We start from the raw sequence: 72,089 nt of genomic DNA, 5'->3' as shown, positions 1-72,089 counted from the left end.
AATCCCACATTTCAATAAGAAGTCTGACTTCAAAGCCATGCTGGAAATAGAAAAGAAATAAATCTGAAATGTCTTGAGTGGTTGGGAATGTTGCTTAGCTACTTGAAGTGCTGCCACCTTTACGTGGTGAGTTTCGGATTATTTCTAAGTTCAGAAATGAGAGAAGAGCTATACCCACAAATCAAAACGTAGAAAATTCTTCTTTCCGTAAAGTTTTCTATTTTTAAGTTCCAATGAGCGAACTGAAGATACTTTCCAATCTTGATTTACTTTTATCATGTGTATTACTACATAGCTAACATACCGTCCTATTAGAACTATAAAAAGGTAACATGTATTTTAGTATTTTATACAGTGTGTTCCAGAAAGTACAATTTTTGACAATTTGCCCTTAATGTTGACCTCAATGCGCGAACTAAAGATACTATCAAATTTCGATTTCCTCTTCGTCTATGTATGTTTACATCCCTACAAAATTCTATCAGCTCTATTCGAAGTATAAGAAGTAAATTGTATTTGATATAGGGTGTGGTGGTGCCAGAAAGACCGATGAATTATATGAGTACGAACTGCGTGTGAAGTTTATGACGAGTTCTTAAAACTTTAAATGAACTTACATTATCAATGTAAAGCTACAATAAGTCATAATTTTATAAAGTAACCCTCTTATCCTCTAGCTGGAAAACAAAATTTGAAATGTAACCACTAGTCGTTGACAAACTATGACTAGCATGGAATATTTTCAACAAGTTGAGTACGGGAATTGGCAGAATCAGGGTTAAATTGGCAAGATGGAGTTATGCCAAAGAGAATTGTATAAACTGTGATTCTGGTAAGGACCTGTTGCCAATCCTATGCTCCAGTTATGAGTTAAAGTTTTGGTGAAATATTATCTTACATTTGTATTTGTGAAAATAAATATGATTTTGATAAGAGAATATTATTATGTATGTATTCATTACTATTTACTTCTTATATATTTCAGAGAATAAATTTCACGTAACATGTGACACATGTAGAGATAAAGGATTGAAATGCCTAACTAATCCTTACGATGACGTTCACCCTATTGCAAAATGTGTGAGCGCAAATGGTAAGATAATATACATATATGAGTTGTAAGTGACAGAGACAGTATGTAAAAACTAGATTTATAATGAATTTTAATCCTTACATGGTTCTTTGAAAGAAAAAAATGTGTGAACATTCTAATTCATGCTAAGTGTAGGAAATTAGTAAACCCTAGCAACGCTAGATACATCAGCGCAGAAGTCAAAGCTTTCCCATACACTACTCAAAACGTCTACATCTTAAAGTAATCTATAGTGATTGTAATTAATTATTGCCGCTCAGATATATTTCATTGTCATGCTGACATGCGTATTATGTCATTACCAAGAATGTATTTTCATCAGTCACATAAATTTTGTTATAAAATCACTTTACGTTATGATTCCTGTCACGGAGGGGGAAATTTAACTATATATTTCACATACTATTATACATATTAATGCATATCGAATGATGCTACAAATAAAACTTTCATATTTTTATTTATATACTTTCTTGTTTCTATGTAGAAGGATAGTGAGTAATCAGTGTATCGTATTAAAAGCTGGCCTCTACATTTAAAGCTGCATTCATAGTGGAACATTTTAAACCTAACGTTGAAAATTTCATGTGGTTTGCTGTATCTAAAGCTTCTTGAAACATGACTAGTAAACCTGTATTTTTTGCTGACATTTATATTTACTTATTTAATTGATACAATCGCTGAATCTACGTTAGTATATAAAATTAAATAGTGGTTGTAGTAGAAAAATAGAATAATATCTAACACGTATAAATGTGCTATTTTATTGTATATTTGCCTTTAAATAGACGAGACAAACCTTTATATCCTTCATTACTCTGCACAGATGGCATGATTACATGCTCTAATTACAATATTAAAAATTCCTACAAGTACAATTACAATTATACATAAAGAATAATCTATTCTTCAGGTGTAATACCTTGCATTTCCGATATCACATCAAAAATGATGGTGTCACTTGCGTTTTTAGTTTAAGGCAAAACACGTATGAAATGAACAATTCGTTATACAATTTTTCTTCTGATATATTCTGATGCAAATACTTATGTCAATCCAACACCCTACATCTACCAGTTACATATGTCCTAATATAGTCTATGCGCTAACCCATGTTCCGTGTGCATTATATGTTCCCTCATTTTAACTGCTGGGTGTTTTTACCCACTTAAAAGAGAGTTAATTTCATTTGGTCACGTGATCTGTTTCATGGTTTTTTAGTCGCCATATGGAGGATCATGACCTTCTTTAGACCCTCATAACTCGGCCATTTATGGACCGATTTTAATAATATTTCTTTCCTCTGGAAGGCCAAACTATACTCTACTATTTTGTGCTCTTGCAGTTTTTGCAAAATCTGCGCCGTTTTCCTGAAAAATTGGAATATGTAGAATTGAAGAAAAAATTTATTCTATTTTCGTAATTTTCTCGAAGAGGCTAATAATTTAACATTTTAATGACATAAAAAGAAGCACAATTTAATACACTGTAAAACGCTATACAACATGCTGGATTTAGTTTAAAACTAGGCTATATATTAAAGGAAAACGAATAGTATGTATGGTTTTAATTGTTGCTACAAAAGTAGCTTTCCCGCCATTTTTACATTCTAGCAATATATCTATACTGCAAACGCTAGCCCATTTTACGTGCGAAGTTTCATGTCTCCTAACTTTTGTTGTAGGGTTTGTTAAACACCTATAAGAGTATAAAAACGGTCACATGGTTCATATCGTAGTCGTTTGGTTTCCATATTTAAAAATGGACACCATATTAGTAGATATTTAGTCAAAGTATATCTCCGTACCCAGTGGTCCGAATTTAAAGCCTGGTTGCTCATTTAACTCCTTTGTAAAGTAAATCTCATAGTTCTGAATCATGGTGTAACTTTAAAAAAAATGAACAACGACAATGTATTTTCAGATGCAAATTTTCAAAAAAACGCCTATTCAAAGCGCAAAAATATTTTTTACAAATTGAAGAAGTATGTACTTTTAAACAAATACGTCGTAGTGGATAATACTGATACAAATTAATAACATAGTGCCGAAATAACATAGTGCTTTCAAAGTCGAGATAAAAACTTAAACAATGTTATTTATGAGGGATCCTGCATTGGTACAAACTAGTACTTTTACATTTACAAAAGTCACAACACAATAGTTCCAATTTTCTATAGGGACATACAGTTTCTCTGATCCACATCTGGCAATTACATTGCTTAGGAAAATCTCAGGTGTCTCCGATGGATCATCTGTCACGTGCGGAATTAAAATACTATCTTCCTTTATGTAACCATAGTCTCTTGGAGCTTCTACGTTTGGAGATATATTTATGAAATTACTTCTGTGCATATATCATTCCGTCGATGACAAATATCTAAATGTTGAGCGTTATCTTAGGAAATAAGCGTTGCAACTGAAGATATGCCCAAGTTTGAAAACATGCTTTGTGATCTTCTATCTGTTCGATTATTCGATATGTGGTAGCATGGGTACGTTTCTATTAGAGAAGTAATATCAAAGGTTAGCACTATATTACAATGCTTTAAACAGTTACCACGATCAAAGTAATTATTATAGTTTTGCTTTGAAAAAAATTGCCTCTCTTAGTAGTGCCAATTCACAATTGGGAACAGGTCAAAACCCCCACAGCCAAAACCATCACACTCAAGAAATGTCAAAACGCTCACACAAACGGTCATAACACCCACACAAATGGACAAATCTCCAAAATATACGAACGGTCCTAACCCCCACAGCCAAAACTACCACACTCAAGAAATGTCTAAACGCCCACACAATCGGTCATAACACCCACACAAAAGGACAAATCAGCCAAATGCACGAACTGTCATCATTCACACAGCCTAAACCCCCTCACTGGTAATCGGTCATAACCTCCAACGGTCATAACTCACACACAAATGGACAAAAGTCCCACACATAGCAACAGTCACAATCCCCACATAAATGGACAAAACCCCCACACAAATGGACAAAACTCCCACATGCAGAAATTGTCACAACTGCCACACAAATGGACAAAATCCCACAAAATCTGACAAATCTTCCACACTCTGAAATGGTCCTGGTTGCATGTCTTGTCCTTGTACTTTTTAATAACATTTTTTATTCCTCTTAAACTGAAGTTGCAACTATTCTTCTTGCACTGTTTTCTAATGACAGAAACACTAACGTGGGCGTCATAAAGAGCTGCAACAAAGACGTGCAATCACGATCATTTCCGAGTGTGGGGGATTTGTCCGATTGTGTGGCGGTTTTGTTCATTTGTGTGGCAGTTGTGACAATTTCTACATGTGGGAGTTTAGACCATTTGTGTTGGAGTTTTGTCCATTTATGTGGGGATTATGACCGTTGCTATGTGTGGCTGTTTTGTCCATTTGTGTGGGAGTTATGACCGATTGTGTGGGCATTTTGACATTTCTTGAGTGTGCGGGTTTTGGCTGTGGGGATTTTGACCTAGACCCGTTCAATTTTGAATATAGTGTGAAACAGGAAATTAAAAAATCGTATATATATATATATATATATATATATATATATATATATATATACATATATATATAGGTCAAAATATTGAATTATGAGAATGGATTATTCATATGTTTCGATAATATTTCCTTTTTGTAACATATCTTGCAGTATCAGTATCAGGACAAATACTAAACAGAAAAAAACAGCCTATTATGTCTGCATTTTAATTATAGTATTACACAGTGGCATATATGTATAATAAATGCTAGCAGCACAGAAAAGTTCCAAAACCCGAAATAATTATAATGTTATATAGGATTAAGAATTGAATATTTGAAAGATCAAGGAAAAAACTAACAGAATCAATTCTAGCCTATTTTCAGCCACCAGGATATTATATCACACACTTATAAAATTAAACGAAATAATACCTTCTTTTTCTGTTTATTCTTTACTCCAAATCATCTTATATTCGCATGTATTTATTTTTATTATGACAATACCAATGGGGCCTACAAATTACAATTAAATATACTCAGCCTTCCATGCTGCACTATAGGTTAGCAGTTCCCAGTATTGGAACCCCAATGTCAAAATTTGGAGACATGAATCCAGAATAAACCTACTACTACTATTTACTGTTGTCTAACACAAGCTAGTATCAGTACATGAATCTCTAATGTTAGTAACAAATGTTACTTGATTTCTGTTAAATAAATGTTTCTATTATTTCGATAGCGCTCTGCATCCAGGAAATGTACTTAGTATATACATGGTGTAATATAAATGCATGGCCAAAAGTTAAGACTGTAACGTCTCCCTTCATCTTGCCTTCCCAATTCGAACCCAAATGGAGAATTTAAAAAATAATAACATAATAGCAATAATAATAACAACGAAACTGTCGATTTGAACTCGTTCAGAAAAACATGGCAGAAGAGACTTCATGGTTAGGACACTCCTTTGTGCTCCGTGACATGCTTGAATTATGATCCAATATTACTTTTATTAACAACAAAACAATCACGATAAATAATTATATTATTTTAAAGTAAACACCAGGATTTTTAATTAGCAATTTTATTCAACAACGTGATGGTTATGTACATGCACTAATAAGTTACATTAATGAATATACAGAAAGTTGATACGCAAGCAATATCAACCATATCAGAATATTTAAAGAATAATCTGAAATAATGAATTGTATAAGCTCCCTTGTTTTCGTAATAACAATAAATTCTAAATAACAGTTCAAAGTTAGAGTTATTCAATTTCAAGTAACAATACAAAATGCTCAATAGTCTTGAAAAGTTCCATTCAATTACCGCTAAAAATATTCAAAATTATTTCGGCCGAAAAATCTCGGAACAAAACCCTATATCAAGAACTGAAAGTTCTTTCAAATTTAATCTAGACTAGATTTAGCTTAATCGTGTTTAAATACAACAATTAATTCATCAAGATTATTAATGACAAAAAATATCTCAAAATCCGCATTCAGAATTTAATGTTTAAACAAATAAGCAATTTATGCTCCAATAACTATGATAATTATACACATGGTTGAACTCTTTGCTCAAACAAAATTCGTCCGTAAAAATTATGGGGGAGGGGTAGAAATAGACGACTACGACCGGAATTCTAACTATAGATCGAAACCAAGCTTTAAGCTAAGCAAAGCGGAACTGCAAGTCACAACCGCACAATGAGAACACATAAGAAGTGACACTGCTAACTTTTAGTATAATAAGTCATTGACACTGAATTTGTTCTTTTCATTAATATGTTCTTATTAACAACATATCCAGAAACACAAATCACCATTGTTCAGTTTATTGATCAAAGACTTTGACTTTGGATCTTTCCTTTGCAACTCATCTATAGATTCATTGATTAAAGAAAGTCTCCACATATGAACTAGCCTCAAATTGTTGTCAAAGGCTACTAACCCGATCGGACCATCAATAATACTAAATTCGAATGGATGGTAAACACTTGTCAAATTGTCAGCAATTAAATTGTCATTTGACATGTTAATTTTGAAAGATAATTGGCGTAGCATTTTGACCAAATTTCTGTACTTCAATAGTCCCTTAGAATTGCTCAAAATTCAAGCCAGTGCCTTCTTATCTGTCAGAACATTGGATTCCTTAATCATGTAATGTTGAAATCTTTAAATGTTGTTTACTAGATTTATAAACTCTATGTCGTATATGCTGGTGTGTTTGTCTGCCGCAGAGAGCTTCTTATTAAAAACATCTACGGGCTACAGCTCTCGTATGCTATTTTCCTGACAAAGACAGCCCGCTATACTTTTCCCAGATCCCTGGACATTAATAGTGAACCGTTTATTCAAATCAGGAGTATTTAGAACTACATTTCCACCAATATACCCTTTAATTTAAGTAGGATTCTTTGATGATACGAAGTTCAGATAAATTTAGAGTCATTAGACTTAAGTTCATTAGACTTCAGAGACTAACAATTATTTCTTGCATTACGGATGCAAATTTAGCATAATAGCTAAAGAACCCAATTATCCTCATTAGGATTCTCCGATTTCGCGGTGGAGGTATGTTCTTCATTGCAAATAAACCAGCCTGATGAATCTCCATTTTATCCATGTGACATAACCTAAATATTTAATCTTTGTCTGAAATAACAATTATCAGGAGAAATAGTGGCACTATTTCTTTGAGTTTTGCAACACTTTATGAATCGTTTTCTTATGTTCTTCTGTAGAATCAGATGAGATTAGGACATTGTCAAAATAAGATTCTTCACCTTCCTTTTCCAAATTTCCAAGCATCTTATGAATTACACGAGATAAAATGTTACTTCCTATCCTAATACGTACAGGAACACTTGAATATTGATATAAGCTTTTCGGAGTGAAAATAATCGTTATTTCAGGTGAGATTTTACTTAATGAGATTTGATTATACGCATTCCGTAAAATGAATTACGTTTAAAAATTCTTATCTGCCAACCATGCTAAGCAGTCTTCAATATTAGGAGATGATAAGGATCGTTTACAATCATTTCATTAGCCTTAACGTAATTACCATCGACAATAAAAGTGTTATTTTTATTTTTCACTAGGAAACAACTGCTTGCGTAATTCGAGTGATCAACCTCCACTAATATGCCCTGACGTATCAAAACTTGTTTTTGATCTTAAAAAATGTTCTCCCTATTTTTGGGAACTGGAAGAAGATTATGTTTGAAAAGCTTGTTTTCAGATAAACAAATTCTTCCAAAAAAACCTTAATGCATCCTACTCTTTCAGTTATAACGTTAGAATATTCTTTCTTTATTGAGCCAATGCAAGAATATATATCGTGATCTCTGTAACTCCAGGTATCGTCAAATCTTTTTTTCCATCCTGTAAATCTTCTTTCCATCGCTTTCCGGCACAATCTTCCAACTTTACCAATGCAACCTATTTTGACATACAATGCGAGACACTTCTCAAGCAACAAGCAAACAAGAGCACAGAACGAGAAAGAGAGCCACATTTTTTGAACAATAAAAGGCAATTCGGGTATTACAGGGCGATACCCTGACTCGAAGACAACGAAACGAACAAGCCACGCCTTATTTCACGCGATCACATTCCTTTTTCTCTCTTGCTAATCCTAACCCAGTAAGAGTTTTCTTCTTTTTTTTTAAAAAAAAAGAACAAATCCGCAAAAGAAAAATTAATCTTTTTAAACCGTAATAGAGCTACATGCTATTAAACCAGACTTAATTTGATGACATTCAAATTGATTATAACCAGTCCCTTTTACAAATATTACACATTTTTATTTCTTTTAATTCCCTACTAGTGATGATCCTTGAACGAGTTCATATTTCAGCGTCTTACAGGAAGATCGAAATGATGAGTCGTTACACAAGCGCACATACATATAAATAAAATATTTCTATAAATATGGGTCCGATGCCGCTTCGTTTCCGCGATACAGGGTATTAAATTGTTGAGTCTCCCCAATGGGTCACTATGGGAAAGGTAATGGAAATGTTGAATATTACAGGAATAATACAATCAAGCGGAGTTATACCTGTTAAAATACATTTATACATTTGAGGTTATTGGTTTTTCGGTGTTGCCAACTTAGTGCAACCAGGTATGGTTGTTTCTCATTGTGCACCGTTAATTGACTTTACACTTGAACGCCCTGTGTTTCGAAAACAAAGTTAATCTGTCTTTTGTTTAGCAATGTTTTGATGTCAGCAATCTTATGGTAACGTGTGGAGGTCTAGTGCTACTTGAAAACATAATACTTTATACCACATTGGCATCACTGACAGCCCAGTAACCTTAAATGTTGATTTCTATATGTTAGTGTAAATGTACTTTCACACTTTTAATTCCACTCGATTGTATTATTCCTGTACGATTATTGTATTATTCAACATTTACATTTTCTTTCACATAGCGAGCCAGTAGAGAGACCAAACATTGGAACACTCTGTATCTCGGAGACGAAGCGGCATCGGATCCATTCTTATAGGAACATTTTTTTCTTATTTGAATGTTCGCAATCACCTCGTCACTTTTGTTCATACAGTTATGTTTATTCCTATCCATATATCCGAGATCAAGCAAAATATTATCTACACTTTTCATTCTACAGTTTACGTACATGAAGCAAGGGTTATACTATGCACATCATTTTTCTACGTTATCTTCCTCCTCAACAATGCACTTTGCCCAACGGTCAACGAGCTTACGTATTACCTCCAAATAAAAAATATTGGTTTGGTATTGAAGCCACTTTTGCACCGCACTTTGCACGTGTAAATCTGAGGCAAATTGGCGATCACGCAAAGCATCATTGAGTGGCCTTGAGTGGATGATTTGATGGGCAGAGCCATTACTGATGTTCACTGCAGCTACTAACCCATCGATAGTGATTCGCCTATTTGCCAGAACCATTTTTCGAGCTTGCTGAATGTTGTCATCTGCAGTGGAGGTTGATGGTCGTCCTGCTCCCTCTTCATGCGTTACAATTGTTTGACCACTTTTAAAACTTCTAGAGCCACAAAAACACAGCTTTTCGTGATAGTGCACTTCTCCCATACTGCAATGAATATCTGACCCTTTGACACTCTCCGACCAGAGAAATTGGATCACTGCTCGTTGTTCCTCTTTGGGGAAAACTTCTAATGGGGCAGCCATTATATATCTGCAACAGAAGGAAGAAAAATGGAGGAATTAAGATCACACTTTCAGAGCATTACCACAACAGTATAACAATAAAATATGCTAGAACAGAAGACAAAGTGCGCAATGTAGGAAAAATCGTGACAAAAGTGTAGACAATTTTTGACTTGTCCTCGTATATATATTCAACCATTGTCCATACTTGTAGCTTACGCTGATAATAGCTGAATTGATATTGATATTGTTAATACTTTTCATTGTTTTATTCTTTCCGTAGACGCGAGAAACATGTGCCCTGATGGACAATGCTATTCGGAAACAATGGAGCATAGGACAGATTCGATGGAGAGGTGCAGGATCATGTATTTCAGTAATCAATATAAAGAAACCACATATAAAGAAGTGTGTGAGAAAGTAATTTACAAACGCAAAATACAAGCCCCCGGTAATAATAAAGGAATTTTCACATAAAATTTATTAAATTTAAGAGAATATTATCATAGGCACAAAGTAATATTAGTAGATTTATTCTTGTTCGTCATACAGGTATTGTGCAGTAGTGCGGAATTTATACGTCATCCTATAAAAAGATGCATTTTCTTGTAAGATGAAGAAGTGGGCAATTGGAATGGCACAAAAATAGAGAAATCATGTCACATTTCTCAATATCTCTGCAGATATTTACCTTCCTCGCACTTACTCTTACACTTACATGCACATACTAGTGTTCCAAATATTAATTGCGAGTAATGAAAGTATGATTGCAAAAGATCACAGATATTAAATTTGAGTACCATTATACTATTCCCTGTCAAGTAATGTGACAAATTTTAGAAAAAAAGAAAAGGATTATTTTTAGAGGCAAATTAATATTTTTAAACAACAGTGTTATGTAGATGCATTGAAAGAACATATTAAATGCTACTTTTGCATGTTTATTGAACTTTTTTGTCTGAAGAAAATATATGTTGTTTGATATTGTTTGGTACTTTATGGATTTTTAGCAAAATAATAACATTAAACCAGTTTGAAATTTCTTGAGAAAAAATACTTCTGAAATATCGTAGAAGGGGGAATGAAGGGCACGAGGTAATTGGCGTAAAACTTTTTAAAAAATATATGATTTTGGCTTTAGTATATTTTTATGGAATTTAATTACACCAAAAATATGAGTTTGTAGATGTTGATATTAAAAAGGTTAGATGAACTTTGAGATGGTGTAATAATGACCAAAACCAAAAACTGATTTGGTCGAGAAATGACATATTTTAAACGAATTTTCATGTTTGTGAGAGTTTTGGTTTGAGTCAGAATAAATCTCGCATTTGTTAATGTTTTGAGCGAGATTTTTTACTGCTGCTTAAAAACATTACAATGATGGTGACATGAAGGACAGAAATCTCGAATTCTCAATATGAGGCAGTTAACATTTTGATAATTGTTGTACCTCCATGATGCGGGCGCATGATGCGGAGATAAATAGTTGGAATGACTTAAGTGAATATTTTTTACTAAAAATTCATGTAATTGCTCTACTATCTTCCTCTTTCTGGTGTACACTTTTCTTTCATAATACATTGTAAATATTAAGCTACTTTATTCAACTTAGGCATCCAAAGGGTCGTTGTGTATGCCAAGAGTGCTGGCGCTGTAGTGTAGTGTTTACAAAGCGAAGTATTTATAAAAACTGCCTGTATATGATTCTAGAGTTCTATTGTAATAGTTTATAGTTCTTTAGTGTTATTCTTATTACCTTCTTCTATGTTTGTTTGAATATCAGGACCTATTCTCTTTTGTTTTTCTCATTATCTACATTTCCTTCCAAAGTTTAAACGTCTTATATATTTTTTTTTGCGTATGTCATACATTTTGGGTTAAATTCACAGAACAGTACACTGTGCTATAAACAATTACTTGAAGTTTTGAAAAAGCATTCACATGTCTTTAAAATTTGGAAACAAGCTACTCCTTATTTTGAGGAAACAAAAGTATAATGTTTCTCTGAACCACATAAAACTAATTTTTTCAGAGAAATGCAAGTGATATAAACCAAATGAAAGCTTGCATTTTCTTCATTTACACCCAAGTACCTCCATGGATTTCTGTGTACTGGAAATTGCTTTAATCACTAAAATACCTCCACTGGGATAATTGGGTTGAAATCGGACCAACAACAATAAAAATGTTGTTGCATCAAAAGTAAAGACGTTAAAAACTTACCACTATCACAGTAGGTGCAGAAGAATCTCTGACATACAATCAGTTCTTTAAAAATAGAAAAACATCTATAATTAGTGAGGAAAAAAGTTGACGGACACGTACTTCCCAATTCCCTTTTCTCCCCTATTGTTTCGCTAATAAATTGTTTATTTCCTCTGACCATGTGCTTTTATTTGCGAAACTACTTCAATTTTAACCATCACAACTTTGCATAACATAACTTTATTAGCAATGCAGTGCAAAATATTAAAATCTTAGTATTTCCTCGGGATACGCATTGTTAAATTTTTGATCCAAAGAGACACTAGCACTTGAAGCAACTCGATTTAACAAAGATTGACTAAAATGACTCCATTGATTTGCTGGTACCCCAGGTATCTGCAACATGCTTCCTAAAAATAGAATAAATCAACAACTTCACAAAATTCACGCTCAAAAACTCAATTTCGACGCTATTAATCCCCTGAAGATAATGAGCACTGAACTTTATACATAAACCCTAGATAGCAAACAAGACAAATTTCGTCTTAAACACAAAAGTAATATTTTAAAAGAAAAATAACGTAATGAAGTTTACCATGACAGTTAATATACATCTGATTCCAAAGGGAGCACTTAATTTTGATGAGTCTGATATCTGAACTCGACAGTAATACTATACTTTTTCAATAGTGGCATGTAACTGGAAGTAGAGTGAACGCCACATATACCAAGATTTTAAAAAGGGAATTTTTAGCGATCTGAATGTTGTTAAGTTATCGATTCTTCTCAATAGATGATAGAAAGAATAATGTGTTAGTTTTGTAATACTGATCTCCATTGCATATTTCATATTTCATGTTTATATTGGCTTTTAATTGTTTACTGCTTTATAGTACATTTGTTAATTAATTGTTTTTATGTGATTCTGTTCTGTTCCATATAGCCATATTAGTACCACTGTACGGAATTTTGCAGCATACATTCTAAGATCTTATGGTAGCAGGTAAGTCTGTAAGTCACTTTATTGGATTGGTCAGAATATTGCGAAGTAAAAAAAATAAATCAAATACTACAAATATTAACAAAAGTAAATTGATCTCAATAATAGTAAATATACATTGATTATATTGATCATGTTATAAAAGAAAAGTTGTCGATACCCTCTCTACTAAACAATGCATTGCTCATCTAACCCAGAAACAAGAAAAGGTTACAGTACGGAGTATTAGAGAAGAATCTGTTGACAAAGTAATATCCACTGTAGTAATTTCATTGCATTAAATATTTTTTCTTTAAGTAAAGTGTAATAGATACTTAGTAAAGATGCCTTTAACAATACAAAATAATTTTATAACTTACAACATGACAACTAATTCATTACTACTTATAAACTTAGTTAACTCAATTAGATATTTACTTTGTAGAGAACCTATAGTTAACCTAGTATATTGATTACAAATACTTTCCATCTGTAACATCCTCGCAAAATCCTATGCTACTATTGTTGAGTACACCTGGAAATAAAAAAAAATGGTTATAAGCCTTGCTTCTAAAGAATTAACATACCTGTAAATTCATAGCTAAACTAAAGTTCATGTGTTATTTAATTTAGAACCTAACTGCTAATTTACATATGCATATGTGTATGTATTATCGTGTCCTTTTAATAAGAATAATGCACATCTTGAAATTTCACCTACTATATGTAGTATATCTTGACATGTTATTATTTCTTTGTTAAACTGTGAAAACTTTTAACCTTATTAGTAATTATAACAACCTTTGTTTCATTGGGCATGCATTCTTCCCTAAAGGAATTTGTTACGCACATGTCACAGAGTGTTGGCCAGTTAGAGCTATATTTTTGTAGCGTGTTCCATTTTCAATAACATTTGGCACTTCTTACTGACTATAGGGTTTGTTTATGCAACATTGAGACATCTGAGTTCGAGAGAGAGACAAGAAATGGTTGGGAGAGACGAGTAAGCTTGTGCAAGTTGTTAACCTAACTTTTATGATTCCTGCTTCTATAACATCTATGAAATGGAATTTGATATTGTGGAATTATATGAAACATCAAAAACATCAATTTAACGATCTTAGATATTTTAAGCTAACATTTGGAAAACAATTCTTAATGTTGAAATATGTGGAGGTAATAGGTTCAATGATATTTCATGAAATATGTATGCAAATGGTTGAAAAGTGAATACTACATATAAAAGGCAAATCCCTCTGCCACTCTGAGGTAGATGTTTGTTATAACGAACTGTATTCGAGTGAGAAAGTTTGAAAATGTTACTAGTATAAACATAGTGCGAATATTGATAGTCTGGAGTTCGAACAAAATGAAGTATGCTGGAATAATGGATAGAAAACAATAGTAGAGGAAAGTAAAATCGAAGATAGGAAAGGAAAGCACAGAAGAGAATGCAGGTGATTCCAACGTCTTTTCCTGTAGACAATCGATGTTGAACTTGCATTTTTAAGAGGAGTCACATAATGTAGAATCCCAACAAGCCCATAAGAGCGATTGTTACTAAAGCAACAGTACTCTCCTTTACGTAATCGGCAGAGAAAGAAATAACACGTCAGTCGAGAGATAAACCAAAATTGTCTTAAAGCTTCCATTGCAATTGGAACTTAAATGTTGTGAAGTAAAATATCGGTACGTGTGGTAAAACCTCTTGTCAGAATCAAGTGGCAGGTGAATTTGATAACAAAATATTTCTCAAACACTATTGTTTGTGAACCTCTAGTGGAAGTATATGAGAGAAAATTTATTATTTTTGTGAAGAAACTTTACAAAACAATGCTTTTTGTGTTCACATCCAAATACACATCAACACCAATTAATGTTTCAAGTAGAAGATGGAAAATACGCTGCTCCCAAGCCCTGATGTTGTAAAATAATCCATCCTGCCAGAGAAGACAGTACGTTAATCGAGGATATGTTTTAACAGAAAATTTTCTGTGCAGTATCTATTCTACAGCAATGTCAAACAACAGCAAAAATAGTACGAAAACCTTGGGAAGCTTCAGGATCAGTGCATACTCAACTGTACTGTTTCAATAGTACAATTATTGTCATAAATGGAGAAGGTATTTCACAAGATAAATTAAGAGGAATAAATTCCAAAAAGAAATAGTACTATCAAGACAAGACAGTGAAAAAGACCAAAGAACAGAGAATGAAAATTACAAAGAATATATAACAAATATCAGTTGAAAAAGTGTTAAAAGAGGTAGAAGACCTAGGAACACTTGTTAAACCTTCAGAAAACGGAAAGGATGTAACACACACATATATAATTAAATATCGTGGTTCCAGCTCAAATGAAATTATTTTAATAACCACCAAACCTTACTTCGGTAAATTCTGAAAGAAACTATTTTTGATACTTTAAGCTTTGCATTTCTAATACTCACCATTCATTTCGTACAAATGATCAAATACATTTCAATCCACAATGGCTTCTTCACTTATTATATTCAACAGCACAGATAAAAGAAGCTTAAACGAGTCTGGCCACAAGATTTGTTATCATAAGGTACCGGACTATTGTCTTTGTTGCCCTATAACTAAACATACATAAATATTATCGTTGTAAGGAGAAGAAAGAGTCGAGTTTAAAACCAGATGCAAATATTGAAGAAGAAAAGATAAGTTGAGGGACACAGCATGCTGTAAGGTCCAGAATAGAAAGGGGTAAGTATATTATGATGTGAATATATTGGAGAAAGTACAATAATAATATAGGAGAGGAAAGGATGTAAAATTAGCATGATAGACCAACATTATATACAAGTTGGCTTAATTAGATTTTAACTTATTGTTTTTATGAATCATTATAGTTAGCGTTCCTGTTTAATAGTTTGTGAGAGTTAAAATGTGATATATATGTATTTTTGTTCTGAATTCAATATTGTTGAGACAATAATTCGAAATTTCATCGTATTAAAAACATCAAATCAATAGGAGCTAAAACTTCTAGAAATCTAACTACATAGAACTGTTGAAAAACAAGAGAAAATCCCTAGTGGTGTAGCTAGACTAAATAAAATGAGGTCCCAATATACAGGAGGTGGTACTTACAAATATGTGTTCAGTAGGGATGCCCAAAATTTTCCGTAATCCGGTTTCCAGAAAATTTGCTTTCCTGAATTCGGAAAGAAACCCACATTTCGAAAATAATCCGGAATTCGGAAAAAATCCCGGATTTCGGAAAATTCCAGAATTATGCTAATTTTACTTTCCGGATTCCGGAAAGTAAATATTCTGGAATTGGCCATCCCTAGCTAGTAACTGTTAAAAAACAACATAATGAATATATACTGTAACTTCTATTACTTTCGTGTAGTTCGATATGACTTACATCAACTATTAGGCAGAGAATTGCTACTGCAGTTGTTTAATGTTTTATAATGAAAGTGTTCTTTTCACACAAAAAGGCGCCAGTATGTCCGAAACATAATCGCTTTCCCACTTGCAGCTGCTACAAAGCACTGCAAACAACTTATGCAAACGAAACGCAATGAAGGAAAGCTTCAAACAAACCTTCCACAACTATTCTGATAACGTTCGCTTATTGCCAACATACCTACGTACAGTAAATACTAATTTATATTTTTTGTCTTTACGAAATATACAATGTAATTGCTCAATAATTAACATAAGGAGGTATTCCTTAATTTATATTAATTTAATAATTATAAAACCAATAAGCGGGTGAATGATGACTCAGTGGTAGAGTTTTCATCTATGGTATTCTAACCCAGGTCATGTGAGTTTTCAGTGGCTAATATTGTGTTTGCATTGGAGATTATCAGTGTGGATTTAGACGAAATCGATCAACTATCGACCAAATATTTACCATTCGCCAAAAACTCGAAAAAAGTGGGAATACAATACCCCGGTACATCAACTATTTATGACTTTAGAAAGGCGTACGACTCGGTTAGGAGAGAAACGTTATACAATGTTCTTACAGCACTCGGAATACCGAGAAAGTTAATTAGATTAATTAAGATATGTTTAAATGAATCCCAAAGTAAAGTCCGGGTAGGAAAATTTTTGTCCACGAGCTTTCACGTCGAAAATGGCCTGAAACAAGGAGATGCGTTGTCGCCATTATTATTTAACTTCGTTCTGGAATACGCTATAAGGAAAATCAAAGATAGCAACCAGGGCCTAGAGTTGAACGGTATTCACCAAGTTATGGCATAGGCTGATGATGTAAATTTAATAATGATGATAGGAGAACAATAGAAAGAAATGCAGAGATCTTATTAAACGCTTTCAGGGACATGGGTTTAAAAGTAAATGCAGAGAAAACTAAATACATGGAAGTGCGTCGGGACCGGAATACAGCAAATTATGGATGCGTTAAAATATTAAATAATACTTTTGATAAAGTGGATAATTTCAAATATCTAGGATCAATATTAACAGAGGAAAATCATATTCACGAAGAAATTAAATGTCGACTAAAAGCAGGGAATTCGTGTTACTATTCGCTTCAAAATCTCTTGTCGTCGCGAATTCTGTCGAGGAATTTGAAGCTTAAAATATACAAAACGATAATAATGTCTGTTGTTCTGTATGGCTGCGAAACATGGTCACTTACTCTGAGGGAAGAACATAGACTGAAAGTATTTGAGAACAAGATCCTTAGACGAATATTCGGACCCAAGAGGAAGGGAAATGGGGAATGGCGGAAACTTCATAACGAGGAACTACATAATTTATATAGTTTACCCAACATTGTTAGGGTCGCCAAGTCTAGGAGGCTTAGGTGGGCGGGTCATGTAGCTAGAATAGAAGAAAGTAGAAACGCTTTCAAAGTCTTGACTGGAAGACCAATCGGAAAACGACCATTAGGAAGACCTAGGCGCAGATGGGAGGACAATATTAAGATGGATCTCGCAGAGATTGGAATACAAAGTAGAATCTGGATGCAGTTAGCTAAGGATAGAAGTCAGTGGTGAGCTTTTGTGAACGCGGCATTGAACCTCCGGGTTCCATAGGCCATAGAGTTAGTTAGTTAGTTAATATTGTGTTTGCAAATTTTCCCGTGGATTTCTTGGTCCCTTTTTTTCTATTTCTTCCTTCATCACTCAATAACGAATTTAGTTACCAAAACTTTATAGCCCTATATTCATTCTGTCCGTCAGGGACTCAAGTCTCAAGACTCTCAAACAGTCTCAAGAGCTATCTGATGGATTACCATCAATTTTGGCCATAATGTACAGAGTCGATAGTTAAGAATCGAGTTCCCTGATGAATATAATATTCAAAAACCGGAAGTGGTCCAAACCAACAATTTCCGGTTTTAACGTTAATCTCCATACAGTAAATATGGTGATAGATAGCGAGAAGCGGTTTCATGTAATCGACATATATAATATTAATGTAGATAGAATGGTACCCAATTTTTGCATCTGCTGAAATTAGTGAGCTTAGGTATTTAGGGAGCATTTTCTGCTTTAGGAAATGTGTGCTTGGTAAAGAATATATAGAATAGCTCGGTCAAACGGGAAAGAAATGAGAAAATGTAAGAAATAGTAGGACAGAAAAGAACAATTTTAGATGCGATAGAAACCACGAAGAGAAACTGGTTAAAACATTACTTTGAATGGATCTGCGTTATGAAAAACGTGCTAGTACATATCGTGGCCGGAGAAAGAGGGAGCGGCAAAAGAGGCTACAGTTGATGGATGGATTAAAGTACCAGTTCAGTAGTATAGGTAAGATTACTTGACCTGTTATGAGTCAAGTAGTGGTTCAAACCTAGCTTTGACTTCTTATATCTATTGATATACGCTGAACTTTGACAACACCGAGTTGAAGGTTGACTATTCACATAACTTAAAACATGGATAGGAGATGTCGCTTACCGTGCCATATTTAGTTTCCCTTGCCTGTGTAAATAAATTCAAAAAATGTATCACTTTCGTCGCTCATAAGTATCAGCAATGTAAACAGATGTAAATCATCGATTTCTTTGGTTCTTGATCAATTCATTCATCTTTTCACCTTTTCTAATTTCTCAAAATGCCATACTACAATCGAATGATCAACGCGTAGTTTGTTTGGAACTTCCTGTGTTGTCGTTATCCGCAGAACTGCTTCGGGGATCAGCTTCAAATCGTAGTGTCCAGCAACCGAACAATGTTAGTGATCTTAATTATCCTTGAAGAGTACAACAGAATTTTGAGAACCAACCTTCTATTGTATGTTCGCTTACATTAACATAATTTATATCTCACTTTCATTAATGTTTCAATTTGTTTTGGGTCCTCTTCGACCGAACTTAAACTGTTACGCTGCATTAGAGTTTAGAAAATTGTATAATATATTGGCTTCCAATCGTCTCAGACATGATAATAGATGAATACACATATATTTCCTATGACATATATTTCTAGAATCTGCTAAACATAAACTTTCAGAAGATATCCACAAGGAATACAACCATTATATATTATTATGGATTAGGGATTAGATTTCTGAGCTGTCGCCTTCTGAGCATGGCCATTTACCCTGTCACGTATGAGTTTGACGTCCCTCGGCGAGCACACTATACGGGAAAACGAAAGGAAGAAAGCGGCCTCATACCTATATGTTAGGTTCCATCCTGGCAATTCCCTAGTGTAAATTAGAGGAACTCAGGAAAAAAACACATTCAAAATGGCTGGCCTGAAAAAGCTGTTACCCTTTTTCTACCGAGTGTCCACACCGGAAATCGAACACACCAAAGACGAGAATGTTAGCTACTACGATACACGGGGCCAAAACATATTTTTTTTTTTATCACTGATGTGTGTCAAACCGAATTCCTACATTAATTTTGTGCAAACGAAGCGAATAGGACAGGGGATATTCTACAAAACATCAGAATATTGTATCCAGATAGCTTCAAAGCAAATTGCTGTTTCATTTTGCGCATTTCATGCTTTGTTCAGAAATGAGCGCCACTGGTCCTATTAATAAATTATTCCACAAAGACTACTACTTGCGTTATTTCCAAAAGTCAAGTACAGTAGACTCTGCAATCTCCGGCCTATTTAAGAGATAGAAAGAAGAAAGAAAGAGAGAAAAACCCGTAATAAAATGAGAAATGTTTTGTAAACTATCTACTAAACTTGTAACGCTTTCATAATAGCGCGACTGTACCAAGTAGAAACAGTCATCGATTAAGACATTTTCTAAAACTAGATACTATATATTTTTACTCTTCTAGAACTAGTAATTTTGATCGAGAGACGCTAAAGGTGATCCGTACTGCTCACGGCAGTACGCCAGTGCAAAAGTTGAAAACTCTTGATTTACATTTTTTCATGTTTCCGGCAACTAAATTAGATATTATTAAATTTATTTTACATTGTGTGCACTATTTTTATTCGTTTTGACTTCCTTTTCGTGTAATACTGTTTAAACGTATGTTAAAATATTAACAAAAAATTATAATTATTTGTCTGTACTAAGTATTCATGTAATATTAATAAGAGGGAATGTGATGTAAAAAGTGTGTTTTAATGGTATGTGTGAACAACAATCATAGTACTCCGATGTACCCGGAAATTTTGTTATCCGGCTTACCTTTCTGCACCATTAGACCGGGTATCTGTAGTCTACTGTATATACATTTATGACATACGATATGAGAAATTTTCGAAGGGAGATGAAAACGGCTTTCCCAGAATCGATTTAAGACGAGAGAGAACCGTTTGGGAGTCGAGGCGAGACTTTTACAAAAAATGAGACTAGAGAATAAAACTTTTTTTCTCGTTTCATCTCGTTTCGCGGGTAAAACAAATATGACATTTTAAGAAAGTAATTACCATCCCTCTTGTGCTACTGCTCTGTCGAAGCTTCAAAAGTCCTTTTCTAGTGGTACCTACCAGGGTCATAGCCAGCTCGAAAATGTAGGGGGGCCGGTGAAAGTTAGGGGGGCGATCAAAAAATATTATAGTTCATCACCATATTATAGTTCATTTGCAAGCTTACTGTGAAAATTTTAGAGGGGGGCAGTAAAAATTTAGGGGGGCTCGGCCCCCCTAGACGCCCCTGGATAGGGCCTGGTATCTACTCTATGTCTTATCCAAATTTGAAGTTTCTAGCTTAAGTTGTTTGGCCTTGAACGTTGGTCAATCAGGCAGACAATCACTCAGTCAGGAATTATTTTCAAATATAGAGATATTTGAATACAGGCCGCTACAAAGGGGAAAAGAACGTGCCCCGGCGTATGGTTGGAGGGGCGCCTAAAAGGGCAATAGATAGATAGATGTATATATAAACTATAGGGGATGTATATAGGGGGCGCCGAATTTCATGCTGCCTCGGGTGCCATAAACCGTGTATGAATAAGGAAAATATAATATCCGTAAAGTTGACAAGCCACTTACGTCAGACCCCAATTTTGGCTTTATAGATCCTAGTGTTACGCTCGTGTTTGATAATGACGTAAATCGTATAACATCAATCCTGATCCTTAAAATATTATTGAACAGTATGAATAAACCAAAATAATTCACTCACTATCGTACAATACGTCGTTTATCCAAATTTTTAGATCTTTAACGCGGGACAACTTAAAAGGTTGTAACTTACATTTTACACTATAGCTAACAGTAATCGGATCCCTTCTTCTTTGTTTTAGATTATTATGTCAACGAGCAATCCGTCATCATGGTTAAGAAAGCGTTTCATTATATACATTAAAAAGTATATGAAAACATTAGTTCAAAATCAAAATCATAATTTTATGTCTTCTTCTTCTATTGAGATAGGTGATTAGTGCATATATAAAAAATCAAGTATTGCCCAAAATTACAAGCTTAAATTACGAGAAAAGATACAACATATCGTTGTAATGGCTAGTACTGCACAGATAACGTGTGCTTTTTAAATAATGAATATGGGTCTTCTAACTGCATGCCAACATGCTCACGTCTAAGAATCTTCTCAAAGATGAAGTTAACCGTTAGAGCAATGTAAATTCTCATTAGTGCTATTAATATTAAAGACAATGCCTCCATCGTACAGCTTTAGGAGTAATAATATGACTTTAACAACTTTATACATAAGACTCACCTTATCACAATATGGTAACACCACGTTCTTTGTTAGAGTGTCAATGCGTCCCTATATTCTCGTGAACATAATGCGCAATGTGGACATGCTGTTTGACGTGAACAAAGTTAGTTACTTTTTGCAGCTATTTTTATCTGTTATTTATTGCTAGTCTGCAGAGTATTCCTTACATTAATATTCCCTTGTCTTTGATAGTCTTTGCGAGTTTACAAGCAGTATATGCATTACTGTTAGAATATATAAAAAATAGATGAAATTCTCTACTTAACAGGTCATATTTTTCTCTTACAGTACATAAATTAATAATAATAATAATAATAATAATAATAATAATAATAATAATAATAATAATAATAATAATAATAATAATAATAATAATAATAATAATAATAATAATATTCCAGCATAAAAGTTATCAATTGAACCACATTAGCAACAAGCGTCGCACATTTTACGATTTTCTCTAAAACTACGCAAGGTAACTTATCTTCATTATGTCATTTTGTTTATCTGGGTGTGATATATGTCTTATCTCAGGTTGGCGTGAGTCAATGAAAATTTTACCCACGACCCACAGACCCACCATCCACTGTGACCCACTCTAAACCACCACCCACTGTGACCCACTCTGAACCACTCTCATACACTTTGAGCTACTCTGACTCCTAGTAGTAAAATATTTTCTTCTCATACTCAACACTTGCTCTTCATACGTTCTTCTTCGTACTTGTACAGATCATGCAAATGAGTCGGTATTTTTATAACTCTAATAACCTTTAGACCAAGCTGGAAACTTGCAGAATATTCTTTCCTATTTTCCAACGATAATAACCTTGAGAGCAAACCTGGAAACTTCCTGAATCTTCTTTCCCCCATTCCAGCGATCGAAGTTCCAGAATATTCTCCAACGACCAACTTCCGCTTCCGTGTTAAATGTCATACATATAAATGAAACAACAATATATTACCTTCTTATACGTGTGATATGCATATTTCATTTTCTAAAGGTTTTTTTATACCCTGCTTGTCAAATTAGCATTTCTTAACGACTCTATCAACGGAAATCTTTTATTACACGTCATATTCTCTTTTCCCTCTAAAACATCCGTAACCTTCGCAGTTTATAGCTGCATATATTATCGTATTTCTTCTGTGTCCTTTACAAGATCATTAATATGCGAAGGAAAATGTATCAATTATACAAACTGTCAATCACCTGTGAATACAATTATATTGCATTAAGAACTGTCAAATGTCAAGAATCTTCACGGAATTTGTAACTGAAAGCTATTCATCAATGTGAAGTTTAATTTTAAAATGAAAACAAAAGTAAAGCAGCTTGCTACATGTCATGAATATGTATAATTAGGAACTTGCTTTACTAGATGCCCAGAATCTATTGTTAAAACAATTTTCTTCGATCAAGTTTCACATACTCAGCAAGAAGTGTCACCAGTAAATCACCATACAACATCTTTTCCATATCAACAATGTCATTTGGCAATGTCGACTCATGGAGAACAGAATCTTTTCCTACCTTACCTTCGATAGGGGAACTTGTGCATAAATTATCAATTAAAACCTGATAAATTGATTTTTTCGTGTTTGTTTATAAATTTAATTTTCGTATTTACACATGAAGGTTTTATATCATTACCAAGATCCCTCCCACCTAGAAAGCAAAAGGAAACGAGGTTCCTCGGAAGTGTTCAGAGGTGCCTGGGAATTTCTCCCTTCTTCCTCTTCAATTAAAATACTGCTGTTTGTCATATGCTAATAACGATGAATTTCAACTTTATTATCATAGTATAATTATTTCCTTGTTGAATTATCGATACATTCCAGTGGAAAAAAGGATGAAATTGAAAGTCCCAAATTAAGGTAAGTAGACCAAGAAAAGGGAAAAAAGTGTAACATTTTCCATATTATGCGTGCAATCCAAACTTGGAATTTCCGTGTAATTAAGCTTACAGTACAAATTTTATGTATGTTTTTCTCACAACTTTATAGGTTGATTGCCCTGTGTAGTAAACACTCTATATAATAAACATAGGGATCAACAATTATTATAGTAGAAAGCAATGAATATATGAAGCGAATCACTGTATTTTTTGTTTCTGATTTTTTCTCAACCAATATCGATCATTTTCGATTATTTTTACAAATCAACTCACTACCAATTTTCCATATATGGAAAGTTTCTCGTCATAAAGGAGAATTTAGAAAAAATGGTAGGACACATTCTGTTTATTTCAATAAAAAGTTAATACACTGAGTTTCAGCTCCGTAAGTTTAAGGGTTTGCGAGATACTCATTTTTTTCGCAAAAATTCGGATCTCCACTATTCCTTAGGATATGTAATATAATGAAAGCGATATAACTTTAGAGTTTGGATTAAGGCCTAACTATATACACATTTCATTTGACTTTGCAATTTGGATGTGACGATCAGGCACACATAGTTATATTCAATTTTTAAATAATAATTTATATATTACAGTGATTCAAAAATGTATTTTTTCAATCGTTATCTCCTCTAAAAACTCACAGGCTGTGTGTCTGGAAAGTCAAGTAGTAGTATAAGTAATATTGCTATTGTTACAATTACAAAATCAATATTCAAAACTGCCTGAAGTTTTTTCACTTAGATATACTCATCTCAAGTATGTAGACAGAAACAAATGGAAAAGGAAACGAAATGAAGGGCTTGAAAGTAAACCGTATACGAATTTACCAGTCTTCAGAAAATACAGTCAACAATACAGTGAGCAGAGTGAGTCGGTAGATCAGACTGAGTCGTTGGTTCACACTGGGTCATGGTGGGTGGTTGGTCGCAGTGGGTCACATGATGTTGTTCCATGATATACTGACCCACTCAGAGAACTTGACAAACTTGACCCGCTGACCCACCGATCCACTGACACACTCCATCTCTGCTTTGGACAATATCACAGTAAAACAAAAATTAAATATTAGGAGTACATCATATTTTGGGGCTACATCTCATTAACCATGGAAAGATTGAGTGGTGTATACTTTAGGACGTAAGTTTCAGCTTAACTTGCTGAAAATTCTTAGGAAAATAATTATTCCGAAATCCGGATTTTTTCCAATTTCTGGGTTTTTCCCGAATTGCGGAAATTTTCCAAAATCCGGATTTTTTCTGCAATCGGAATTTTCTGAAATTCATTTTTTTCGAATTTCGGATTTTTTTAAATTTTGCTTTCCGGATCCTGGAAAGTAAAAATTACGGAATTAGCCATCCATAATGTCCACCAATGCAACGTGAATGAAGCTTCAATTAAGGGAGTTCCATCGAAGTCAGTAAGTTAGTCAGTCTATTATTCTGAAGAGTGCTGTTATTTCCTGTAAACTGGACATAATATATTCTGTTGTTGCTAAATGTTTGGCGCATCGCTGTTCCTACAGGCATTTGAACATAGTACCCTTATATCTCGTTAAAATGTTATTATTCCTAATATAGTTATAAATTGTGTCATATAACCCAAAGAACTATCAGATACTGCTTTCTGTAGGAAATTCATGCATAAAAACCAAATGCATCTAATGACCAAGAACACTGAACTTACGAAACTGGTTGTACTATTGAGTCTTGTAGTAATTTCTTGGCACCATCATGTTTCCCTGACATAATATATGCGCCGTCGTACTACAAATTAAAATGTCATTTTCATTGATATCAGCTCTCTTCAATACACCTAACACTCACTAATCCCGATGCAATCTGGTCATTTATCTATATAATTTCAACAATAATTTCACACACTTAGCATTAAGTCATATAACGCACGATTATCGAGAGATTCGTAATATCAGTTTTATTTCTTGTACAGTAAACTTTCAGATTAAAAATCGTAGAACTACATAATTTACATGGATACATGGATACATTTACATTTTTTTGAATAACATCTGTTATTTCACGCAAGATATGAACTGTTTATTTCAACTGTTTCCCATGTAAGTGCGAAGAGACTCGTGCCTCATGCGTGACGTGTTTCTGACGTCATGTAAAATTATGGCTGATGCTTCATTTCCCCGATGTCATGTGGGAAATTCCCCTTCAAACTACAACTTGTGCAGTTCATTACTGATTGCATAGTCTAATTTTGTTTGACGTATCATTCTCATTATTACGTTTATAGGTATGAAAATTATAATATAAAAGACACTACTCCAATATTAACATATTTGTTCCTTTGTTTCTCTTACAAGAGTCTAGAAAGTCCCGACTGGGTAGCAACTCTAAAATTTCTCTATAGCGATTTTTTGTTCCGTAATGCTACGTGCTTAACAAAACTATTGTTTTGTTCTAATTAATAATTCCAATTATTGTACACATTCAAAGTAAATGCACCGTCCGAGCGTGGTTTAAAAACTCTGTATGTAAAATGAATGTTGCATCACGAGAAACTGAATTTCCAAGCTACTCTCTGCCACTCTAATACTTACTTGAAGAAAGAGCGGTTTTTACCACCCATTTCAACTTTTAGTATCACTGATAGCATTGACTGTGAAAGGATATTATTATCTAAGTCATACTTCGATGAAATATTTTCTTCTTAGCCAGCTGCTTTCTGTACGTATTTCTCTTCCTTCCATGCTTTCTCGTCCAATCTTTTGCATTATTTAAAAAAAAAATACAGTTAAGATATTCGAGAAGTAAACTCGCACAAAGGAATAAGAATGGTATGTTATCAACACTCATACTTCGCAGACAGCATATGTTTTGTAGCTCGGCAAATAGATTGTTGGTGTAAACAGGCAATTTGATTTACTAATTTACTTAATGCCTTTAGTTAAATAACGAATCCTATTATTCCCCCTCTTACACCTAGCAAGTACAAATATGTTAATTCGTTATTACATTCTCCATCATAATATATGAATTTGTGTATAAAAAGCAGTAGAGAAATAAGAAGAATAAACAGGGATAGAACATGCAAAGTATAAGTAATGAAAGAAAATAGGTGAATAAAGAAACTGTACATCTAATTCTTATGCTGACACATAGCATAAGCACACACACACAAACAAACAAACAAATACACACACACACGCGAGCGCGCGCATGCACATTTATATAGAACCCTGAGACAGTAAGCCTACAAACAAACGTTCTTCTCTAAGGTAATAGAAATTAACCGAGTGTCAAATTAGAGTACGTTCCTATGTAGGAATATGTAGGAAAGTATCTCTTAAAAGTTTCAGCAAAAAGCTAAATAGTTTAAGCAATATTTCTGTATGTTATCTAAGATTGTGATGGAATATTAAAGAATCTTAAATATCAGACAGCTATCTTGAATTTGAAAATTACGTTTTTCTTCTTGATACAAGTTGTCCGAGTGAACCACAAATGAATTTCCATTATAAAGAAGATGCCTATAAATATTTTCAATTTCGAATTTTCAGTCAAGGGGCACAAAATTTATTTGAGGCTGACACCTGAACATCCCACTTCTGTGAATTCCTGAAAAACGAATGTGACATATTCAACAAATAAATAATTTAAATAATGAATTAGAATTTTAAAATATTATGCTATGGCGCCGCCATATTGCAATGCTCCTCAAATCGTGATACTCACTTGCATTACATGTCTTGTATTTATTTTTGATCTGTGTTGAACTTTTAACTTTCAGATTTACAGCATTTGTTATATATTATTTATGTGATTTTATTGTGTACAGAGTTCCATAAAATTGTACTGTTGGTCAGGACAGAGGACGATATTTCTACAGAGTAAAATTCTTCTTTCTATATATACCAGTATACAAAAACAATATACATCTATCATCTACCAATATACAGTATACATCTCAATATATAAAACAAACACTTATGACGCTTTGAATCCTAGCGGTTATAGGCTATATCTTTACATGTCATAATATGGACGCTAACACTGTCTTTTTACCTTTAAACATCAATAGTTACTTGAAATAGTTCGATATTTGTTACGGACTATAACACCTCTTCCTGGCTTTAGTATCTACAAATAAACTAACAACTGGTTCAAAACATATATTTCTCAACAATTTGCTTTCAACGCACATTTTACTAAGAGCTTGTAGTACCCCACTATGTGTGGGTTACGACACTTAATTTTATGTCTTGATGTGCAATCCGCAGTTTATTTTAATGTTATGAAAGTTTGTTGTAAAAAGTTCATAAATTTCCATTAAGTATAATTAATTTTATTAGTAGTACTCGAAATAGACCATCAACACTCTTTAAGAAAGTTATTCCCGGAAGTAAAAAAAAAAAAAAAGAAAATATAATATTCGGTTATTAACTTAAAAAAGTATTATATTCTGAAATCATAAAACTTCAACGAAATTTATAGAATTTCTGCAGATAAACAATTGCAACAAAACAAATTATTAAGGAAAATCTATCTTCAGTGTGGAGTGAACCAGATAAAATTGCCTGAGTAAGAATTGAGTATTTTTGTAATAGCAAGATATGCCAAACAAAATGATAGATTAATTTTTTAGGCTTGTGGGTCCCATTCCCTCAACACCACCGAAGCCTTCCGACATGATATAATATTCATATTCATATTTTTTTTCAAGATTATCAATACTAAATATGCAATAATAGGTGATAAAAATTCCGTATTTCGATAAATATTGCAGTATGTATTTTGAAATGATGGTACGTTTTCTGATTATTACAGAATATGTCTTTCTTTCACGTGGATCTTTTGCAATGTATATCAGGTCAAGAAATATTGGATGTGCTGCGGTGATTCATGGGTACCAAAGCGAATATATATATCTACCGAGGAATTTCGTAGCTATTCTCCAGATTTTCTTCTTAAGGCTGTCTAAATAGAACTTAAATATGTCTTCTTCGAATTTTAAAAATATATTAAAGGTGAAGTTTAATATTACATAGTAAATATGAAATACGAATGAATTATTTGCATATGACCGCAGACGCATATCGCATCATGTATGAATAGTAGATATTTACTATATTTTGTGTTTCCTGGAAAATCATGTTTATGAATTTGGGGAGAATAGGAGCTGACTAACTCGCAATCTGTATTACTGTTTTCTAGCATCGTACTTTCGTTCGCTATCGACTTGAAGAGCCCACTTGGATCGCTAATGATAATGTTAGCATCATCCATCATCGCACTTCTGTTACTAATAATATCTACCATCCTACTTCACCTACTGCTTCCGATGTTGTTATGTATTATTTTATGAAATCTAACCTCACATAATCTACCTTTTTGCTTTTTTACTACTAGTATTCATAACTTAAATTACAATTATGGAACTTTTTATACAAAATTGAGATTCGTCATAGAAGATATCTATCGAAGAAATTGATAGCCAAGAATTACATCGGAAATTCTTATTCATTTTCCTTATCCTATCCTTATTATACACATCCTACGTAACTCTTTCTATTTAAACCTAAGGCTAAACGGAAATTTTTCTGGGGATGTGTATCGTCTTGTCAAACAAGTTCAACAGGCAATAGTTCATATGATTATACTATTGAAAATCTTTAAAAGATATTTTCCAAATAAGGCGAATTGTTTATGAAATACAACAATAACTACATCAAAATGTACTGTGCCTCCATGAAAAGTTTTACGTGTAGCACAATGCATAAACTACACCTTCTGTCTGTATGATTTATACAGACGGGAAACATTCACAATAGTTATTAGTGAAGCACATGACTCATGTGAGTTTCTGATACAGAGAATGTTATTTCTAATTATTTTAGATGTAGTTTATATTTATTTTAAGTGTAACTTCAAATCAAGTTACAAATCTTCCTTTGGATGCAATTTTTGTGAATTATGTGAGTTAAATATGGTTCACAATGTTTATAATTGGAGATTTCGTTCAAATTTTAAGCTGCTAATTTTAATTATATATATTGTCTCTTCTCAGACTTGAACATGAATTAGAAGTTTCAGCACAGCAATTGCGACAGCGTAATGTATGTGCATACAGACGAGATACAAATTTTGTTGTAATTTCAGTTCAAATTAAAGAAATATGAATTTATTAACAATGTAATAAACGCTATGGTGCATTTTTATTTACAAATACCTACTTTTTGATTTACAATTCTGCTATGTTGATCATACGTGTCTTACGACTTGCGTGAGACACTAATTATGTATATCCACTATTCCATCAGTCAAATTTATGACTCGTCTATTACCTCAGGAGTGTGTATGCACTCTGAATAACTTCCTTCAGATAAATTCTAAGTTATCTAAAGAATAAGGAAGTTATACTTTATACTAAAGGTACTGTATTTTGATATTGAGTGTTTTAGGAGCGTGTATAACTTTTGATGCGGAAACAAATCTATTGTATTCACTGTTTACCCTACACTGTTAGTTTTCGAATATCGTAACTAATAAAAGATAGTTTTGTAATTTAATATGGAATCGACGGTATATATGCATCGTTGGGTATGGAATCAGAAACTATGAAACATATTAAAACAAATAAAAGTAAAGGAAAGAAAATAAGAAATTGTGAAAGCAAACAGTTCTCAATATGATGAAATCATTGCGTAATGTTCGGAGACCATTATCATGTTTCTTGGTTATTATACATTATTATTATAAGATATATCTCCATAAGTATATTTTAAACTATTTGAGGGGTACAAGGAAATACAAAACAACCTACAAATTAAAAATACAAATAATCTTCAGATATCCCCAAACTATTGGACTATTTGACTTGAATTGATGTGATTTTAGTTTATTGTCCATTTCAGCATTGAGTCTATATAAGATGTGGATTTATAGCTTAATGTGGAATCGAACCACTGCCGCTGGCTATTGAACTATTTTTTTAGCAGTAGAGTACAAACTTAAGTTTCTTGCCACTTTACTCGTACATATTTAATCCCATACTTTGTAATATGAGCGAAATACTTTTGCTTTGCGAAATTTTGCTATTCACAAATTCTTCTCATTCAACAAATATAACATTAAATTATTACATTGTGTTGAGTCATGTTCTCAGCCATAAGAGTCTTTATTTTGCTTGTATGGCAATTTTACATAACTTTTTTAATATAGTTTGTCGATTTTTTTAGACTAGAATAGTTTCTGAAGGTCCACTCGAACAAGAAAAGTCTTCAGTTACTTCTTTGTCTTTTGAACGTTTTCTACTAAATGTGTTGGTTTCATGGATAGAGCTGATTTACCACGGGCCTTCTAAACCAGCAGTAATTTTTAATGCATTAGTATATTTTTGTAAACAGAATTTGAGACATTTGTTCCATAAATAAACTATGAAACAAATGTCTCAAATTACCAAAATTTTCAATTAACATTCCACTGTGTTTACCTCAGTGTGTAGTTGTCAATTCAGCAGTTATTGAATATGTTATACATGTTTGACATGTTTTAGAAAACGTAAGAATACTCGACCACACACACAGCAAAAGCGAACACATGAAGTTTCTGCTAAGCCTATACTGTGAGAATAGCCTTTCTTTACAGCACATAAACGTCATTCATTTTATCTTTTTTTTTTTTTAGTTTCGGAAACCAGATTGTAATGATTTATTTACTTAACGATAATAATAAAAATTAATTTACACCATTTATAATGAGGTTCAACGATGATTACGTATTATTTCTGAATATCGTTTCCAAGTTTCATAAAGTATTCATTATGCTATGTGTAGGAATTTCACTTGATCCTTGGTTTCACATCTTATTTGAGCATGGGGACTATACGAGACGTTCTTCTAGAGTTCAAAGTAACGACCTAACCACATACTACCTAGTGTATATTAAACACACACAGACGAGGGATCAAACCAAAAATCCCACAAGGGGGAAAAGAAAAATTTCAAATTTAGTAAAATTTGGAATATGTTTGTTGTCTTCCAAAGGGTCGCAAAGATTTCTGACGCAAGTACTATGATTTCAAGATTAGACGAAAATCTCGAGAGGGAAACACTGTCTGACGTATTTAGAAAAAGGGAGAAAAGTAAATTGTACAATAAAATAAAAGAAATTAACGTATGAAGCTGTAATGACCTAGTAGTGAACGAGACGGTACGTGTCCTGTCACATGGTCACCAAAACTGTAGCCCCCTTTCTCTCATGTTATCTCTATTGTACGGTAGCCAAAAACTGTAGCTACCTAGTAGTGAAACCAAAATAAATATATTAACCGTGTTTTGGATAAGGCTGTCTCTTGGTTAAAGATGACATGCTGTGGATGGTTACACTGAGGAAGGAAAGAAAGGAAAGGAAGAAAGAAATAAGAAAGAAGAAAAGAGAAAAGTAGAAGAAAGAAAGAAAATTAATTAAACTTATCCGCATAAAAAAATAAGTCATAAAGAAAACATTCACAAACCAATTCTGTAAAGAAAATTATTTCATTATTTTTGACTAGTAACTGTTTCAACGATTACTCTATCTTCTTCGGGGCTACGCAGCATTGACTATATATAGATCATGTTTAAATGAAATAATAATAATAATTAAATATTGCTCTATAAGTTCCGTTGACATTGTTTCCAGTGTATGTCAAACCTGAAAATTGATTTTACTGTCATATATAAAAGGGAGGGCTGCTAAGATGTTAGTTTAAAACATACACTGTCGAAATACTTTGTATGAATAGAACATAGTAAATCAACTCCACCACATCAACCTACACACAAATACACACAAATAAAATAACTAAAATATTAATATACTACATTCATTTGCTGGATGCATTTATCTATATTTTATAGGAAATAAAGAAACATTTTTCCAGCTGGAATTTTTATTTACACTTAATAATTTGACTTATTCAAATTTTAGAAAAATAATAAACTTTGCGAAATAAACATTAATATATTTCAAAGTGGAAATACCTCTATGCACAACGGAAGTAAACAGTAATATGGTTTCATCAATATTTTACATAAGATGTGTAATGTCAGGTAATTTCAAAACAGTAAATGGTTAAAAAAGACATTTTCTTATGGCTTTACTTGTCACAGAAAGTTTCATGAAATTTTTAATAATATTGCACAAATTGCACCATTCACAAAGATGCTTGAGAGTAATGGCTAGTGGTTAGATGTGTACGTATCGCGCTCCGTGTTTCTCATGCCATAAAACTCTGTGGAAGAAGTGTTTGGTAGGAATCTATGTTTCCATAGTTCAGTTATAGATACAAGAACAGTATAACATTTTCTTATCTAGTGAAAATCTTGTACAAATATTACTTTAATAATTTACACTTGTTTTGTTTGCACGAAGTCTTTACAGTAAAATGGCTCCCTCTAAGGCTATCAAAGGGTCCCAAGGAAACAGTGCAATGAGTACAATTTCCAGACATGTCTGCTGGTACATGAAGTTATAAAACAACTCTCCAAGTTATTGCATAAGTCATTTTTCTATTACATGTGCACACAGATAATCACACTTAATATAGTATGTAATATGCAGTTTTTTAATTGTCGTTATATTAAATAATTTGTTATATTCTTTGTGTTCTTGTCTGTCTATAAGTTGATGGTAGTAGCACATTTGCCCTAAAATCCACGTATTCTGTAGGAGAATACCAAGCAAAAAGAAGCCACTCAGTCAGACGACAATTGCAACAAGAAAAGGAATTGCTGTTGTGAAAAATCGAAAATTCTTTGTAGTACACTACACATAAAACGAAACCGACATGAGAAAGACAAATTTCATCGAAAAAAGCTTCCATAAAATCTTTCAGGTCAAAGAACTAAGCAAGAGAGTGGCGCTACAAAACTACAGTACAAGATGCAAGATACAAGATACAAGATACGAGATACAAGATGATACAAAAGTTAAATAAAGGTGAATTCATGAACACTTACACACTTTGCTTCAACACTTGTATCTTCTGATACATACATGATCAGATGACGCAAATGCAATTAGATTTTGTGAGTTACCTGCATCTCAAGTAAGTGTATAATGATTTACAAACTTAACCTAATTATTTGAAAATCAATAAGTTAATATGGCGCCGTTGTCATTTCCTACAGGTACAATGGTAATTGCCTCTTTTATTCTTCTGGAACGTAATATATTTGTTTTGGCTCAATATTTAAACTTCATAGCACGTGTTTTTGTAAGGATTGCGATCTACGGCAGCGAACAGGGGCATATTTCTCAAAGCAACAAGTCTAGAAATACGTTTTTCCAGTCTAAGGTGCCATGAAATAGAAATAGTAGAATAACGATAAATGTCATTATATTAAGCTGATACCGGTACCTCTAATTTGTCACGATGTTATGGAAGGTAAATTGTACAATATTTGATTTTGAAAAGTTTCCCACTAGAACTACTAGTAATTATTCTATTATTCCTTGTTTCCGTATTGTAAACTAAATAAAACAACACACTGAGCAATGCTATATGATATATATATATATATTTATATATATATATGAGCACAATTACGTAACAGTTTCAACACACTAACTGTGTCTTCATCAGACTTCTACTACTATTTTTCGATTATTTTGAGTTGAGTGCCTAAACTTGACCTACCCGGGACGTAAATATAAAAATAACTTAAATAGGCCTATAACTAATTTTATTTTAATTTATTAATATAAATCTATAAGCAGAATTAGTAACAGGTTATTAAATCATAAGAACAATTAACAGCATCAAATAATACCACTGTAGACATGATCCATCAATAGTGTGTAACTAAGACTTCCAACTGACTGTGAGCTCGCTGCTTTGCTCAAATTCTTGTTTCTTGTTTTCTTTTTGTTTGTTCGTGATTCTGTATGTATTTCTTCGATTTGATTTGATTAGATTTTAGCACCTCTTACAGCAGCGAGGCTATGTGAGATGTGGTCCTACAGCTTAAAGTGGAATCTAAACCACATGAATTCCCGCCGGGAAATGAAACCAGGTCTCCCATGTCAAAGTCGCGTGCGCTAACTCCTTAGCCACTAGGGAACTAATATATGTCTTTAATCCATAGCTTCAAAGCATAACAAAATTAAAATAATAACAGATTTATTTGATTTTTTGTATTATCGACTCCTTAAGAGAATCTTAGTATCAACTCCTTAAGAGGACAAAGTAAACTCATCATTAGACCTAAGATGTTCTGTGAAGAGGTATTAACGATCAACCAAATACTCTAGTAAATACTGAGATGTCTTTTCCTCATTCATATGCTAGCACACTATTATTTTTGCAGCATAGTGTTGAGTTTACTTTGTCCTCAACTGACATACCTGTAGAGAATACGCCTTCAACGAATTTATCTTTAGGTATGCTAATTCCATAAACACTTTAAGATTGACGATATGGTACAAGTTTTGGTACCTCATTTCTGCTGCTATGAAATCTACTTCTTGAATCTGTAACAGTAGAGCTTCATATTCCTATCGAATAATTGTTCCCTTAATGGCACGTTCAGCTGTTCTAGTGGCACATGTCACTAGAGTTTCTCATGAAACATCCTTTCCCTTTTCTCGTGATCCCCATTTCGCTCTTTATCTGGCAAAATACGCACTTCTCCTCATTAAGCAGGATGTCTGCTACATAGAGTCGTATAGCAGTTCGCTCAAAATGTAGTGAATTATCCACTAAGAGTGTACACTTTTTCACTAAACATGATCCGCTGGGTAGATCCAGCTATATACCGTGTTTGTTTGTGTCGTATTCTGTAGGAACTGATGTTAAGCGGGCAGTTCAGTAGCGTCACTCTCTTACAACAGTTCTTTGTACTGAAAGAATTTATGGAAGCTTTTTTCGATGAAATTTGTCATCCTCATGTCAGTTTCGTTTTATACGTAGTTTTTAAACAGAATGTTCCATTTTTCACAACACCAATCCCTTTTCTTGTTGCAATTGTCGTCTGTCTGACTGGCTTCTTTTTGTTTGGTATTGTTCTTCAAAATAACTGAGAACACGTGGATTTCAGGGCGAATGTGTTATTACCACCAACTTACAGACAGACAAGAACAAAGAATAAAACAAATTATTTAATATAACAACAATTAAAGAACTGCATATTACATAGTATATTAAGTGTGATTATCTGTGTTCATATTTAATAAGAAAAAAATGACTTACGCAATAACTTCAAGAGTTGTTTGATACTTTCACATACCAGCAGACATGTCTGGAAATTGTATTCATGTTACAGAGCGTTCAAAAAGTCTCTATACACCTGAATTGTCACATATTCAAAGCAACGAGAAAATTATTTTACTCAAAATTTATTATATTTTATGGCATAAAAGCACTATGTACAGGGCGTAGCATACACACACACATTTTTACAGCAAATGTTGGAAATGTCCCCCATGAGCCTCCACACATTCTTGACACGTTTCTTCTTGTTCTCAAATAATCTCATAAGTTGTTCATGTGGAATGCTATGTGCAAAATCTCGAATAGCTGTTTCGAGTTCCTGTAGCGTGTGGGGGTTCCCTTTATAAAAAGAATTCTTAGTATAACTCCAGAAGTAAAAATCCAGAGACAAGTCAGGAGACCGAGGTGGCCACAACCGTTTGAAATTATTCGATCTCCAAAAACCTCTTGCAGTGATCTCATGGATTGGCGAGCTGTATGTGCTGTAGCGCCATCTTGTTGTATCCAAGCATTACGAATTTCGTCTTCCGTTAGTTCTCCCATGAACTGGTGAATAATTTCACAATAACGAGTTCAATCTATTGTTTGTCTGAAAAATATGGGGCTGACTATTCTTCTGGATATTGCAATCCACACTCCTACCTTTGGTCATGCAGAGGAACTTCATGTATGTCATGTGGTTTTTTTGCACACCACAAACGTGAGTTCTGGGCATTGACCTAACCTGATAAATGGAACCAGGCCTCATCAGTAAAAAAACATCCAAAACATCGTCAGACTTGTCCATAACAAACCGTGTAAACGATTCAAAATACTGCACTCGTTTTACACTGTCGGGAGGAAGTAACTTCTGCACCGCTCTCACTTATACGGGATAAGACGCAGTTTCTTACGAACTGCCTTTTATGCCGTACCAACACTTATTGCTTCTTCCTGGGCAAGTTTTCGAAGTGGTTTATGGGGGCTACATTGCATTGCATCAGATATGTAAAGCATTTTTTCTTCATCGAGCACTGACGGTCTACCACTTCGATCATAGTCCATTGCCGTTCCAATGTCTCTAAATTTATCGATCAGTGTCCTTGCAGTGTGACGATTCGGAACAGGTGTATCCGGAAACCTAGCTGCAAACTTATCTTTGACTGTGTGTTTGTACTCACCTTGTTTGCGGAACACCTTGTTCAACCAGGAATATTCGTTGTTCCAAAGTTAACACCATTGTTTCAGAGACCGCTAACTAGATGCAACAATCACTTCAACGTCACTTTGCCGACTGGAATCTAAGAAAAGAACTTCACGCAAGGCGATAATATAGCAGTGTTGCAAACCTTCGCATAAAATTTTATTTCATATGACTTTGAATGCGACTTTGAATTGCCACGATTTAGGTGTATAGAGACTTTTAGAACTCTCTGTAGAATACGAGAGCAATAAGTATTTTCAAAAGAACATAATGTAACCGTACTACAGTAAAATTATTGCTTTCAAATAGTTCTATTATACCAATGACCAAAAAACCATAAAGCCTTTGCAGTAAAATTACTGCTTTGAAGTAATTTGTATTATACCATGGACCAACACACCATAAAACCTTCTTGATCGATTTCCCGGTACTGGGAATCTGTCATAATATAACGAATGAGAAAAATAAACTAGAATAATTTGTATCGCTTGTTTTCTGTAGAAAAATAAAATGGAACATTAACATAAAGTCATACTCGTACTTCCATGAAAATCAATTATTATGAATCTTGTAAAGACTAGAAAATGCATATCTCCTCTACATCTATTTGGTGGATCATGAGGAAATTATCAGTTTAAGTTAATCATAAAACATAACACATTAATTCATTTTATTATTCACCTAGTCTCCAGTGTTGCCACGCAATAACTAAAAAGATCGCGTGAAATGACTTTTAAGGGAATTAATCATAACCATCAATTAATTTTCTTTTGTACACAGAAATGCCCCGTTCATTACGTAAAATAAAAGCCTATAATCTTAAAAATCGATCGAGGTATAACGTGTTCCAGTGTTGCACTAACGATCTGATCTACGGTCATTTAAAGAGATCCTCATAATGTCTGTAATATATACGGGTACTAAAGGGTTAAGGGTCTTAGCACCCAGGTGTTGCTCTTCAAGAACTATTTTTTTTTTATTCTAAGGACCCTAAGGAACATTTCTAACATAGTGGCAAAAGTACCCTAAAGCGACCAGTTATCACCTCCTTGGTCCGTGGTAGGGCCTCGGTGGCTCAGTGGTAGAGCGTTCACCTCTGGTGCATGGGGTCCCGGGTTCAAACCCTGCTCCCGCCAAGTGAACTTTGTGGTGGACAAACACCGCGTGCGTGGGTTTTCTCGGGGTTCTCCCGTTTCCCCCCACTTTCTTCATTCCACCATTTCATTCATTTCTCATCATCACCGTCTCTTTTAGCCTAACCGGCATAACCGAGGGACGTAAAACTCACAGATTTCATTTCATTTTTGGTCCGTGGTCTATAAAGGCACCGAACGTGTACACCCCGCATCAAAAATTTGCGACAGTTAACACCCTGCAGTTAGGCAACCCAATATACACCTTCTTACCCATAATCGTCTCAGGTAAAGAGACCCGCTCTCTCCTCTACTTTCTTCTCTCCTAGATTATAATTAGCTAATAACATGAGAGCAATTCTTATTTTAAACTACACATGTATTTGTTTCGATAAAACGAAATAAGACACGAAACAAGATTCTTAGGTTAATGTACGGAGAAACTGAAATACACACAATGAAAAATTGAAACCAATGGATGTCTATTACACTGAAATTCATAAATGAGGCAGAGAGAGAGAGAGAGAGTGAGTGAGAGAGAGAGAGAGAGAGAGAGAGAGAGAGAAGAGGAGAGAAGAAGAAAAAGAAAAGTAAGAACAGATAAAACTGTGGAATTCAAACATAGTAAGAAAACAACGTAACATTATAAAGTTTCATTTCCAGAAATCTAACAGTAATATAGAAGTAACGTTTGCTTTTACATGTTTTTTCAGAACTATTCGAATATATAGAGGATGCTTTAAACATTCATTATGTCACTTTCATAATGGATAGCATACTTAATTTCAAGTAGAACTGTAGATCTCCAAGACACATTTGGGATATGCCAAAGTTTAACACACATGCTTTGTTTCCGCGTGGTTCGATTGCAAATTCGGTAGCGTTCATTGTATGTAGTGTTCCAAAATATGTTCTAATATACCCAGTAGATAACATTGGCCATATCCTCCATCTCAAACTACTAATGCAAACTGAACAAAACAGAAAAAAAAGAGAGAGGGAGAAAGGAAGACAAAATAGAAGACAGTTCTATTTTACTGTTATTTTTCTATCAAAAATACTCTATATTAAAAGACCAAACTCTATCGTAATGAAAAGATATAAATGTTAGAAAAGAAAAGTTTATATTCCTCATAGATGTAGTATGTCTCAAATTTCAACGTGAAAAAAACACATTGAATTATAGAATGGGAACAAATTTTGTGTCGAACTATTATAAATAAAATTTTGTTTTCAAATAACCAAAGAGTTACCATTTACTAGTATTTTCGGAAGATTTCTCTGTTCCAAACATCCAGCATTGATTTCATCTCTTCGGGGTATAACGTAATATGCACATATATATAATGAACACGCTAAAAGCTCAAACGGATCATCGTGTCAGTCAGGTGATATTCGTTAGGTTATAAACCACCACTGTTCAAGGATTCAAATCCGTCGTGACCGGGTAATTCGACTGAGACTCGGTAACTCAGATAATAAAAAAGAGATTTTACTTATTCCATTACGTTTAAACAGTATTTTTGTCAGAGATGACTGGAACTGGAGATGTTATCCCCAGAGCACGAAAAACACGACGCCGAAGTTAACAGTTAATTAGAATCTCCAGACCAGGTATTTCGGGCTCTTACTTCGTTTTAACTTTGGAGCATGAAGTGAGTGTGTGTATGAGAGGGAGAGAGAGGGAGAGGTGAAAGGTACAAAGACAGGATAGGGAAACGTTAATACAGAGAGTGAGAGGATGACGAATATAAATATGAAACATACTTATCATCACAGTGTATGATATAGAACGCATACTCTATTTATTTGAGTTGTCTTCAGTGAGCCTTGTAAGTTCTTCATCAGAAGATAAATCTCTGCAGCTTTTATTTTATGCGAAAAATTCATACTATCTGATGGAGAATCAAACCTAGAATTTCCATTTCAAACCTAGAAGTCTGGTACGTTACAACAACACCACCGATTGCTTTAGCCAAACTTTGTTTAACAAATGGTGTAATGTTTCTTTCTGAGAACGATAACACGAAAGGTGTACACTGGAGATCAATTATGTCTTTGGAATGTCCTGGTAATTCCCTTGCCCTTTCCCAACCATCATTCGTAAATCGTCTCAATCATGATGCAAGTGTTTGGTTCCACATTCTGATGTACTCCTTGTCCAGTATAATCAGTCGATTCTTCACAATCACTTTCTAAAAAGTTTAACTTTGACGTGAACAGGATTTGAACCTACGTTTAATAGCTGCATTATTTTTAAGGTTTTTACGTTACCCCTACACTATCATGCCATCTGAAATTACAACACAAATATTACTTACTTTAGCTCTGGTCTTTGGAACGAACCAAAGTACACAACAAAATTGACTTATTCGAAGGTCTAGAGAGAAATTAGTGCCTAATAATAAAGGAAAAGCATACAATCCAGGAAAAAAACATAAGTAAATCATATTTTGCAGGAATTTCGCCGTGCAAGTTCAAACGTACGTGAATAATAATAATAATAATAATAATAATAATAATAATAATAATAATAATAATAATAATAAATATTCACATTCACAGTATTGTAGTCTATTATTATTATTATTATTATTATTATTATTATTATTATTATTATTATTATTATTATTATTATTATTAACATCAATTATCCGCTTCGTTGGGTTAAATTGAGAAAAATAGTAATATGTTCCGTTACTCAGTCACTGTTTAGAATTACTAAAGCGCTCTTTGATATCGGTCATTTTCGATGTGTTTTATATATCTTTTCCCCACGCTTTGATGTGAGACACGGAATCTACAGTGTCATTGTTCATCTGAGCGAGCCGGAAAACTATGAATTCGACACTGATATCGGTTATTTCGATCATTTTTATATGTATCACCTTCCTCCAAGTTCAGGAGCTGAATTTGGATTTAAACACCATCAGATGTGTCACTGTTAATCTCAGTGACTCCAAAACTTATAGATTTGCCATTTATACCGGTAATTTTTCCTTCCTTTTTAAATGGCGACCCAATCCCATCTCTTAAGTTACACTGTCAAAGGGATATGACAGGAACCATGGTTCGAACTTCATTTAGGTTGAAAATTTGATCGAGATTGGTTTGGTGGTTCAAGAGTCATTAAGTTTATTTAGTTTTATATATATATATATATATATATATATATATATATATATATATATATATATATATATATATATATATATATATATCCCTCTCCCATTCCCCTCCCAAAGTTCTCCCGTGAAAGTGAAATGATAAAAATCATCTCAGGCCCGAACCTCACCTATGTTAAAAATTTGATCATTATTAATCCTTTGTTTCACGAGTTATCAAATTTTATTTATCCTTTTTAATTTATTTTTCCTGGATATATATTCAAGGTTTAGTTTTGCAAAAAAAAAAAGCCAGCCTAAATGCGTTTGTTTCTATGTGATAATGCATAATTTGATTTAGATAAAAGCCTGTTAAATTAATGGGAAATATCAATTCCGTTATACTAAAACGAAATATTATTAACATCATATAAGAAAAGAGATTATTATCGTGGTTATTATCTTTGTCTGAGGGCAATTTGGTCTACAGAAACATTCATGGGTTTCCACTTTGCTTTTATAGTATCTATTGAGAGTATACACAACATAAAATCTAGGGAAACAAGTACAACATTAACGCATAGCTCATTTGATTGATGAGGTCATCAATGCTAGCACAAATTCAACAATGTTTACCAAAATGTGTATCACATTAACTTTGTTACTTATCATGAAACAAAATTAATTGACTAGCTATAATGGCCCAACAAATCTTGTTTATCAAGTAAAGAACCAAATTTTAAACACATTTGTGCCACCACATTCAGTTAATTTTGAATCTTGGTAACTGCTCAATAATATGATGTTTTTTACAGCAAACAGTTTTGAGTATTGTAAGTATATTATAGTGTTAGGAATTTCTATATCGATTATAAATATGAAATCTTAATTATTTGTAATTCAACTTATAATGACTACATTTTATGATCCACATTTAGATTAGCAAGAGAAAGTATCACTTTCACACTAAATTTAATCTTTTTTCGTATTGGATAACCATGGAATTTCCTTTCACAGCTCAATTGGTTGGATTTCACAACCTTAAAGTGAGGAAAATTATTATATCTATTTAAGAACGTTGTTCTATTTATGAAATTCACATATTGTATAAATTTTTAACAATGATAGTACCAGAAGATATTACAATGTGATTATCGACTACTGAGTATATTTAGTTAAGACTCCTCTTTCAACACTAAGACTATGTAAATAAATTGAACTGCTACAAAGAATATGAACAACTCTATATTTTTTTACGGGACATATACTCTAGTTCATAATCGAATTAAGATACATGCTGGGATTATCACCATACTCTTTGATCTATCTTCGTGGCACGAAATTTTTGATAGATTCGTCAATGGCTGCATGACCTAATGAGGGCTATCCGTATAACTCCTAAAGTTTCGAATATTTCAAAGTATGTGGTGCATTTAAATATAATCATCTTCATACATAAATTTCGCAATTTGTTCGTTTATACTACTACACCCAAACATTATCTACAGTGAGTATGCGGATGCATGGCAGTTTACGAAACCTTAACTTTGAACATTGTGGTAGTTTTCTTTGTCTGCTAAAAGGCTTCATCTGATACATTATTGAGATAATAAGTGATATTGCCATTAGTAGTGTGATCATTTCAGTCCTTTATACTCCTGAATTTCGGAGGGTCTCTAATATAGAAGCTTTATTGTAAACTTAAGTAAATAACTTCATTTGTGAATACTACCACAAACTCTGGCCGCTATCGTTTCAAGGTCAGCAATTCACAAATGATTTATGGTGTCGAACTAATAGGGTTCCAGAGTGAATTACATTTTTACGTAAACATATTTAGTTTCTATTTCTGCAGTTATGAGACTTCCAATAGAGCTACCTGACATGAAATAGCAAATACACTTTTGCATTTGAGGAATCTTACGTTGAACATGTATATACCCCTACTGTCAATCAACCTTCACGATTATTTATTTCAAGTTTGGTCGTCTCACCGTTATATTTTTCTTTGAAGACAGTAGTGTAACTGAAGAGCTCAATCATTGTGTGAATTGGAAATAATAAGAGTTGTTGATTGTACAAGAATACAAGAATTATTTTCTCGATATCCTTCCAGTTAGCAGGAAAATTCCTAAGATATAGATTCAAATCTTATTATGATTGTAATAACAAGGTTATATAGTAGAGAACCATTAGATGCAAAACGTATTGATCAAAAGATTAAACGTGAATATTAGCCTTCATAGTTCTCGATTTTTTATTTGGTCGTTTCTATACCAAGTCTTTAGTGTGTCCCAAAAAGTATCTTGAAAACTCAAGTGTTTTAAAGTATTATATTTCTCTCGTTTTTCAAGCTAACTTAAATTCCATAATTTTCCCTCAATTAGGAATAGTTTCACGTCACAAACTTTCGAATACAGTTTCATCAGTGAACGTAAATGTGGTTTTAATGCTAGGCATTAGAGGTTCATTACAGTAACTTATGCACTTTAACCTATAGAAACATTGTATATTTAAGTGTCACTTCTACGATACAATACTATTTTTAAATTTATAACTTCATTTCGCTTTTAACATAAATTGGTGCATTATTTTCTTAATATTTCAGCGAGATTTACCATCACAATTTTGCTGTCATTCCTAACAACTTGTAGTGGGCAGAATGTTTCTTTCCCTCAAGTGAAGTATCACTATTCGGAACAAGCAGCTAACCCTGGTAAATAACTTACTCTATAAAAAATTAGTATATTATATAATACCCTTTTCAATTCAAATTCACAGGTATAGGTGAAGTTCAGAATTAACATTACATGTCTTGCAATTTGCAAGTATTTGAAATAGATTCAATAAGTTGTCAAAATATGCATTTTTAATTTACATTCAATATTCTGTGTTGTGAAAACCGTAGATAGACACATACAGGACACTTACTCAGGAGTATGCATTACATTTTTATTATTACCATCATTCAAATTGCAAAATGCAAAGTAGTAAATTAAGGAATTGCTTTATTAATTCTTGCATATGTATGAAAGTATATCATTAAATCACGCTGGAGGTATAGATGTTTCTAATAAAGCATTTCCAGTTTCCTGAACTATGTGTTCACAAGTGCGAAAAAAATATATTGCACCCAAAGATGACATACACCTAAGTTATTTCTTTTTCCAAAAGCTAAATAAAAGATTTAATCCTTTTCAATATAGTTGCAACTTGGTTTTCCTCTGATACAGAGAAACGAGAAAATAATTATCTGCGTTGAAACTAGATAACATTAAATGTTCAGTTGTTGCTACAAGTGTAATCTCATCTCTGACCCATCTGAACAGAATCCATATTTTCAGTATCTCCACATAATCATTCCAAATTTTACTTCTGTTAACACACGCATTAGTTAATGATCAACATCTAAAACGACCTCACCATGCGCACCATCGTGGCGGTGAAATATGAGTTGGACTGCATGATATTTTATTTTATTACGGCCGTGAGCTTTATCACTTAACTATCCAGAGTATTTTAAAATACTGCTCCTTTCGGACTAAGGGAGAGACATTATTAAAGATTGATTAAAATAGTTGAAGGAACGGGAATGGGTTAGAAAAACGATGACACTTGTGAAAGTAAGCGGCCACGATTTTGTCGCCACAACACACCTAGACATCACTTGTGTATAACAATACATAGTATTAAACACCGACTTAAGATATATATATATATATATATATATATATATATATATATATATATATATATATATATATATATATATTGGACAAGTAAAAAGAACGAGATGATTAAGGCACTAGTGTTATGAATGGGCTAGACAAAAATGTGAAATATTTTAAAGGCTTCATCTCCCCTTTCGATTCGAAACACTGTTGTAAGTAGTAGAGAAATGTATTATAATCGCGATTGTTCTTTGTCGTTGCACATATGGCAGTCTAGGTAAAATAGTAGTAAAACTTCCCGTGTGTAATCGCAGCAGGTTAAACTCTCAAGGGCGTTTTATAGTAGCGTCTAAGGATGTTAACGTCATAAATTGCACACTTTTGTAGCCAATTAGTGTGAAAAATATGTATAATTTGCCAGTTATTGTCTGTAAGTTTTGATAGTGTAGCATGCTTCTACATCTCGTGTTGTAAAATGCATATAATAATCATGATGGCGAGGCTATTAAATGCTCGAGCTGACCTACTTGCACGTCATCCATAGCTACGCACAAGGTAATGGTAAGCACGCGATGTGTCTATACGCTGAACTGTTCTCAATTAACTGGGTACTCTCACATCTACTTTTCCAAAAAAACTTGATATTCATGCTTAGGATACAGGATCTATTTAGCCATCATTACCAGAAAATAAAATACCTCGTACATTGCGCGGGGATGTTTCAATGGGACATAAATTACATTAATAATGACTCGTCTTGATAACCAGGAAACGCGCTGTAGACCGACATTAAAGAATCATTTTACCAATATGTGACACATTCTCAATCAGCAAGAGATTCTTTTATTTTAAGTTCAGTTTAGTACATTATTTTGGCAGGGAGATTTATCTTGCCGCCAAGTACTTTTGGTGGTTTCTCAAGAAAATTGTTGCCATACCTGACTTCCCAACTCTGGTTTTGTGGACTAACGAGGATATATTTATTGCTACAGACTATTCAACAGGTATCTCAAACATGTGTGAAGTATTGAGAATCCGAATTCTACTCTTTAGTAACGCCATAAATCTTATTAAACGTATGGTGTGGTACAGTCCAGGGCTATTTCATTGGTAGCTATTTGTTATCTAATCGTCCTTGTGTATGTTATTAGTATACCTTTGTGTTACGTATTGCTGAATTCTAACAAATATATCATTAGCAGCAAAACAGCCGCTGCAGTTCCAACTCTATTCTATTTTGAGATATATAAGTGTATTTTCCTAAATTCATTGTTCGCTAAATATTGGATTCGCCTTGGTGGTCGTGTATAATGATTACCATGCTCGCCTGATTTAACCACGTTGGATATCTTTCTGAGTAGAAAACACCTATAATGGACGAAACACCAGTCAAACCATGAGAGTATCTCGATATCTTCAAAATTTATCTTTCCAAGCCTTCATCGCCCTGTAACTATGGAACTAAGCTATTTGAAGCAAATGCTTACTAGACTTTATCTTTTCCTTTAAGTAGATTTGTTTTCCAAGTACTGTAAAAGATCTTTAGTAGTAACCTGTATAATTTCTTAAAACATATCCTTATGTAACAATTCAAGAAGTACCAATCATTATGTCAATCATGATCAAAGCGACTTCTATGTTCATTATAAATTAGTTCTCACTATATTAACGCATGGTTTTCTGTATATACAAAATGCAATTTTCGAAATGAGGACGATTTTAACATATGTCTAACTCACATATTAATATATCATTCTTCCTTCTTAAAGAACATGGTGCTTAACGCCACATGCCTGTTTTATATGTTATCAATTTTAGTAACACATAAATAGCAACAATTTCAAAACCTTCATTAAGATTAAATCCATATCTAGTCGATTTAGAGAACAAATCTGGATCTATTTTCTTTCTCTGTAAATTTTGGAACTAATATTAAAAAGATAACAAAGAAATATACGATCTACTTGCCATGCAAAATTGTGGTTGGTTACCGAGAATGAAAGTCCAGTACTACCGTGCATTGCCAGGTAACAGTAATAAAGAGGAAAGCGCAAGTGTTTAGTTAGGTAGTGTAAGTATTCTGCAGTCGAGTGCGTTTTACTGTGAAAAGTCTTAGTATGTACGATTCGAATGATACCTCTCTGGTATGGAATTTCCTAAAGAAGCTTCTTTGCTCCCAAATCTTAGCAATCTGAAGCTAAATTGTTTTGAAAATGAACCTTCTTTAATTGTATACCACCATATAGAAGACTGCATTTTATTCCTTATGCAAATGATTAATGCAGCAACAACTCCTAGTAGAGGAACGATCATGAATGAGGGGAACAACATTAGTTTCTCATATTGTACAGTTGTCATCAAATGGAAACTAAAACTGGAAAAAGGGGCCGTTGTCATAGAAACCACTGTTGCCATAACAACGAATCCTGTCACCGCTCGTCAATCTAAAACTGATTGAAAAAAAAAATCTGCAACAAAAGTGATGCACAGAATAAGTCGTGAGTGGGAACCCTTCACCCCTGGTAGGGATGTTCATGAAGCTATCAGCTTATGCCTAATTATATTGGAATATAATTTCCATTTCTTAATTTCGAAACATACTAGGTTCGATCGAAACGAGAAAACTTTTTATCGGACTTCTAAAGAAAATAAAATCAAATAAATACATGACCGTGTTTATTACATATAGAATTCCCAGTCACGACCCCCCTTTCAGTTTTATTAAAAAAAATAGAAGAAGAAGATGAAGAAAGGAAGAGGAAGATAGAAGAGGAAAGAGGTAAAGAAAGAAGGTGATAAAGAGGAAACTGTTACTGGATATTTTGAAAAATATGGTAAAGGGAAAGTGAATAATTATCAAATTGGGATCATTTCCAATAGCTATTGGGTGAATGTTTGGTATTAAGGTGATCAAAGGTAGACACATGTTAACCCATACATCCCCGATCTAGATCCATTTGACCCCAACTACCGAATTATCCCAATCTAGCTCGGAGATAGATGAGAAAGTTTAATTTTATTGTTTATTCAATATTTCCAGAAAGTTTAGACTAATATTCAATATTTGAAAAATGAACGACGAAGTTGATGGCATGTTAGAAACGACCACAGAAAAAAAAAAATCAGAGTATCACATATGTGTCTAAGATTTTGACTTTCACAGTTCTCTCATGATGATCATTCGTTCAGGCTACTTCAGTCCTTTTTACTTCCTTCATAGAGCCAACTTAAGTTAGTATTAACGTTCAATGAGTTCAATTGATAACTACCAATAATTATAATAAATTACACATGTATGACAAGATAATTGGTGCACTTAATACCAAACCTACATTTCACTCACACACACATTCATACAGGACAATGTATACTTCGGGTTGTATTTAGTTAAATTAAACTAACCTAACTACATTGCTATAGACATTTATTACATTTCAATAGAAGAAGATTTAGTTTGACATAACAAAAAAATTTAATACATGAAAAGAATGTTTCATAAACATGCACAGAAATTCGCTACTTGCAACAAGATCAAATAACACATTTCCCTTTTATATATATATATTAAAAGTTGAATTACATGAAAAAGAATTAAACCAAAGACGAAACAAGAAAAAAGAAGGAAAAAAAAACTTCAAGGGTCAAGATATATTTAAAATTCAATGCAATGAATACATATCGTTGCAGGCAAAAGAGAAAAAATAATTGGTTAATCATTCAAAAAAAAAAAAAAACACTTTAGTAATATTTTATTGAGTCTTTGTCTCAATAGGAGACATATCGACAGTTTTATGAGTCTTTGTTTTTACGTCGATAATAGCTCCTTTTTTTAACTCTCTTTACGCACTGTGGTTTGTGTCCATGAGAGTATTCAATTGGTTTTGTTTTAACTATAGACAACTAACTACTTCATATCACATATATGTTTATATTTTTCACTTTGTCACTCGACGCACTTGATCTAAAATTTCAAAGTTTGTTAATATTAAAGAAAAATTATCAAATCCAGTCACAGATATTGGGAACATATTTCCATGTTCCGGTATTCACATTAACTTATTAAACAGCTTTCAGTTCGTTGAATTTAAGATCACTAATTTTTTCCTAGTATAGATCTTGTAGTCAAAAGATTCTAAATATTGAATAGTTTGGTTTCCGATCGCAGGGGAAGGATTTGTTTCATGTTTACTGATGGAAAAAGTCGTTGGAGGGGCGCACTGTTTCGTAGGTTGCTAATTTCACTCGCAAAGTAAATTTGGGTAAGGATTAGGGTTATTCTTATTTATCTTACGACCCGCTACTTGTTTTATTCACATGCAGTAGTTAACATTATATTCCACTTTAATAGTTACAGAAATTAATAACAACTCAACAAAAAGTAATTTATGACAATTTACGCGGTAATACTATATATCACAAATAGTTGGTTAATACCGAGTGTCAAAAATCTATGGCAACCTAACAAGACCAGGGTAAATATCGAGCCCATTACATACATACTTGCATATATATATACGTATTCATATTAATCAATACAATAAATTTCACTTTAATATCTATCTTAATATTTCGTCGACGTTTAAATTCTACATAACCGTTCATATTCGACAAGTATTCATATTTTATAAATATTTATATTTATTTGGCTCAAAGACAAAACAAAAACCCTGACTATCAAAATTCACCTTTTTTCCTTCATAAGGTTGCAACATTGTATTTCATATTAATAAACCCGATAATCAATAATCATTTTCAATTTACTAAAGATCCGCGTATATATACAAAAAAAATAGCTGGTGTTATTTAATGAGTTGATATAAGAGGTGGAAAATGCAACAAATAGAGCAGGCACGTAACTCTTAAAACTATGTAAGTACATATATATATGTATATAAAAAAAAATCAATGTTATTCGAAACTAGTGGGCCCAAACTATTAATACATACACACTATATGACCAATCAATAGAAATAAAAACCAGAAATCAGTAATCAATTGATATAAGTTGTATGATCAATGAATAACGAAGGTTTCTAGGAATCTGAAAGCATAGTGTACCTTCCCGTCAATTTCTCCCGTGGTGGATTGAATATCGCGAAAATGGTCCTGAGTTGTGCTGCAATACCTCCACGAATTGCATCCTTCGATGTCTCAGTTGGTACATACGATCGAAATAAGTGAAATGAATATTGTATGTTTTATGAGTTTCAGAAACCGGGGGGGGGGAGCAAGGTTGAAAAATTTGAAAAAAAAATCTCTAAGTAATGAAGACAGAGAGAGAGATAGAAAAGAAAGAAGACGAAGAATAGGGGCGCCAAAGACTTAAGTGAGAAATAACTAACGCTACAAAGACAGAAGTCGAATTTCACTCTCAACAAATCCTTAGCCAAAATATTATTAAAATGCCAAAAGGGTGGTCTACTCAAATACGTAGACTCAAGGAGCGCCCTGCTGCCAAGGAGCAAGTCTGTGTCTTGTAAATAATAACTTCACAAGTTATTGCTTGTAAAATTATTATCTAGTAACCGTATCCGGCCCAAACCAACAGGGTCCCGAAAATCGTCCGGAAGGTTGGAGTAGGCGTTAATTTAGGATTTCAAAGGGAAAAAAAAATCATCCGACCACTTGGAAACTAGAAGATTCCAGAATAGTAATGAAATTAGAGTAATAGCTAAGATATCCCTAATTAGTGATTTGCCAAAATTAAAAAAAAAATTAAATAAACTGAATTTTGGATCGGTGATTTCAATAACCAAAACATCACCGATAGCTACCCTGCGCAGACACGGCACAGTCTGGGATGTCGTTAATTTCCCTCATCTAATTAAACTAAGAAAAGAAACGAAAATACTTAAGGGGACTAGGGGTCGACATCCGGGTACGCGATATTTAGTAGCAGTTAATTTAATCGGATAGTCCGAACTGAGTTATATGAACACTGCACAATAAATAAATAAGGTAAGCAACAAAAAAAAAATCTCGGAGAGGCTATGAATGCTAAAGGTACAAATGACCGAAACCTGTACTTTTCGATGATCACAGGATATAGCAGTTGATTTTCTTAATTATCATTTCTGTCATCCTTTAGAAGTAATTCCCACATGATACTACTCTATCTATTGAAAGGCTTAAGATCTGGGGCTGTTATTATGAGGTACGTAAATGCAAAGTAACACACAATTCCCAACTATAATTTACCTTCAAGTAGCAAACTCGGTTGGATGAATGCACTGGTGTGGAAGTCAAAACGCGAGAGATTTTTTTTTCTTTCTTTCTTCGTAAACATGTTCATATTTTCACTATATAAAATTCACTAGGCCTATCCATTTAAATATAGGGGTCGTCATCTCGTTCATATTATATATCATATTATTAACATATCATTACATTCATTCATTATCTACTAATTTTCGCACGAAGTAATATTTTATAAACACCCTATTTCGTACATTTTACACGCAGGCCATACACATATCTACATTACGTAGTAATAAATATATATATATATATATAACTATCACAATCTATCACGCTCAAACCACCACACGATCACATTCATCGAACCACGTACTCTTTATTTCGAAACACCCAAATTGTATTTACCTTGCAGGTTTAAAAAAAAATCATACATGTATTTACGGAAAGTTAAATTGTCAATGATTAATCTATTTCTGATTTGTTGATAAAACTGAAGCAACAATGGAATTTTCGACAGCCACGGGAAAAAAGAATTTAATACTACATTTTTAAACAAACAGTAACAGCATATGGGCTTTACTTCTATTAAGAAAATAGGTGTTCTTTATTTCAGCGGATTATTCATTAACTACTGGACCTAGCAAGCTGAAATTTTCAGTACAGTAAGATCTCATGCTATTTTATACGAAGGTATACTCATCCGAACCGAAAACCATGTCCACGGGAAGTAATTTGAGAATAACTGTCCAAAATCAAACAATCTAAATCACTAAGTCATGCGATGTCGTACTGTCAACAAACAATTGACTACCGAAAACTGACGCTATGGCGCTGTAGTGGAGGCATAATTTACCGTGTACTGAAATGTATACTTGTACTCATTAATCAGAAATTTAATATTTACTCTGGTTTATTTATGTTAGAAAAATGGTACTAAATTAAAGCATATTTATACACTGTCCAAATCGAAAATTCACACACTCACACAAAACTACTAACTACATACACCACTGTTAGTACTATACATAAAGACAACTAACTAAACTAAACATGCACCATTTAGTTACATGCATGTTGACGAAAATAACCTAACACATTAAATTTAAAATACATTACTCCCTCGTCGATATATACATAGTCGGCTCTATTTAATTTAAAGGGGGTAAAATGAGAGAGGTAAACACTAGGTCTAATTGACCTGACCAATTGTTTACATAATGATTGCCAAAAATTGATGCCCTGGGGGCACCTTAACGAGGTTTATGGAGGGACCCTTCCCCTGAAAGGGGAAAAGGCCCTAAAACGAACAATAACTAACCCATTCCCCTGCTAGAACTGGTTCAATTTGGAAAAGGGGATAGGAGCCCTTTTAAGTTAACTTAAGCTGCCATTATTATTATTCACTTTACAACCATCAAACCTACGTACATGCGATTACTGAATAAATAATAGAAAGTCACATTTACTTAATACACGAACAACATGCACCAAACAGGTCGTAATTTCCCTAATCCCTACTTGAGTTTGAAATAAAAAAAAAATAAAGTCACTCTTTCACTGTTGTCTATTCTCGATAGGCAGCAAACATGGCTTCCTAGTAAACAGAACTGGAATTTGTTATTTCACTGAATTGCAGCTTCTTTACCAAAATTTGCGGATTTTTCGGGCTCCTATTCCGTTGTAAATCTTTAACTATTGAATTACATTATATGTTACCTTAGTTGTCCTTGGAAATTGGAATTCTTCCCGAAAAATATGTAGCACAAAATTCACAAGCTGCTCCTTGCAAGGTGTCTTCGATTGTTCTCATAACATTGCGCCGAAAAGGCCAGAGGTAGGAGAATTCCTCCAATCAGAACGAAAACTTTAGCCGCGGAAATTACAAAGCAAATAGAAATTTGGCAAATCCAGATATAACCGGAACTGAAAGTGACTATGGACTAGTGAGAGGGGGTGAGGGAAAGATTAGGTACCTGGCTAAATTCTACATTGGTCTGAAATTAAGGAAATTTATATCCAATAACGGAACTATGTTTCGGTATGACGTCAGAATGGTAAACCTTGTAACTATTCAAGTTATATATCCGTAAATGGGATTTACACTTAATCAAAATATAAATAAATATATTATACAGTGGGAATATGGTTACTAACGAAACCTTTGGGTTCATTATATTTAATTCGAAGTAAAGAGAGTAAATAAATTGTGTAACTAAACCGAAATTGAATTAAAAAAAAAATTACTAGGTACAGGGTGCGTAAAAAAAAATTGCCATTACTTTCAACTGTAATGGTACATTACAGTTTTCCCCGGCCCATTAACAAAATTTTGTTAGAATAACAAAATTTTGCTAATTGGGAATACTAACTAATGATGCTTGTTAAGTTAACACACTCATTCATCCCATTCAAACGTTACCAGTCACTCTAGGACAGTGTATTATATCTACTTGGGGTATTGAGATAGAAGTTCCCGTTTTTTATCCTTAGTACAGTTGAAAAGCTTAAGATCTTGAAGATTGCGAGTTCACCTTTTAGGTAGCAGGAAAACACGAGGCAACCAGTTCGCAATGTTCCCATCAAACGTGGGAAAACGTTCAATATCCCGGAGGGAAACTTTAGAGCTCATACTATACGGGGCAGGAAAAGAATCCAGTGGAATCAACGCGTTATCCTGAGCAGTTGGGGTTGTCACCGGATTTGCCACCGACGGAGTGGTCACTGAACTGAACGCTCCCATATGACCAAGAGAGGTTTTGTAATTTGTGTTGACCATGTAAGGTTCAAACTTAGGACCCACCACGGTAGTAACCGACGGTCCGGCACATCTCCTTTCCCCTCCTGGCAGCACGCTGTACGATTGTACCATTCCAAAGGTAGAGTGAGCATTTACGCTAGTGACTGTTGTAGTCACAACACTCGACTGCATCGGTACATCAAAATTACTCAACCATGATTTCGAGGTTGGCTGATGCGGGGGGCAATACATTGCTGTGTCCCGTGCATCGGGCAACACTTGACTCTTACCCGGGAGGACGTTACTTGTTTCTGGGAGAATTTTCCCTGGAGAATCGCCATCAGGAAAAGGATAGGAGATATCAGACTTGGCGATTTGCAATTTAGTAATATTCCCCTTAATACTGTCTACTTCGGTTTGAATTCGACTAATTCTTTGGTCAACCGACTCTAGTTTAGTTTCTATTGATAGGTCGGATATTACAACATTCAATCTACTTATTTCAGCCTGCTGCTGTTCAACTTTTTGTTCGATGTCACCAAATCTTTTGTTTGTACTCTCAAACCTTATATCTATTTCGTTGAATTTCTTATTTGTTTCGTCTCTGAGCTGCTCGGTAGACTGTTGGGCCCGGTATCTAACCTGCTCCAGTTCAGTAGATGTTTGCTCTTTCAATTTGCTCATCGAAGAAGCAAAGTCTAAACAGATCTGGTCAATTTTATTGTTTAATACCTCGAATCGAGCGTCGGTCTCTCGTTTCGAGGTATCAAACTTCTCATTTATTTCACGTCTCATTTCTGTATTATTTTGTTCCATGTTAGTGAATCTTTCGTTCATCATCTCCATCATCTGGCGAATTAATGCAGACGTGTCAGACCCTCCAGATGACATTCCTTCCTTCGGGTTTGCCGTCTGATCCCGAGAATCACTTTGATTTCCACTCTTTTCCTCATCGTCGAGGTCAGATATCTCCGCTGGAGATATTTGGCCTCGGTCCCTTTCACACTCCTCACAATATTTCATTATTTCGCCGGTTTGAACTTTTTCTGCATTTTCAGCAGTATCGTCCAAATTGGAGCAAGCAAAGTGGATCCATTTTAGTCCACAACCGGTACATCTTATAAGTCTCCGCGGGGCGCGAGATCTTTTCTCTTTTTCGTTTAATGTGCATTGAGTGCACGTGGCATCACACTCGTCCTGTGACACAACAACCTTTTTTGTTGCCATAGTTTTGAGACACTTTACACTTTACAAAAGACAAGATATATATCAGAAATACACATATACTATAAAATACTTATTCGCTATCCAGACAAGTATTATTCATAAATTAAAGGACTCCCATTCTCTTTCCTTCCTTGAAACCCTTCTAGCGTTTAGTTCTATTTTAGAAAAATTTTGACACTCCTTCTCTTTTTCCCCCTTAGAAAAGGAAACAAAAATGACAAAGTAGCCAACGACTCTACTTGTTTCACTTGACTATAAAATTTCTCGTATTAATTTCAATGTTGTAATCAATTCAACATGCCTTCAACCTCACTCTTTAACATTCTTAAAAAATTTCAAATCTATCGGTCGCCATTTAAACGGAGATCCGTTGCCATGGGAACAAGCGTTGCCATGACAACCATTCTTGTCGCGGTTCACCAATTCAAACTGATTGGCATGATAACTGGTATTATTCAATAAGCATTTTCAGATCCGTTACCACAGTAAACATGCGTTACCATGGCAACAGTCTTGTCACGTGTCGCCATTCTAAAACTGGAAAAAGGGGCCGTTGTCATAGAAACCACTGTTGCCATAACAACGAATCCTGTCACCGCTCGTCAATCTAAAACTGATTGAAAAAAAAAAATCTGCAACAAAAGTGATGCACAGAATAAGTCGTGAGTGGGAACCCTTCACCCCTGGTAGGGATGTTCATGAAGCTATCAGCTTATGCCTAATTATATTGGAATATAATTTCCATTTCTTAATTTCGAAACATACTAGGTTCGATCGAAACGAGAAAACTTTTTATCGGACTTCTAAAGAAAATAAAATCAAATAAATACATGACCGTGTTTATTACATATAGAATTCCCAGTCACGACCCCCCTTTCAGTTTTATTAAAAAAAAATAGAAGAAGAAGATGAAGAAAGGAAGAGGAAGATAGAAGAGGAAAGAGGTAAAGAAAGAAGGTGATAAAGAGGAAACTGTTACTGGATATTTTGAAAAATATGGTAAAGGGAAAGTGAATAATTATCAAATTGGGATCATTTCCAATAGCTATTGGGTGAATGTTTGGTATTAAGGCGATCAAAGGTAGACACATGTTAACCCATACATCCCCGATCTAGATCCATTTGACCCCAACTACCGAATTATCCCAATCTAGCTCGGAGATAGATGAGAAAGTTTAATTTTACCGTTTATTCAATATTTCCAGAAAGTTTAGACTAATATTCAATATTTGAAAAATGAACGACGAAGTTGATGGCATGTTAGAAACGACCACAGAAAAAAAAATCAGAGTATCACATATGTGTCTAAGATTTTGACTTTCACAGTTCTCTCATGATGATCATTCGTTCAGGCTACTTCAGTCCTTTTTACTTCCTTCATAGAGCCAACTTAAGTTAGTATTAACGTTCAATGAGTTCAATTGATAACTACCAATAATTATAATAAATTACACATGTATGACAAGATAATTGGTGCACTTAATACCAAACCTACATTTCACTCACACACACATTCATACAGGACAATGTATACTTCGGGTTGTATTTAGTTAAATTAAACTAACCTAACTACATTGCTATAGACATTTATTACATTTCAATAGAAGAAGATTTAGTTTGACATAACAAAAAAATTTAATACATGAAAAGAATGTTTCATAAACATGCACAGAAATTCGCTACTTGCAACAAGATCAAATAACACATTTCCCTTTTATATATATATATTAAAAGTTGAATTACATGAAAAAGAATTAAACCAAAGACGAAACAAGAAAAAAGAAGAAAAAAAAAACTTCAAGGGTCAAGATATATTTAAAATTCAATGCAATGAATACATATCGTTGCAGGCAAAAGAGAAAAAATAATTGGTTAATCATTCAAAAAAAAAACACTTTAGTAATATTTTATTGAGTCTTTGTCTCAATAGGAGACATATCGACAGTTTTATGAGTCTTTGTTTTTACGTCGATAATAGCTCCTTTTTTTTTAACTCTCTTTACGCACTGTGGTTTGTGTCCATGAGAGTATTCAATTGGTTTTGTTTTAACTATAGACAACTAACTACTTCATATCACATATATGTTTATATTTTTCACTTTGTCACTCGACGCACTTGATCTAAAATTTCAAAGTTTGTTAATATTAAAGAAAAATTATCAAATCCAGTCACAGATATTGGGAACATATTTCCATGTTCCGGTATTCACATTAACTTATTAAACAGCTTTCAGTTCGTTGAATTTAAGATCACTAATTTTTTCCTAGTATAGATCTTGTAGTCAAAAGATTCTAAATATTGAATAGTTTGGTTTCCGATCGCAGGGGAAGGATTTGTTTCATGTTTACTGATGGAAAAAGTCGTTGGAGGGGCGCACTGTTTCGTAGGTTGCTAATTTCACTCGCAAAGTAAATTTGGGTAAGGATTAGGGTTATTCTTATTTATCTTACGACCCGCTACTTGTTTTATTCACATGCAGTAGTTAACATTATATTCCACTTTAATAGTTACAGAAATTAATAACAACTCAACAAAAAGTAATTTATGACAATTTACGCGGTAATACTATATATCACAAATAGTTGGTTAATACCGAGTGTCAAAAATCTATGGCAACCTAACAAGACCAGGGTAAATATCGAGCCCATTACATACATACTTGCATATATATATATGTATTCATATTAATCAATACAATAAATTTCACTTTAATATCTATCTTAATATTTCGTCGACGTTTAAATTCTACATAACCGTTCATATTCGACAAGTATTCATATTTTATAAATATTTATATTTATTTGGCTCAAAGACAAAACAAAAACCCTGACTATCAAAATTCACCTTTTTTCCTTCATAAGGTTGCAACATTGTATTTCATATTAATAAACCCGATAATCAATAATCATTTTCAATTTACTAAAGATCCGCGTATATATACAAAAAAAAATAGCTGGTGTTATTTAATGAGTTGATATAAGAGGTGGAAAATGCAACAAATAGAGCAGGCACGTAACTCTTAAAACTATGTAAGTACATATATATATGTATATTAAAAAAAATCAATGTTATTCGAAACTAGTGGGCCCAAACTATTAATACATACACACTATATGACCAATCAATAGAAATAAAAACCAGAAATCAGTAATCAATTGATATAAGTTGTATGATCAATGAATAACGAAGGTTTCTAGGAATCTGAAAGCATAGTGTACCTTCCCGTCAATTTCTCCCGTGGTGGATTGAATATCGCGAAAATGGTCCTGAGTTGTGCTGCAATACCTCCACGAATTGCATCCTTCGATGTCTCAGTTGGTACATACGATCGAAATAAGTGAAATGAATATTGTATGTTTTATGAGTTTCAGAAACCGGGGGGGGGGGGAGCAAGGTTGAAAAATTTGAAAAAAAAAATCTCTAAGTAATGAAGACAGAGAGAGAGATAGAAAAGAAAGAAGACGAAGAATAGGGGCGCCAAAGACTTAAGTGAGAAATAACTAACGCTACAAAGACAGAAGTCGAATTTCACTCTCAACAAATCCTTAGCCAAAATATTATTAAAATGCCAAAAGGGTGGTCTACTCAAATACGTAGACTCAAGGAGCGCCCTGCTGCCAAGGAGCAAGTCTGTGTCTTGTAAATAATAACTTCACAAGTTATTGCTTGTAAAATTATTATCTAGTAACCGTATCCGGCCCAAACCAACAGGGTCCCGAAAATCGTCCGGAAGGTTGGAGTAGGCGTTAATTTAGGATTTCAAAGGGAAAAAAAAATCATCCGACCACTTGGAAACTAGAAGATTCCAGAATAGTAATGAAATTAGAGTAATAGCTAAGATATCCCTAATTAGTGATTTGCCAAAATTAAAAAAAAAATTAAATAAACTGAATTTTGGATCGGTGATTTCAATAACCAAAACATCACCGATAGCTACCCTGCGCAGACACGCCACAGTCTGGGATGTCGTTAATTTCCCTCATCTAATTAAACTAAGAAAAGAAACGAAAATACTTAAGGGGACTAGGGGTCGACATCCGGGTACGCGATATTTAGTAGCAGTTAATTTAATCGGATAGTCCGAACTGAGTTATATGAACACTGCACAATAAATAAATAAGGTAAGCAACAAAAAAAAAAAAATCTCGGAGAGGCTATGAATGCTAAAGGTACAAATGACCGAAACCTGTACTTTTCGATGATCACAGGATATAGCAGTTGATTTTCTTAATTATCATTTCTGTCATCCTTTAGAAGTAATTCCCACATGATACTACTCTATCTATTGAAAGGCTTAAGATCTGGGGCTGTTATTATGAGGTACGTAAATGCAAAGTAACACACAATTCCCAACTATAATTTACCTTCAAGTAGCAAACTCGGTTGGATGAATGCACTGGTGTGGAAGTCAAAACGCGAGAGATTTTTTTTTCTTTCTTTCTTCGTAAACATGTTCATATTTTCACTATATAAAATTCACTAGGCCTATCCATTTAAATATAGGGGTCGTCATCTCGTTCATATTATATATCATATTATTAACATATCATTACATTCATTCATTATCTACTAATTTTCGCACGAAGTAATATTTTATAAACACCCTATTTCGTACATTTTACACGCAGGCCATTCACATATCTACATTACGTAGTAATAAATATATATATATATATAACTATCACAATCTATCACGCTCAAACCACCACACGATCACATTCATCGAACCACGTACTCTTTATTTCGAAACACCCAAATTGTATTTACCTTGCAGGTTTAAAAAAAAAATCATACATGTATTTACGGAAAGTTAAATTGTCAATGATTAATCTATTTCTGATTTGTTGATAAAACTGAAGCAACAATGGAATTTTCGACAGCCACGGGAAAAAAGAATTTAATACTACATTTTTAAACAAACAGTAACAGCATATGGGCTTTACTTCTATTAAGAAAATAGGTGTTCTTTATTTCAGCGGATTATTCATTAACTACTGGACCTAGCAAGCTGAAATTTTCAGTACAGTAAGATCTCATGCTATTTTATACGAAGGTATACTCATCCGAACCGAAAACCATGTCCACGGGAAGTAATTTGAGAATAACTGTCCAAAATCAAACAATCTAAATCACTAAGTCATGCGATGTCGTACTGTCAACAAACAATTGACTACCGAAAACTGACGCTATGGCGCTGTAGTGGAGGCATAATTTACCGTGTACTGAAATGTATACTTGTACTCATTAATCAGAAATTTAATATTTACTCTGGTTTATTTATGTTAGAAAAATGGTACTAAATTAAAGCATATTTATACACTGTCCAAATCGAAAATTCACACACTCACACAAAACTACTAACTACATACTCCACTGTTAGTACTATACATAAAGACAACTAACTAAACTAAACATGCACCATTTAGTTACATGCATGTTGACGAAAATAACCTAACACATTAAATTTAAAATACATTACTCCCTCGTCGATATATACATAGTCGGCTCTATTTAATTTAAAGGGGGTAAAATGAGAGAGGTAAACACTAGGTCTAATTGACCTGACCAATTGTTTACATAATGATTGCCAAAAATTGATGCCCTGGGGGCACCTTAACGAGGTTTATGGAGGGACCCTTCCCCTGAAAGGGGAAAAGGCCCTAAAACGAACAATAACTAACCCATTCCCCTGCTAGAACTGGTTCAATTTGGAAAAGGGGATAGGAGCCCTTTTAAGCTAACTTAAGCTGCCATTATTATTATTCACTTTACAACCATCAAACCTACGTACATGCGATTACTGAATAAATAATAGAAAGTCACATTTACTTAATACACGAACAACATGCACCAAACAGGTCGTAATTTCCCTAATCCCTACTTGAGTTTGAAATAAAAAAAAATAAAGTCACTCTTTCACTGTTGTCTATTCTCGATAGGCAGCAAACATGGCTTCCTAGTAAACAGAACTGGAATTTGTTATTTCACTGAATTGCAGCTTCTTTACCAAAATTTGCGGATTTTTCGGGCTCCTATTCCGTTGTAAATCTTTAACTATTGAATTACATTATATGTTACCTTAGTTGTCCTTGGAAATTGGAATTCTTCCCGAAAAATATGTAGCACAAAATTCACAAGCTGCTCCTTGCAAGGTGTCTTCGATTGTTCTCATAACATTGCGCCGAAAAGGCCAGAGGTAGGAGAATTCCTCCAATCAGAACGAAAACTTTAGCCGCGGAAATTACAAAGCAAATAGAAATTTGGCAAATCCAGATATAACCGGAACTGAAAGTGACTATGGACTAGTGAGAGGGGGTGAGGGAAAGATTAGGTACCTGGCTAAATTCTACATTGGTCTGAAATTAAGGAAATTTATATCCAATAACGGAACTATGTTTCGGTATGACGTCAGAATGGTAAACCTTGTAACTATTCAAGTTATATATCCGTAAATGGGATTTACACTTAATCAAAATATAAATAAATATATTATACAGTGGGAATATGGTTACTAACGAAACCTTTGGGTTCATTATATTTAATTCGAAGTAAAGAGAGTAAATAAATTGTGTAACTAAACCGAAATTGAATTTAAAAAAAAAATTACTAGGTACAGGGTGCGTAAAAAAAAATTGCCATTACTTTCAACTGTAATGGTACATTACAAAACTGTAGAATTGATGATATTTTGATACAGTACTTTGAAGAAAATCTCATACCTAGATAGCTGTATATATCGCAGAAATGATAATTAATTATTTTTCAAGTATTATAAGTTCAACCCCTAATGTAAACTAACTACTAGTACAAGAGCACTTATCTGTAATTAAAATACACTACTCATCAATTTTCTGTCTATATAATTATATGTAGAAGATTGTAATTTTTGCATAATTCTTCTCTTGCCATCTGCACAAAAGATGCAAATGAGATTTTCAAATCTTAGATCTTTAGAAACAACTAACTGCAATATGCCTGTGAATATTTTCGAATGAAAAGTACACAATTGCATTTGACACAGAATGCATAGAAAGATAATGAAAGTTTTATCATATGCGTTTTCTGTGTTTATCAAAACAGTTCTACAACTTCGTGGTCAACAGTTGGATACATGCTTATTTTTCCCACCTACACATTATTTTTAAAGTAATGGTATCCGATCTGTGTTTGCAGTGCAACTTGATATCACATACTCCAGAGTTACAGACAATGGACTTAGTCAATGAAGTTGAACATTTATTTCTTTAAAAAGAACCGCAAGATCTCCAGACACTCATAAAGTAAACGTCAACCTGGATTCCATTCCTTGTTTGATGGAAATATATTTGTAGATCAAATTGCGAGTTGTAGAAAACAAGATACATACTCATGATTCCATGTTTTAACATTTCAAGTATTGAAATTATCAATGTCAAAGCAATATTAAATTTTTATAATCTTGGTACAATTTTATAAAATGAAGATTGTAATTAACTAAATTAAGATATATGGCTCCTTCAAGGCATAAGTTGAAGGACACTTTTCATTATTTTCAGACAAATTCTTTTTAAGGTCTCTGTCGGAAACTCACGTAGGAACTTAGACGATTAATGGACACATTGTAAAGAATCAAGCAAGTTAAAGAATAGTGTAAGCTTTTCCATGTAATTAGGGTTCCGTTCAAAATTTGTTTTTCCACAATTTTAAAATTTCACTTGATTCATGTGTAACCTGAATACCCCATATTCGTAATGAAATTGATACTTTATTACAGTATTAAGGGATGCATGCAATAATGTGGAATGCAATTTAGAAGAAGAGGTGTGTGTAAGGGAGTATTATCCTGTTTGTGAAGAATTGGAGCTACCCTTCAGAGTATTTTGGGGTTGCAAGAACATCAAAACGGAAGAAGAAGGTTAGTAACGTTTATTTAAAATGATTTAATAAATAAAGCAGTTGATTACTTGCAAGTATTTACATACGTGTAATAATTATCTTAATAATCTCATATAATATTTTATTATTTCTGAAAATGTGTCAAGAACGATTATTCATTTATATACTTCCGCAATAACACGATGACAGATCATTGTTGATAATTTTTCCTCGTACTTAAGGATGTAAAAAATGTTCATGTACTTCAATAATTACGAAATAATAACTTTTGCAATATTTTTGAAGAACCAGATTCAGTAAAGTGGAAAGTGGTTAGTGAATCGAGTTGGTTCAGAGAATAACCAGATTTGAACTTACAAAATATGGGAAACGAAAAACGAGACCCCTACCTGGGATTCACAGCGTAGTACTGTAGAGGTAGATACTTAGTACTGTAATAAATATGTTTCAGTAGCAATAGTGAACATCATTCACAACGCATAATTTTGTGAAGAAATATCTAAATTCAGGCTGGGAATCGAACCGATAATCTAACTATACAAATCACATCAGGCATGTTGTTAAACCGGCCATTAAAATCTAAACTGTCAGCGAATTACTCTCTGAATCTAATTTAAGACGTTTATGGGTGTATGACTCAGGCTTTGCTTAGTAACTAAGCATTTGGTCTGTAGATTAAGTTAAAGCAAAGAACAATCTCGAGATCTTATTGTTGCCACAACATACATTTCGGATGAATCGAGACTTAAAAGAGATATTTCGTAAATGAGTCCAAGTTCTTGAAGGGGGTAATCGCATCAGTAATCCACGCGCGAATGACAGCTTCTATCGTTGATACGTAATACACATGCAGTATATAAATAAAACTTGGAAAATACTGTTTGCAAGCTACGACGTGTATAAGTAAATAAGTCTCGGTTTCTTGAGTGAATCAACCCGTGTTCAAATTTTTGCTGGTACGAGTTTTGTTAAAAATTCATTTCTATATATTCACATTTCTCATTAATAACTGCTTTCTTGTATTTTTAGTAGATTATATTAAATTGACTAACATGGACTCGTCAAGTAAGATGTGACCATGTATTTTTACCCTTTTGTTTTTATTTCTATTGTGTAGATTAGTGCCCCGACCAGCAGGCTCGTAACCAGCCCAAAGTGTAGGGGTGGCCCGGTAGAAGTTAGGGGGACGACTCAACCATATTATAGTTCATCACCATATTATAGTTCATTTGCAAGCTTACCGTGAAAAGTTTAAGGGACAGTGAAAATTTAGGGGGGCCCGGTCCCCTAGCCCCCCGTGCATACGGGCCTGCCGACCAGAGTGTGTTCTTGAAGGAATTGTGCTGTGTATGAAACTCAGATTTTTTTTTGAAACGAAGAAATTGACCGGTTTCAAAGCCATTTGGTTCCCATTTTACCTGTTCTCAATGTAAATACAACTATCAAAACTAAGATTATAAGGTTGCCTCGGTGTCCTGGTTGCAAATGCTTCTACGTTTGGAGTAGAAAGTCCTAGGTTTAAAGTGTGTCAGAAGATTTTTCCTTTGAAAATATATTTTTTATATGTTGGTAATCATTATTATCAATAACTTCTTGTATTTTAATATATTATCTTAGATAAGTGACGAAGTGTTAGGATAAGTTAGGAAAATTAGATTCGGTTATGTATGTTTCAAATTTCTTTACTTTGTTTCAAAATACATTTAGAACAGTTGACATTTATAATTAATTATTTATTCCTTACAATTTTACTAACCATGAAATAGCGGTGGTCGCGTACTTACAATAGATAGAACAATCCCATAAAAGTTCTTTACAGAACAATACATTATTTTCCTCTTTGGCACAGGAAGATACTTTGAGTAACTACTATCGAGCTGTTCATCACTAAATGCCGATGCATTAATTTTCTGGACGTAAATACTCAAGTTAAGAAGTTAAGGCAGATTTCTGTTGTATCTTACGGGTTAGTAAGCAAGTCGCATGTGAGAAACTCATAGTATGTCAGCAGATTTATATTATTAGATGATTTATTTTACATTGATTTTGACGGACCAATAAATACCGTTCCATGGTGTCAAAAGTTTCCTTAAGTCCGTGAGGTTGATATAGAAATTACCTATGCATTATTATCCCGATGCGAAGTAGAAAGATTTATATTGGTTATATCTGAACATCCAGAAATCTGTTACACAACAGCTGTCCTCCCGCAATTCGTTCTGAATGTGGCATATCACGGCGGCGTACGAAAAATACTCTGTTCAACCAAAGTATCTTTCTTATATGTTACCGTTAATAACGCTTAAAGAACCAAAGACAGGATATAAGAGTTCATACTATGCTGTACGTAAATGTCGGAAGTCTTATAAAACTGCTTTTTATCTTTCTGTCGACAGGTACCAAATTAAAGACAATTATTGATATCGATATGCCGTTTTTCCAAGTTATTCAGTCCAAAGAATAGGTTCCATCTTCTTCGATAAATCTATATTCAAACTGGATGGCTTAAAATTGCCATTTGCGATTTAAGCGTTCAATACCATAGATGAGAACGTCAAAATACAAGCAGAAGATGTCTTCTGAAACAATTTACCGTGTAGAGGCAAATATCATAGCTATCCATAACACTCGAACAAAAGGAAACGTGATTCAAAGTTACTATTGCTTCCGGTTTCAACTTTTACCATTGTAGAACGAAGATAGTAATAGATACCGAGAACCGTCTTTCTTTTCAAAATGACTCAGCTCCTTAAAACAACGTATCAAGATTAAACATAATACTTTTCCCAAACCATAACTGGTTTAAATTTACTATCACTTGCAGTTTTTCAATACCGATATCTGTAGATTGGAAGCAGTACATTTTTTCTATATGCTGTCTTTTGCAATTAATTCAGCGTATGAGAATATATATTTAATTTTTTCTGTTAACCTTCTACCCAAACTGGAATTGCCTCGAATTAGTAATTTCCTTTTCAACGTTTGGCGTCATAGAATGAAAACGGTAACAGTTAGCGAAAAGCTTTTTCTCAAACGACTCAGAGTCTAATCTCAAGATACCATGACTATCTACAGTACTCTTCCAAAACCTAGTTTAAAATTTACTACGAGTATTATTTCTGGTTTCGATAGTCTACCGTTTTCAACGTTTTTCGCTACAGGAATTTTACGGTAACATACAGCGAGGATCAGTTCTGGCAGATGATTCATCTTCTCAACGCAACATATTGCTATTTCTACATACTTCAAAGCCTGAAAATGTTCAAATTTACTAGCATTTTCCCTTCGGATATTGATTTCCGTAGAGCAAAAACGGTAAAAGATATCAAGATGCTTCTCTTTGCAATCGTTTCAGCGTTCCAAGCATAGGTTCTTTCTTCTACTTTGATTCTTTATTTCAAGACGAAATTGATAAAATTAGCCATATTTGGTTTGAACGTTTATCGACATTGAAGGAAAACAATAACAGATAGAGTGAATACGTTTCCTCTTTACTTTTGGAACGATTTTGAACGTACCACGATGGGCCCTTTTGCAATTAATTCAGCGTCTCAAGAATGATTTTCATCTTTTTCCTTGAAGCTCTATTCTATACGGAAGTGGTTAAACTTGGACATCTCCAATTTCAAAGCTAATCGACGTAGAAAGCAAACAGTAACAGTAAGCAACAAGCGTTTGTTTTATAAACGATTCACCATCTTAAGAAAACATAAAATGACTATCCACAATACTCTACCAAAACTGAAAGTGATTCAAAATTACTATTATTTCCGGTTGAAATGCTTATTTCTATAGAACAGAAGGGGTAAGAAATTTCGAGATGCGGTTTCTTGTAATTGAACAACTCGCCAGGAGTAGGTTTAATCTTTTCCATTAAGTGTATGTTCAATCCAGAAGTGGGTCAAATTAATTATTTCTGGTTCAAAATTTATCACCATAGATATGACATGTTAATAGATGGCGACAAACGATATTTGCAATGGATATTACCTCTCAATTGTATATAAATATATAATCACAAGTCGCAACACTAAATCGAAACTAGAAGTGGTTGAATTTCCTAGCAACCTGGTTTCAGATTTTCGTAGAGATGTCGAGTTTTTTGTTTTACTGATCTATTTAGTGTATCAAGGATAGGTCCTATCTCTTCCCTTAACAATCCATTGAAACCGTAAGTATTTTAAATTAATTCTTTTTGGTAAGAATACTTATCTTCATAGAAGGAAGAGTAACTGAATAAAAGTAATGACTTTTTATATAGATTACTAATGAATATTATTACTAAAATAGGTCTAACGTAGTCATTTTAACGAGAATGTGTATAATAGCTCTAATTATTCTAATTTTACATAAAATTTGCATGATACTATGTTAATTGTTACTTAAATGGGACATTAAAGAATAAACATTTGATAATAAATACACCTTTGGATTGAACATAGAGTTAATGGAAAATATGAAACTCGTGTTGAACTAAATCGAATGCATAAAACCTGATCTCGATAATTTTTTTACTGTTTTTGATCTATAGAAATAACATATCAACCTGAGGTAATCACTTTAAATCAATTCCTGTTTTGGTAGAGTCAGTAGTACATGCCCATGATATTCTGATTTGTTTCCAGAAAACAGCTTATATGCTGGCGGTTTCTTCTATGGTGTTAAACCTGTAAACCGGAAATGGCTAATTTGAAGAATCCAGTTTGAAAATAGAGATAAAAAAAGAGAGGACATATGCTTTGAACTATAAATCAATTGCAAAAACGTAACATATCAAAATCAATTACTGTTCTTGCTCTGATACCTGTTGACAGACAATGGAGAAGCCCATTCTATAAGACTTTCGACACTTATGCACAGCATGGTTTGAAAATCTTAAAATTTGTCTTTGGTTCCATCAACATTGTTAACAACAACATACCAATGATACTTTTGTCTATAGTTCAAACTGATAGCCGTGATATTATACCAGAATCGGATGCCAGCTGTGATATAACATATTTTTGGGTGTCCAGGTAAAACCAATATAAGCTATTCTATTTTACTGTAGCTCAGGATAATAATGTATAGATCATTTCTGTATCAACCTCGGAGAGTAAAATGAACTTCTGACTGCATGGAAAGGAAAGTTATTTATTAGACCTTCAAAATTAATGCAAAGCAGGAATGTCTAATAGCACCGTTTCTGACTAAATGTGAGTACCTCAACACTTGACTTGACTACTAAGATACAACACGACTTTGTCTTAACTTGAGTGCTTAAAGTATGTCCAGAAAAATAGCGTCTCCGGTATTTAGTGGGAGGCCGCTGGGTGTAAGACAAGCACAGTAACTTCCTGTGTAAAAAAAATCAACATATTTCTGTGTATAGAACATGCTATTGGATTATGCTATCTGCTGTGCGTACGTGACCATTGATACGAGCCCATCACTATCTAAGATAATGTAGGGAATAATAATAATAAATATGAACATATAGAAGTATATTTTGAAAGAAAAATTTCCATCTCAAGATTTAAACCTAAGACTGTTTACACCAATCTTCGAAGCACTAAATAACACGACACCGAGGCAACCTTACAAAAGTACTTTTGACAGTTGCATTTGCATTGTAAATACACGAAATGGGAACAGGATGGCGTTGGGATCGACATATACACAGCACAATTGCTTGAAGAAAATGTACTGATCCGGGCAGCGTCTTTCGATCTGCCCCGTCCCAAAGAAAAGAAAACGAATGTGTAAAGATACATGGTCAGACGTAACTACCCTAAACAGATTAGAATCCGGATTTATTTACTCAAAACCGCCACCTTTCCGACTTACGTAGTCACAGCCGTATGTTCCAAGCTTCATTTATACTGTACGTATGTTACGTAACAACGCTGCAAGATGCATTTGCACGTGGATAACTGGTTGCGATTACGTATATCAAGAACTAGGACACGTTTACGAAATCACTCTTTTAATTCTGGATTCATTAGAAATTATGTTGTTGGAAAAGTAAGTTTACAAGATTATAGATTAATTCTTACTTGATGTTGATGTACAGATCAAATGTTTACTTACCCCGGAGAGCGTGAGACGTAGATTCCTAAAAGTCGTAAATACAATTTTAATTACAAATGGAACCGGGGATAACTCGCTGAGAGTTTCATTTTTAATGAACGGTTTAACATCATGCCTAATGTCATTTATGTAGCTAAGTGGATAGTGTGTGATACTATCATTCTAAATGTTCTAGGTTCGATTTTCAGCCTGGATTTACACTTAGTTTATCATGGAATTAAAGATTGTAAATAATGTTTGCGATTGCTACTGGAAAAGATTTATCCCATAAAGGAGAAAGGCCAAAAACCTAGAGATGAAGAGAGGGAAAAACACAGACTATTTATTTTTAAGCGTTAGGTTATTTTTATTAACATTTTCCTATTCTTGTTTCGCTCTTTCCATCATTTCGCTGTCTCTGCGTGCTCCATATGTTTATTTACATGTTGTTCTTTGCATTTCTTTTTGTCTCTCAGAAGTTACCTTAATATATGATTTTCTATCTAGTGTTTCCCTAAGTGATGCTGTGCTAGTAATTATTTCTTGCTCCAAATGGAGGAATATCCTGGCTTATTGTGTTTTAGGGCATATATTTACTGTAGTGCGTTGGTTGTCCAACTTCAGGCGTAGAGTGAAATAAAACTAAAATAATTTTACTGGAGGAAAGAACTAACATTTCTTCTAAGTAACCTCCGCATAATTATCCTCGTTTCTGTATATGTACTGTGTTAATAGTTTAATTGTCGACAGAATGAATTTAACGTATCGTTGAACGAGTTTCGTACTTAATATCTACAGTTATTCTAGCATACTTGCTGGTGACTATAGTAGTAGATTAGGAATAAGGTTGCAAGTTCTGTCTGGCAGTAGCAAGACATTATATGTTATTCGAGGAATACTAGCTCAGGAGTTATGTGGAAAATGGACAAATATATTGTTGCAATAACAGAAATTGAATAATAATGTATAATGAAGAGATTAGTGACTGGTTGTCATAATACTAAAAAATAAGCTCCTATATTGATCATTTCACTACAACTAGAAACTACTCTTCTTTTCTGCAGCATGAAAAGTTTCAGATCATCCAGTGATATAATTGCTTTATCTAACTACGTAGCATCACTTTGTGTAAGTAGTGACAACCCTCTGATTAAGACCAACTAACTAATACTTTCAACAGACAGACTATCTTGTAAAAAAAACATTGGTCATTTTTTTAAAGAGCAGTGCCAATGATTCTTTGGACGCTACTACTGAGAGTAGAGATTCCTGACACTTTTTAAGCAACAAGGTAGGCTTCGATTATGCGAAAGGTGGCGTAATATTAATGTAACCTTTGTTTTAATGGTGAATGATTAATCAGCTGTAACTTCACTATACTAAAAAATATACTCCGATGAGGCAAATGCTTTTCATCAGACATCTCTACTGACTCAGTGTAAAAAATTATTCTCAACATTATTCATTCTTTGTTATGTTGTTACTAGAAGAAAAGGAAAACAAATACTTATTTTATAAGCTCGATTTTGACTGTGCAAGGAGTGTACTATTAAAGTTCATATTGGCAAAAATAATTATACAGCGAGAAATTGTTAATGTAATTTATTCCACAAGTCAATTGTCACTTCTCTCCCATGCTCAATTATAGAAGTGAATGCAAAGTTGTGGCAACCTTAAAAAGCTACCTTACAATCTATTATCTAAATTCATATGCATGCCATATGAAGTTACATTAATGTTAGTAATGTTACTATTACATAATACTGTATTGAGGCAGTGACAAAATATTTCACTGGCCAAGAACAAACAGTCATCTTTAATAAACAACAAATTACGTTCTTACTTACTCTTATTTAGGTACAAACACAGGAATCATTCCTGATTTTATTCATTATAATCATAAAATTATTAAGTAATAGAAAATACTAATCTCTGGTGTTATTTCCGTTTAACAGTCGCTTACCAAAACATTCAAATGTGAGTACATATGAAAGTTATCATCTTAAAGCAAAATTTTTAAAAAATGTTAAAATATGACATATAACCATATCTAACTGATTGCCTCAAATGTTACTGAAAAACATTTATCACTGGCTTTAATAAGCTTTTCCGAAAGATGAAATGGAATCTTTGCTTAATGTCCCACAATTATGCTCTTTATTTTAAAATAATTGGACAGGTGAGTGAATGTCGTTTGAAGAATTGATTATCTAAGAATATGAATGGAAACGGGAGTACCCGAGAAATCCAAAGGACATTATGTTGTCCACCAAAATATTACTTGCCCGGAGATCCAAAATGGAACTCGCGCTCTAGAGATTAGTGCTCTACAACTGAGACATATGCGTACTAATATTTACTCTAAAATGGATTTTAAATCTCTTTTATATAATGTTGTCCTTTTCTTTAAAATAATGAATTTTCGTTTTACTTACAAAGAGCATCCACATTTGGATCCAAGAAAGAAATACATCACAGCTGAGTAATATGGCATACATTACAGTATATATTGTAATATTCTCTAGGTAGAATATGGTACAAGGGACTTTAAACACTTTACCCTTTTATTAAAAATGTCTTACAACTTGTACTCAAATTTTTATATGTCTCGCTATAAAACTGTTTACTCTAAATAAAATATTTCCAGTGTTGGTTATGAATAGCTCTCTTTGACTTACGATGTTGCCTCAGGTAGAAATGGGATATTATATTCGCGTAAGTACTG

This window comes from Thermobia domestica, chromosome 9 (assembly GCF_964235325.1).
Source record: "Thermobia domestica chromosome 9, izTheDome1.hap1.1, whole genome shotgun sequence".
NCBI lineage: Eukaryota > Metazoa > Arthropoda > Insecta > Zygentoma > Lepismatidae > Thermobia > Thermobia domestica.
The sequence above is the reverse complement of the archived record's forward strand: the minus strand, read 5'-3'. Positions refer to the sequence as shown.